Below are 72,089 nucleotides of genomic sequence, written 5' to 3'. Positions count from 1 at the left end.
AATAGGCATCAATCAAGACAAGGACGTTAAACTGTCCTTTCATAATGAAATCAACATGCTGCCTTTGCCAAACATTGGATGTATAAAGCCAAGGTTGTAGTGGTACAGGCTGCGTGGCTGGTTGCACGACTTGACAAACCCGGCAGGTTCGTACGTAGTCTTCTACTGCTTTATCTAAGACTGGCCACCAAATGAAGCCTCTAGCCAACATTTTCATCTTTGAGGTAACTGGGTGGTCTTCATGCAGCAAAGACAACACGGCCGATTGCAATTCATCGGGTACGATCACCCTTGTGCCCCACGTGACGCGACCTTGCTCGAGCGATAATTCTAGACGTCTAACGTAGTAAGGCTGGAGTTCGTTAGACACTTCGGAAGGCCAGCCATATTGCGTATACTCGACCACTCTGCCCAGTTTACCATCACGTGCAGTGGTTTTAGCTACGTCAAAAGAGTTAAATAAGGTGCTTTCAAACACAGAAAAGCATTCCGAACCCTCAGATTTAAGACAAGATGGTACAAGTAGACGAGACAGAGAATCAGCCACTTCGATTTCAGCTCTTTTGCGATACTTAGGCGTATACTGGTACACTGACATTATTAAGGACCATTTTTGTAATTTGGCAGCTGCTTGCGACGGGGTTGCTTTGTTCTGTCCTAAGATGCTTACGAGTGGCTGATGGTCCATGTACAACATAAACTTTCTACCAAAAAGAAACGTGTAGAACTTTTTAAGTCCAAAAATAAGCGCTAGGACCTCCTTTCACGATATGCCTAATTTTTATCGGCTGACGTCAGAGTTCGTGAAGCAAAAGCTATCGGACGCTCTTCTCCTTCCGACAGCACGTGAAAATAACCGCTCCAACGCCGTACGCAGACGCATCACATTGTAACTCAAGCGGCTTGCGTGTGTCGTAAAGAGCATGGCTATCTGCAAGCAGATGCTTAGTCGCTTTGAAAGCATTACTCCACTGATTCGTCCACAGCCATCGATCTCCCTTCCGCAAACAGTACATTCGTTCTGCCACAGATACCTCTTTCTTCATAAATTTGCTGTAAATTTTTAGCAGCCCTAAGTATGCTCCTAATTCTGTTACATTTCTTGGTTCAGGAGCGTGCAAGATTGCCTTCACTTTCTTTTCGGTCGGTTAGATGTCATCGTAGCTTACCTTGTGCCCAAGGTACGTGACAGAATTAATCTTGGAAGAACTTGCATTTTGCAAGCTCTAACGTAATGTTATACTCCGAAAGCTTGCCCAGCATCCGCTCGAGTGTTTTTTGGCAATCGCCCACGTTCTGGCCTAAAACTATGACATCATCAATATAGCAACGAACATTTGGTATGCCAAGCAAAACCTGATCCACCATGTTCTGAAACAAAGCGGGTGCAATGGCTGTTCCATAAAAAAGTCTGTTATACTGATAGAGTCTCTTATGCGTGTTAACTGTCAGAATATGTCTTGATTCTTCGCTCAGTACCATTCGTTGGCATGCCGATGACAAATCTAAGGCACAGAATACCTTGCCTCCCCAAATCACTATGAACAACGCCTCTGGTTGTGGTGGTGAGTGGTGGTCCACTTTAAGCACAGGATTTACAGGGATTTTGAGATCACGACAGAGGCGTATTTGATTAACTTGTTTCTATAGAACCACAACAAGTGGAGTTGCCCAATCGGTTCTACTCACAGGCGTGATAACGTTTTTGCTTTCAAGCTCAGCGAGGCGTTTTCCCACTTGTTCGTGCAAAGAAAAAGGAAGTGAGCATGTTTTTCAAAACACCGGCGTAGAACCAGGTTGCAAGACAACTTGCGCCTCGAAGTTCTTGATAAAACCATGTGAAAACACGAATCGCATCTACTCTGTCTTCAGTGCATACACTGCAAAGCGATTTCCAATTCAGCAGAAGCTTATAGGGAGGACAGGCTCAAGTTAGCACAGCACAGTTCACTACCTTAGTGGAAGGAGGCCAAAGCTTCGGTCACTCGGATGGGCCGCGCTCGCTGGGTTTTCCCATTGCGCACGCGGAAACCATGTTCCTTGGAGCGCTTATTTCGAATTTGCACGCAATGATCAGCGCTCCTTCGTCATTCTAGAAAGCAGGCACGTGCTACTGCTGCATTGTGAGCTGCTATAAAAGTTTAGACATGACGAAGACCTGAAAACTGCCTGTCAAGTTATACCGTTTCTGATGCGAGCATTGCGAGAAGCAAAGGCGTCAAGAGTGGATTATGGCAGTTCGCCGATACTCCGTGGTCTCGTTACTTTGAAATTTTTTTTTCGCGTGAACAGTGCTGTAAACTCTAAATAACTGAAAGAAACGCAATGACCGGACTCATATTAAAAGAAAGAGTGTGTGTTACATCGCGTCGACACGCATGACGCGTGTACGTAATAGGACAGCATCCAGTCGGCAAGCAAAAACAATTGTTTATTTTTCCCACTTGGAAGTGGCCCCGCCATGGTGGTCTAGTGGCTAAGGTACTTGGCTGCTGATCCGAAGGTCGCGGGATCAAATCCCGGCTGTGGCGACTACATTTCCGATGGAGGCGGAAATGTAGGCCCGTGTGCTCAGATTTGGGTCCACGTTAAAGAACCCCAGGTGGTCTAATTTTCCGGAGCCCTCCACTACGGCGTCTCTCATAATCATATGGTGGTTTTGGGACGTTAAACCTCACATATCAAATCAACCCACTTGTAAGTGTATATATATAGCAACTAAAAAAGGCGATAGGGGGAGAGGGGTGGTTCAAGGGCAAGATAGCTAGAACAAAGGCATGCGCCACTAGCGCTAGCAGATTAGTTCGATACGGCTGACGTCACTTTCCGACATCTCTCTTCCCTTAATAATGTAGTCGCTGTACATGTTTTCGTTGTCGAGTAGAGCGCAGCAGGGCTTGGGGTAGTGTCTCGGGTACGGCTGAGGTAGTGTTGCCATCTGCTGCATCGTTCCTCTGTTCAACTGACGGCGTCGGGGACTGTTGATGGTCGCTAGAAATGTTTGCTTCTGATGCTTCCTTCTCCGGTCCTTGATCTGAGCACAGCGTTGGAGTCGAAAAGTCCCGCTTCCGCATCTGGCCGACATGTCGTCTCACTAGAACGGTCAACGTTCGCACTCCAACCATCCGAGAACCGGTAGTAGACTCGACAGTTCCTGGCATCTATCTTTTTTCCTTTCCGAAGTTCCAGCATACACAGTGCGCCAGGTGATGGTAGCGACCACTCATCGGCGTCAATGGTGGATCCTGTGTAAAGAGGCTGGAAACACGCGTCCGAACGGGATCTTATTCGGTATTCGAAGAGTAGTTCAGACGGTGATTTCCCAGAGCTGTTCGGCGTCCTCCTGTAATTGAAAAGCAGCTTGCACAGGTCATCTTCCAACCATTCTCCTCTTCTTCTTCTTTAGGCCATCTTTAATGGTCCTGACTGCTCTTTCTGCCAAACCGTTCAACTGAGGGTGATAAACAGCCATGTGCAGGTGCGTTATGTTGTTCATGTTAATAAAAGTCCAGAACATGTCAATGGTAAGCTGCACCTCGTTATCAGAGACGATCGTTTGTGGCACGCCTAATAAGCAGAATATAGCACTGTGCTCGCAGCGTTGGCTTGTCTGGGCGGCACGGCTTCGATACACTTGCCGTGTTAGTCGACAACCACAAGAATTATGCTTTCTGCAATAGGACCAGCATAATCAATATGCACTCTTGACCATTTTTCTGTTGCTGCGGGCCAACTCATTGATATTGATGACGTCGGCATCGGCATGTTTTGAACACAGTTGCGACATGACGAAGCAACTCACTCTATATCGCATTGTAACCCTGACCACCAAAATGATGATCTTGCGAGCATTTTCATAACAGACGCTCCCTGATACGTCTCATGCAAAAGGTATAAGATGCGACGTCGTGCCTCAGTCGGAATGACAACTCGACGGCTCCAGTACAACAAGCCGTGAGCCATTGACAGCTCAAATTTCTTCTTCCCGAAAGGTTTCATGTTTGCATTCAGACCTTTTTCGGTTGACGGCCAGCCGTCTTTCGCGAATTTCATCACTTCACTCGGGAGTGGTTCACCTGCCGTAAACTGCTTTAGTTCTTCAACTGATGCAGTTTTCTCATTGAAAGCAACCAAAGCTAGTACGTATAGTCTGGTATCTGCTTCGGTAGGTTCCGGATCTGCAGTGCGTTGCGGCAATCTACTGAGGGCGTCAGCGTTCAATAGCTGCTTACCGGGAGGATATTCCAGTTGGTAGCGGAATCCCCCTAGGTACAGCGCCCAGCGTTGTACTCTGGCGGCAGCCAAGGTTGGAGTTGCTCGGTCCACCCTCAGCAGGCTCACCAGTGGTGAATGGTCCATCACCAAAATGAATTCTCGACAGACGAGGTTATCCCGAAATTTGCACACTTCAAACACAAGAGCAAACGTTTCACGTTCTAACTGCGAATAATTCTTTTCCGCCTTTGTCAAAATCTTAGATCGGAAACCGATCGGTTTGTTGTTTTTTCCGAATGTAGAATGTATGGAAAAGCACGGCTCCTATCCCCTCTTGCGAGGCGTCACTTTCCAACTTGAGGGGTCTTTCGGGATCGTAGTGTGCAAGCATAGCTGCTTTTTGGAGGCATTGTTTCGCCTTACGGAAAGCTGCTTCTTGCTCCTGGCCCCAGAACCAAGATGTGTTGCTCGCTATTAACTCGTACAGCGGTGCAAGCAGGGATGACATGTTCGGCACGAACTTCGAATAAAATGGAAGCATGCCCAGAAAAGGCCCGTAACTGCTGGACATTCTGTGGGTTGGGGGCTTGCGCAATCGCCTTTACGTTCCTCTCTATTGGGTGCGGACCCTCACGATCAATCTGATGACCCAGATACGTCACGGACTTCTGCTGAAAAGTACACTTGTCAAGCCTTGGCTTTACTCCGTGCTCCCGGAAACCCTGCTGTACTTGTTGTAATCTGTCGATAATGCCATGTTTTTCCGACACCAATACGTCGTCGAGGTAAGCTTGAACACCCGTCAAACCCTGTAGAGCGGTCTATTTTCCGCTGAAAGATAGAAGGCGCGGAAGCTATGCCGAAGGGCAGTCGGTTAAAGCAGAACAACCCGCGGTGTGTGTTTATTACGCACGATTGTTTTGATACCTCTTCCAGGTGTACTTGGTTATAGGATATGCGTACTGAAGAAGTCGCCAGCATTAAGGCATGCAAAAATATTATCTATGGCTGGTAAATGATATTGTTGCAATTCACAGACAGGATTCAACGACACCTTGAAAGCAACACATATCCTGATGATGCCGTCCTATTTTAGTACAGGCACAAGGGGGGTAGCCCACGTGGCATGCGTTACCGGTTATGGTACTCCAAGTGACACCAGCTGGTCAATTTCTCTTGAAACTTTGTCGCACAACGCAAAGGGAAGTAAACGGTGCTTACAAAACTTCGGCGTGGTTCCTTCTTTCAGCTTCAGGTGGGCAGGGGGTCCAGCAATGAGGACCAGCTTGGTACTGAAAACGTCTTGGAACTCCGCCATGGCGGCGTTCATGGCCGCAGTCCAGCGGCCCTCGGACCAAGGCCATGGCTGTGCGGGTACGTTGAGCATCGATGATCCTGCATTGCTGAGCTTGGCAATCAATTCTCGTCCACAGAGGCTCGGACTGGAACAGTTCAGCACTATCAAGGAGCACTTAACATTCTGGTCGTAGTACGACACAGTCATTTTCAGTTCCCCTAACACAGGCAGTTTCCCGAGATAACATGAGAGTTTGATGCTCGATGGTTTAAACGGAAGTCACCGTTCCCGGTGTTTCTCGAACAATGCTCTAGCCACGATGCTGGCAGGTGAACCTGTGTCCACAATCATAGGTACGTTAATACCACCCCATGTGAATGTACGGCGTATGGGGGCTATAGCTGACCTTCGAAGGGCGCGGTTAATGTCTAAATGTGCCCATCTTCAACAGTTTCCCCCATTTTGTCTGCGGTAACTGGAAACGCTTCGCCTTGCCTGGTTTGTGAACGAGTTTTGGATCGTACACTTCTCACGTTGCCTTGTCACATCTTTGCAAGATGACCGCAGCTACGGCATCGATAACACCTCGCTTTCACCCAGCCACAAGTGTTGCTGTTGTGCTTCTTACTTCCACAACGTACGCATTCTAACACCATTTCATCTGCGCATACTTGTCTTGCATTAACCTTCAGCACGGGGGCAAAGGCTTCCTGGGCGCAACTTTTCCAGTGAGCACTTGCACAGTGCGAGTACTTAGTGCAGCGACAAGCAACGTCCGCTTCTTTGCCGCGTCGCTCACGCCACTTGCCTCAAAATATGCTTCGGCCTTCGTAACGTAGGCTTTCTAGTAGTCAGCCTGGTCGTCGAACTCCGGTAGTTGGTGATAGATGAGTCTTAGTCGGTATCCCCGTAGTCGTTATTTCCAGCTTAACTGCCGGCTGAAGGCTGAATTGATCTTCCGCTTCTGTGTTCTTCGTCGCCACTGTTATAACGCGTCGACACGCACGACGCGTGTGCGGAATAGGACAACATCCAGTTGACAAGCAAAAACATAACCGTTTATTCCTCCCACTTGGAAGAGTATATAGAGACACTAAGGGGGGGGAGAGGGGAGGGGGGGTCAAGGGCAAGAGAGCAAGCACAAAGGCATGCGCCACTAGCGCTTCCAGATGAGTTCGATAGGGCTGACGTTATTTTCCAACAGTTTGTAAACTGAAACTTCAGCAAATAGACAACTGCTGTACATTTCGCGATTGGGTTCTGGCTTTCCGAGACAATCATTCGTAGGGCTAAAGCGGTAGAGCTTGCTAGCTTAGTACACTTAAAATGCCGTTCTGTGAGCCCAGCAAGCGTTTTATTCAGCTGATGGCTGTAGACTTATCGTCGCCGCTCAGTGTAAACAGATTTCTACTGCAGGTTCACGCTGAGCGTTTATACGTACAGGTCTTGCAAGCAACACCCATCGATAAGTCAGCATGATAAGGTGTTGTGATGCTAGGCTCGAAGTCACAGTTCGATTCCCACATACGCTAGCTGCATTTCCACGGGATTGAAACGCAGTAACAGTGCGCTCAGATTTTGGCGCAAGAATGATGGACAGTGTTGGTGTTGCATATTTTAAGCGTATGGTGGCATGATGCTCAATGTAAAGAGAAGTGACGCTCGGTGCGTGTGCACCCTCTGTAAGTTGTCGCCCCGCCGTATACACTTCAAATGGATTTAGGTGCACGTCAAAAAAAGAACGCCTCAGGTGGCCAGAATCAATCTGGAGTCTCAAACCATGGCGTGTCGCACTATGATGGTTTTTGCACGTAAAATATGTCCTTGCATGCGTTCGAGCCACAGGCGATATACAGCTACCGCTATGCAAAGAAGTTGAAAAAAAAATGAGGCAAATATAAGGCTTTCGATGGTTTCACGAAATTTGACGCGGTTATCAGGGGCAAATCTTGGCGTAACTAAAGCATGCTCGACCTTAGTGGGTATTGCGTGATATGAGTACGACTAAGGGAGCTGTCAAAACAACCTAATCGACATTCGAATCAGTGAACCCGCTGCGTTATCAGGCGTGGATATTATCCTAAATGAAACCTGAACTGCGAGCCTGCCTGGTCGAAATCGACATAAAAGATCTTTTTTGTGTGCATCATTATACTTTCAAAGAAGGGGTGAAAAATCAAAGATTTCATTCAACTTACGATACGACCTGATAACATCCAATGAAAACCTCGGCAAAAGTGTAACTCTTATGAAATTGAACAAACCACATTTAAATGGTGTCAGGGACTGTACAGGGCAGACGTAAATTCAGTCTCTTCACACTGACCTCTTACTAAATTCAAAGCCGCGTGACAAACTTGGCATTTAAGCAATATAAATCCCAACACCATATACAAATAAAGCGTGGTGGTAGTTTACTAACAGCTCCGAGAAGACATGAATGTCGTACCAAATGCGCCTTTTACCGGTATCATGCATATATAATTCGTGCTGTCCTCTCACTTTTAATGTCATAGAAAGGAGAAGGGCAGCTGTTTATCATCGACATTCACATAGTACTCGCTCAGAGGCATTGTGTTTGACTTGATTGGTCCCGCAGAGGTTGTCAATGAATCGCTCTCGATCGGCTCTGATAAGATTCACACCGTTAAAATGTTTTTATAATCTTTTTAAACCTTCGGAGCAAGTCACAGGTGACGCTGCACATGGGTGACCATATAACAGCACGTGCATAGCGCGTGAATGTGCTGAGATAGCGCAGGCAGAAGGCAGTGAGGAGCAAGGTACCGAGTGACCAGCTTTTGCTTGAAAGCGGTGAAACGCGCGCGGCGCAGCACCCACTGGCCGAGTTTGGGAGGACCATGAAGGTCGATCCTAACAATACAGGTAACTCGAGCTCATGTTCTTGGACGACAACTATTGGTAAAACCACCCTCTACCCTTCATAGGTCGTGGTTACAATACATTGCCCTACGACATCAATTTTCTCGCCTGTGTATGTCTTTAGAACAATCTGACTTGGTTCACAATTCACATGCGACAACTTTTCTTTGTACACACTTTCAGGTACAACTTTCACTGCAGCACCCGTGTCCACCTACATTGACACTTTCTGGCACTCCACATTTACAGTCACCACGTAATCGTTCTTCACAGACGTGGCGACTGTACCGAGTTCCTCAGAGCAGTTGCACAGAGTGTGCTCCTTCTTCTTCTGACGATTCTATTACTGCGTGTGCTTGCAGCTCACTTTTACTCGCCCGACACATGTTTCGAAGGTGTCCAAATTCTGAACATAGCTCGCACAAGTGGTTTTTATACCAGCAACGTTTTGGCGCATGCATCAATTCCCACAGCGGTAACAATTTCGTTTCTTGGTCTTGTTTCGCGCCACACTTTTAGCCTTAGCTTAGTCCCGGTCGCTGCGCTGGTACTTGTCAGCTTTCATTTTCACTGCCTTTATGTTCTCCGCCCGACTTCCTGCTTGTATTGCGGCTGTTTGTCTCGCAGCCAATTCAATGTCAAGAGCTACTTTGCAAGCCCTTTCGAATGTTAGTGCGTCTGCCATGAACAACGCCTTCCCAGTCTCTTGACTTCAAATCCCAGCTACAAATCCGTCGCGTAGGGCGTCCCAGAAAAATTCCCCGAAGTCACATTTTCTGGCTAGGTGCTTCAGTTATACCACGAAATTGTCGACACTTTCATGGTCAAGTTGCACGCGGCGGTTGAATTCGCACCTTTCTGCAAATATAGACGTCTTCGGGCTGCAGTGGCTTTGCAATAGATATTCCACTAAGGTTTTATCTCCTGGCAGAAGTGGAACAACCAAGTTCTTGAGAACCTCATATGCTTCAGCACCAATTACTTTCAAGAACACGGACAATTTTTTTCGTCCGCTATCTCGTTTGCCCTGACGTAATGCTCAAACCATTTGACATAGGATTCGAAGTTTTGATCCTTAGGAACGTACTCGTCTACTTTTCTAGGTTGGACATGGCTTGGTAGAAGTAGTAAATGTTACTTGATTGACTTTCAGATCCATTGTTGGCCTATGGCAGCGGCGCCTCCGGTAGTAGCGTGGCCACGTCGACCCGTAACATCCTCGTTGATGGTGTTCAGTAGGCCCGGTTACGGCGATCCCATCCTCGTCGCCAGATGAACTAACGCATACGAGCGACAACGACTCAGAGCCAGAAAGGCAACTGGCTGAGAACGACTTGTTCTTATACACAATAATGCTTTGACGTCACAGGTTATCACGAAAGACGTCACACCAAAGCTTACACTACGACATTTAGGTGTGACTGCAAGACAAGTGAGGATGCAGGCATCATTGCTAAAGAATGGGCAGTTATCGCCATACTGCAAACGTTCGAAGAAACAATGGCAGGACTGCAGACAGCTGTGGCACAAGATTAAGCCATCCAAAATGTGATAGGGGCGACAAATCACGGATGGTCTGATGCAAGAAAACTGTCGAGTGTACAGAAGCTGTTCACACATTCGCGTGATTAACTATCCGTGTATGAAGACTTTTATTTCGCGGCACTCGAACAGTAATACCAAACACTTGGAAGGATATAATCATGAAGTCTGTCCACTCTGGACACCTGGGCATCAACAGCTGCCTAAAAAGGGCAAGAGAGACCGTTCACTGGCCGCGCATGTCAAACGACGTGTGAAACATTGATTTTTATGTGGGGTTTGACGTCCCAAACCACCATATGATTATGAGAGACGCCGTAGTGGAGGGCTCCGGAAATTTCGACCACCTGGAGTTCTTTAAGATGCACCCAAATCTGAGCTCACGGGCCTATAGCATTTCCGCCTCCACCGAAAATGCAGCCGCCGCAGCCGAGACTAGATCCCGTGACCTGCAGGACGTATGAAACATTGTACAGACGTGTATAGTGTGCCAAACAATGCAAAAGCATCCTCTAAAGGAGCCACTGTTGCCAAAAGAAGTGCCGGAATTGTCATGAGAGCACGTGGCAGTAGACATGTTTGACGGCAAAGGAAGACCACACTTAGTGATTGTGGACAGTTACTAAGGCTAGATAGACTATTCGGAGCTGAAAACACTGTTCCGCAAGAGACGCGGTCCATGAACAACGTCATGAAGGTATGGTTCTCGACACATAAATTACCCAAAGTGGTTCAATCTGACTATGAAACTTGCTTCACGGCTCACGAATTCAACACATTTCGGAAAAGTGGAACGTTCAGTTGGAAACGTCCAGCCTGCCATATCTAAGACCCAATATCCTGGCTGAAAGCGCAGTACAAACAATGAGAAAACCTGCTTAAACATTGCATATCACACGGCATTGATATACGCATGGCACTGTTGAACATAAATGTACCCACAAGATGAAATCCTAGGGTCACCAGTGCAACGTTTCTATGGAAGGCGTAAAAGAACCATATTATCCACAGAAACTGACTTATAATAGCCAAAATTTTATCCAAGACATCACATAAAATTATCACGAGAACAATTAGGCAGAAGGAGTATGCCGACCAGCACACTTCAAGAGCACCACTAATACGAGCTGGTTCGTGGTTGGGAAAAACCGAGAAGATGGACTTCTGCTACAGTAGTGAAAAGACATGGAGCACCAAGATCCTTCATACTGCAGACACCACACGACTCGCTGAGACGAAACACATCCATGATAAGGCCTACAAGAGCACCAATGACAACTTCAACATTGTATTTACAGTCACCAATACCAGGTCAGCATGAGGAGGTACAGGTGGCATCTAAAACCCAAGCAGCTGCTGGGCCTGTGCAAAACAATGCGACATTGCAGACCCCTAGCAGCCACACAGCAACTCACCTAGTAAAACCAGTTGTCAAACTGAACCTTTGATGAAGGAAGATGTGACGGGAAACATTACCAGACTTACTCGGTCGGGGAGAGTACCATCGACAGCGCCATCACCCATGGTTGGTCAGAAGGCCAAGAATTCCTTTGTTACTTCTTAGTATTAATGTAACCAAGTTTACTTAATAACTACGGCTCCTTCAAGTACCCAGTAGTGTTATCATACAGTGTCTAAGTAAAATTATCATGTCACTTGGTGAAGTTCCTTTTAAGAAGTAAATGACAAACAAAACAATATACACGTGGACATGGTTTGTTTTGCTTTTTACCTACACTCTACTTTCTCCTGATGATACTCCATGGTTTCGAATTCATTTTTCATCGTCCTGCGGCTACAGATAGGCACGCATTCGCTTCAAACTTATCATTTATTATGTATACATATTAAATACGCATATTGCGAATGATGTATGTCGAAATATAGAAAGGGATGAAAGGGTCATGAAACGGATAATTGGCAGCCACCTATATCAAGCACGAGGTTTTATTAAACAGCTCAACAGAGTTCACACACAATATTATGAGCCTATTTGCTTCGAGTTGACAAATTCACTATCGTGTTGCCAAATGACAGCATCATGGTTAGCTCTGTAAATAAAGCTTCCCAGAATCGCTGGAGCATGACAGTTTTAAAAGCGAAGCATTTCCTAGCGAACTTCAGCGACTTTGATCTATCTATCTATCTATCTATCTATCTATCTATCTATCTATCTATCTATCTACCTATCTATCTATCTATCTATCTATCTATCTATCTATCTATCTATCTATCTATCTATCTATCTATCTATCTATCTATCTATCTACGACATTTAGCTCACCATAACATGACGGTATGAAGAGCATCCATGACTAGTCCTAACATGAAAATCATGACATATACGTCATGGATGTCATGATTTACATTTCATGGTCTTGCTAGTCTTGCGGTGCTTTCGTTCACATGACACATTGCAAAACTGGTACGATATGGCAAGACTACAGGGAGAACCGTGGAAATCATGATACGCATGCCATGTAAGGCATGACTACACGCCACATGGTGCGCTCGTGGTCGTTTCGCTTGCTTTACATATATCAAATTTGCTATTGCAAGGCGTGAATAGATGACGAAAGTGTATCACTGGTGCAAACATGATAATCATAACATGCGTGTCGTGTAAAAAATGACTACGCTTATAGTGCACTCGCGGTCGTTTCGCTTGGTTCACATACACCAAATTTAGTGTTACTTGACGTCAATGAATGACAAACGTATAGGACTGGCGGAAACATGATAATCATGGCATGCGCGTCATGTAAGAACATGACAAATACCACGCTCGTGATGCTGTCACGACCGCTTCGATGGTTTCTTATATGCTAAATTCGGTATTAGGTGACGTGAATGAACGACGTCGAAACATGATTGATATGTGGGGTTTAACGTCCCAAAACCACCATGTGATTAGGAGAGACGCCGCAGTGGAGGTCTCCAGAAATTTCGACCACTTGGAGCTCTTTAACGTGTATCTAAATCACAGCACACGGGCCTACAGCAGTTCCGCTTCCATCAAAAATTCAGCCGCCACAGCCGGGATCTGCACGTCAGCAGCCGAGTGCCTTATCCACTATAGACAACCGTGGCGAGGCAAAACATGACTACATACTACGTTATAGCGCTGCCGGCCATTTTGCTAGTTACACACATGTGAAATTGGTCATCACGTGACATGAGCAGACGACGAAAGTAAATGACACGTCTAAACATGATAATCATGATATGCGTGTCATATAAAACATTACTACATGCTACGCACATAGCATTTCACAGCTCGTTCACGGCCGTTTCACTAGCTCGATCCGCATATACCAAATTAGGTATCACGTGACCAGAAATGACGACGGAGGTAAATGAAACGTACAAATTTTATAATCATGACCAGTGTGTCGTGTAAAACATGACTGCATGCTATGTACATAGCGTGCTCGCGGCCATTTCGCTTGCTCCACGTATACTAGTTTGGTACTATATACGTACGTGACGTGAATGGACGACGAATGTAAATGACGCGTCCAAACATGACAATCATGACATGAAAGTCATGTACGGCCTAATTTACGTCCGCCTGGTAATACTGTACTGATTTTAAAGTGACATATCCACGTCTCTCATTCGTGCTTCGCATATCATCGATTCCTTCTGTTCATTTGATCTGCCTTTTTTTTACTTTTTTTCAATGATATTGGCTTCCTCAAAGTGAGCATGTTTGATGGTGCTGCTTCCTGATGTGCGCTGAAGCTTTCGTATGTGCTCCTGGCATAGATAAACCCCACGCACGCAGCATTCTAGTCAAGTGTCCGATTTGATGGGCTTTGTTATCAACAGTGAAAATGAGCGATGTTGTTCAAAGTAGTGCGGTTGGATGTCATTTCAATGTTCTCACAATCATTTACATAAAAATATATTTATGGCTAATTGTTTAAAGTTATTAAGGAAAAAAATTGACGTTACTTAGACGGCTCAACGGGGAAGATATCCACTAGGTTTGCTTTATGCAGCATTTTTCCTCTCTTGGAATCGCGCTGTGGGATAATTGGGGCACAGCATGTGGAAAACACACAGCTGCAAATCGTTAAGGTAGGCTGACTCGCCCTATTGCGCGTCATCTAGCTCTGATGCGGGTTACAGAAAATGCGAACAAGTGAGTGAGTGAGTGAGTGAGTGAGTGAGTGAGCGCTTGCTTTCGATCATGTCAACCTGTCATTGAAAAGTAAAGTGGAACGCTTCTACAATAGGTGCCTGGCTTTGTTAGTGCAGTGATGACTGATTTTCAATTCTAAATACATGACAGCATTTTATCACATCTGTCTGTAGTTGTACTCTTGAATGACTTGGTACTGTGTTATTTGTTGTAAATCGTGTATAGCTTACTTGCTTTTCTTTGCATGCAGCTTTTCTTCGCGGCTGTTTGTGCAAGACATTGTGCCTGCAGACTGAGCCAGCTGACGTGGAAGCCAGTGCAGTTTCATTGGAGGAACATGTAGTGCAATTATGCAGAACTTGAATTTATGCTGCTGCCACGGCAATCAATTTCATTTTGTCGGGCCGTATACTTTCGTATTGTGTGTGAAATTTGGCTGTGATTTATTTATTGATAAAGCTGATTTTGCAAAATTTTGTGATAATGCTGCTCACAGGCACGATTATTGATGCGCCTTATGCTACACGTCGTTCATGAAGTACGGTAAACCTCTGTGAGTTCAAATTTCACATGAAAATTACATATAAGTGGTGTGCTGACTAGCCGCTAATTGTCGTGGCACATATGGCACTGTAACATGAGTGACTGAAACAACTTTATTAGGTCCAATGGACACACGAGTAAGCTTAATGGCGGAAAATTATAGCTGTCGCAGTGAGTACATGTGTTTCTGAACAGGTATGTCAGTGACGTTGCTTGATGGTTTGGTCACCGGTACGACGACTGCCATAAGAAAAGGGAGAAAAGAGGGAAGAGCTACCACGCAAGAGCTCTTTTTAGTCCCTTCCATCTCTAACTTCCTATATGCTAGCAGTCAGGCTGCCGACCAAACGTGATGCAGATAAGGTTGTCCTAGCCAGTTTTGTATTTCTAAAGTGATTACAGCAAATTTTTTAAAGACGCTACAAAAAGACATGTCTTTGTTTGGTCTTGTCCAGCATCTCTTTTTTTTTGACAACTCTTTGCGTAACATTAGCACGGCTACATGACGGTCAGATAGCCCCCTATAGCAGCCTCGGGCTACAGGATGTCTTGAACAAGACATCCGTTAGCTCTTTCGGCTAGCCATTCAAGACGTTTATCGACGTTAAATAGCTTCTTTTGTGTTTCATGGGTTTCTTGCAGCTCGAAGTTTAAGTATCACTCCGTACATTGTCATTTTGCCAGTACCCAAGATCACGCATATTCAGTTCAATTTCAAACGCAGCGAAGGGGTTGAGAAAGACGAACAACACGTTAAACCAGATCACGCGCCCAAACCAAGGATCTCGCAGCACAATTGCTGCAAGAGTACGCACATATCTCCTACAGTCATCCGACTCAAATGAGGCTTTATTATTTTCTACGCGTGTGATCGCGCATAATTGATGTCTTACCTGATTTTCCGCGTGGTTTCGAAAAAGAGAGCTGCTGGGTTGCTTCCGGGTGGTTGGGCCGCTATAAAAGCGCGAATGTAGGCAACCTTTTCCATTTGCTCACGGAATGCATTTTCGACCCTCAATCAGTGCAGCACCTTGTCGGCTGCAGTCAGCGTTGTCATGTGCCCGCTGCCCGACTGTCCATTGCCGCGAGAGAGCCGGGCTCTGTCAGCGTTGCCTGCGGCGCGCAGTCTGTCACTGCCACCGGAAGCCCAGTGGAGCCTAGGGTGAGGCTGCAACACGTGAACTCGCCGCGAAACAGAAATAGTAGCGTCGTGTGTGACACGCGTTGCACCCTCAAGGCGGCCGTGTCGAGCGCAACTCGCGCCTGCTTCGCCAGCCATATCGATGCGGGTAACAAAGAATGCTAAAACTCGCGATGTCCTCTTCTTGGCGTGGCTTTTTGCACAGCAAGCTTTTGCTCTGCCTACGTTATCGGCCCACCTTTGAGGAAGCTACGACATTTTGTGGTGACGTGTCGTGTCGCGTCACAGGTTTTGGTCATCTGTGACGTCATAATGACGATATCACAAGATTGATGGTTATTTCCTTCATCAGTTGTGTCTGATGAGGCTTTGGCCTATAAAAGTGCCTTGAAGAGATGGTACACACAAGTACAGTACGGATAACTAGACGGGAGTACTCGTCCTCCTATTCCAAGGATGTACCAAAAAGCGCATATTTGGGAGAGAAAAACGACCAAGCTCAAGCTAGAAGCATGGTAAACGAAAACAAGGTTAGTGAGGAGGGGTATAAAAAGAAAACATTATTATCCAGATTTCAGATGTATTCTTTATCTACTTTTGAAGGCTTGCAGTTGTCGTCAAGTACCTCCTTAGAAGAGATTTTCGTTACCTTTTAAAACAAAGATTGTAGAACCTTTTCATACTTTCTACAGGCAGGACGTTAGCGGAGATATACGACCGTTACAATCTGATGAACAAATTTTAAGCACACGTAATAAGATGTTCATTTCGGATTAGCCAATCCAATTCGAAGCAGTTTTATATCGCTTTTGTGCTAGCTGGGTTAGTGGCATGGCAAATAGTCTCTAAAATATTTTAGTCCCTACTGAAAAGTTCCGTATGAAATCTTGCGGAAAATATATGGACTCCGTAACATTTCCTTATGCTACATACGGAAAACTAATGGAGTTTTATGGAAATATACGGAAGTTGTATGGCATTTACGGAAAGCTTCTTATGGAGTATATGGAAGGATAAGGAAATTGTATGGCGTATACGGAAAGCTTTTTATGGAGTATACAGAAAGATAAGGAAAATGTATGGCATATATGGAATGCTTTTTATGGAGTATATGGAAGGATAAGGAAGTTTTATGGCGTGGATGGAGTGAGTTTTATGGAAAATATGGAAAGATAAGGAGACTTATGGGGCATACGGAGAGTTCATTATGGAAGATATGGGAGGATAAGGAAAGTGTATTGAGTGTACAGAAGCTTTCATAAGGAAAATACAGAATGTAAGGTCTTACGGAAATATACAAATTTTGTAAGGTGCTTACGAAAATGTGCAATAGTGTATGAAAGGAATGTGGATTGTTGCAAAAATGTGGAAACTGTACTAGTTGTTGTCACATTTTCAGCAGGAAATCCAAGCTCTATAAGGTTATAAATGAATGCACAGTGACATATATAGTACAAAAGAATAACGCAGGCTAGTCTGTGTTGTCAGTCACCACTGTTCGCCCTTTTCCAGAATGAATACAACTTCTGCAGATGACCAGGTGCTAAAGTCTGTCACACGGAAAATGTGTCATTCACAAGGAATGACAGTAACTGTCATTTTACTTGCATGATGTCACACGAAAACAAATTAAGCAAGCAAAGCATAACTTCAAGGGCTTGTTTTTGGTAGAAACAATAATAATGAGAACTAAATTCAATGTGAATGAACTTGTCAATATTAATGAAACTGTTCTCATTAACATTGGCAAAGAGAAATGTCATTTTACAATATCGACCATGAGCTTAGCTCTCCTGAGCACCGACAAAAGAAATGAAAATCTATGAAAACTAATTGCATGTAGCCTAAAAATTATTTTTTATTGATAGTATATGTGCTCCTACAATATAGATACAGCTATACACAACTTGCCACAGCTTCACGACAGAAACGAGGTAGGGGCAGAGGGAGTGGTCAGAAAAATAATTAAGTATGAGAGCACAACTGATATGTACAAACACATAATGGTGCTTATCATTGATGCACGGATGGTCGTGTATAGAGCTGGGTCGTTTTGAGATCTTCAAAAGCATCGTTTCAGACCACCATGCAGATTACGCTTCAATTGTAGTGCTACATAAGACACAACTTATGGGCCAGCTTTAATGAATAAGAAGATTTAGGTTAAACAAATGCTTCAAAATATATCATATCATGGCTGCATGGACGCATACAAGCTATGTAAAGCGCAATAAAGTGAGGACGCATGAGCTTCTCTTGATGCTTCAGTTCTACATAGATGCTTCAACTGTGCTGCAAAGAAATTTAACCAATGTCTGTGTGTGCAACATTGTCCATTTTAAACTATCTATATGTATATATAAAATTCCTACTGCGAGTTAAGCTACGTAGCACTCCATAACTCTTCCTTTTATTAAGGGCAATTTTTCAAACAATCAACATTATTTATTTTCTGTCTGATGACTTCGTGCCCGCAATTCTTGGTTTGGCTCGATCACAATTGTGCAGCCTTTATTTTAGAGGAATCAAAAAACATCAACCAAAATATATTTTGGAACTGCTTCTCGGTGATATTGCCTTCCCTCAACTGCCACAGCTTGAGAGGAGTCATATAGCAAGTCTCGCGCATACCTAGGGCCTACCCTTGAAGAAACTGGTCCGGCTGTGAAATGCTCAGTTTTTTCTCAAATAAATTTTTTCGTTTGAGTTTTCTCACTTCTCGAGTCCCTTCACAATCAAGCAGACCCATTGTTCCCCTTAGTCCTTAATTTTGTTATATTATGAAATAAATGAAAAAATTAATAATGAAAATAAAAATACTAATAACTGTTGCGCAAAAAAACACAGTCCCACATACGTACTTGAACGCAATATTGCTTTTATTTTGTTTTAGAACCTAAGGCATTAGAAAAGATAGCAGTACAATAAAAATGTTGAAAAAAAAAACAAAAAAAAATTAAACTTGGCGGGACTCGAACCTGCGCAACTTAGTTGTGCTCGTGCACGTGAACCGAGTGCGCTAGCTTGCTAAACTATTCGCGCTGAAGGTAGTGCGTTGGTTTAAGTTATGTATATAAATTTGCTCTTTACACGCTATGTCTTGGCATATTTATGTACGATATGCGATCTTATCTATTGTTGTGTGCATATGTTTTGGGATTGTATATACGTCACATGCTTTTCGCATGTCTTTCAACTATAGATTGCTGCCCCGCCGCGGATGAAAACAAGTATTTTTACACCCACACACAAGCTTGAGCCGTTGAAGGTTGTTTCCCGGGGCTCTCTTGCGATTGAGTCGGCCACCACAGGGAATTAGAGTGATACGCCATTAATCCCTGCATCTAGCTGTATTCCACTTAGTAGCTCTATCGCTTGATGACAAATCGAGCGCGGGGCGCGACGCTATTGCGCACGACCATGCCTCGCGTAGCGGCGACATCAGCTGATTGCGCCGGCCGGCTTGCTTCGATTTGCTTCAGAGCAAAGAAATGTCGTACCTTGAAAGATTGCGCACTGCACTATGTCAAAATGTTACTGCTTTGTAGCCATGCTATTATTCATTGAGAATTGATAACTCTGATATCACTACTGTAGAGCTTTGCGTCGGCGACACGCACCGAACGTGAAACCGCACTACGTCTGTCGTAGAAGCAGTAGGAGGCTGTCGTCTGCTAGAACAAAAACAAAACAAAAACCTGCGAAAATATTCATAAGTTGTAACTTGTTTTTTGAATAACCGTTTATCACTTTTAAAGTTATTTTGCCAGATAACATACATTTTTTTTTCAGGTTATAGCAGCGACAGATGTTTTTTTTTTTTTTTTCTCACACAGATATCCAAGCCAAATCCATTCACAGCTAAAGCCACATGTTGTTTGTCTTTGTCTCCGTGGGTAGCTCTCTCCTGTGTTCGCGCTGCTACACACGAGAGCACGAAATGTTAAATTTACGCAAGGAAGCGCCGTTCCTCGTTCGTGTGATGTGCTAAGATTGCGCCCTATTCCCGCGGTTGTTCGAGTGTGGATCAAGTGCGAGTCGTCCAAGGAATCGGCGGGTTGGGCGGGCGCTCGAAGGACTCCGAGGTGACGGCTGACGCCAGTGGTTGCTTCCCTCAGGACAGTGTGAAAGAAACTAAAGGTAAGGGGGACACTTTTTTATGTAGACCAAATATGCCACTCAGTGCAAGTGTGTGTTGCTGCACTCGAACGAGGCGTCGCGAAACGGCAACCTTACGCGCCTTTGCGAGTGCGGTTGCCGATTCGCTTTGACAATGCTAACGCTAGCACAGCCATGGCGCATCGGCGCGGCCTTACTGGAGCTCATTCGAGACAACTGCGGCAACATGCATGTGTATGGTGATCGATTTTTTCATATGTGCAGTGTAGTGAGGAAGACGCACACGGCGCTTGCTACGTTGTTGATTAAACGAAGCCTGCAGTGCCATTTGATGGAAAGCAGCATTTTGTTTACGTTCGCGGGTGATACAATTCGTAACTTGGCTCGATTCACCTAGCCAACCGCCTAAGTGGGTTGATTAGCATACGTTCACGGTAGAGCGTTATTATGCCCCTAAACAGTGGCGTGTGCTTGTTAAAAGATATAATGTGTGTGCCTAGTGTAGAGAGAGAGGTGTTCGTGTAATCTGCATATGTACCTGCAAGACGCTTTAGCTTGAAACTAATAATGTACCGGCCAGCACCTACATTGTACGCCTGACTTTGAAGAAAACTTGCATGCACAATGTGAGATTTTGTAATCTGCCAGAGTTGCTTTTTATAAAATAATACACTGCCAGCATGTTCAAAATATGTTTCGCTGCTGTGTGGCAGGGGTGCGGTTATCACGCTGTTGTGTAGTTGCTGATGCAAGCACTTATAGTTTTGATGCGTTAATATTTCTCATCTAACTCATCAGGTGTTTGGCTGTTTCAGCACAAACAAGGCAAAGAGAGAAGGAAGACGGGTAATGACAGGACGAGTGTCGATTTTTGTTTGCAGGAAAATACCCATGTTGGTGTATTTATTGTGACAGCCTTTCTGTGTTGCTTTTTTGCCCAATTTATGCAACAACACAGTTGTCAGCAATATGAGAGAGAACACTGAAATTAGCTTTTAAAGATCATGGTGACTAAATGCCTAGTAATTCACAGCACAAAGTAACAACAAAAGACATCAGTATGATTAATGTGGACGAGTACAGTCGTGCATCTAGAAAATATATTGTGCAAAATGTTGCCTAAGTAAGAAACCTCTCTATGTTTGCAAATAGTGTGACGTCACTTCGAGCGCCGTGCCAGCCATTCCCTCCCTCTGTGCAAGGGCTGGTTGGCAAGGAAGTTGTTTGTGATGTTCCTGATAGACCACTGAGATGTATGCGATTCTAAACCTGTAGCCTAATATATACGTAATCTTTTGCGCAGTTACATCGCTGCATCTGACACCTACAACTTATTTGCATATTTACATTGCTCCCTTAGGACCTAACACACAAACTTGTTGTTTGCATTGTCACTTCATGAATATCGAGCGGTAAAGGTACTGAGTATATGTGAAACAAGAATCTCTGCTTATTACATGAAGACATATGAGGCCTTCGATAAAACGAGTTATACCTTTATTGGGCTTGCGTACTCGTCGGGGCGATTCATACATGCAGCTTCAGCAAATGGTATCTTCTAGCCCGGTGACCATGCAATTTTTTTCTGCACATAGCGCAAACATCGAGATGTACCCACTCGCAGATGGTCGCGTCAAGTGCATATTTACCTTGACTAAAATGTCGAATCAAGTTTTTTCATCTACCGGTCCTTGCCATGAGTGCTAACGTCTTCGCAAACAAGACACATTGTTATTGACACTGCACACACCACACACAATATTCTCAGTTGAACCAATATTCTCAATACCTTTCAATGCACACTACATGCCGCAATCAACAGTGCACATTTTTGAAGACTATGCCACTGTTCCTCGCACAGGCCACCACGTGTGTTCACTTCTTCAAGATAAACAGACAGCGTGGCAAATATTTTACCACACAGCTAGATGTTTGCTGACACATACTACAGCTAATGTCGACATTGTAACGTGAAGTGTAAGCTTTGAAAAATTAAAACTTGCCCCAAACACCGCACGACTGTACCGGGCTGAGCCACCAGCGGGAGTGTTTTTCCAGCCACACCTTTTACATGTGCCAGTGACATCATGCTGTGACGTACCTCAGTAGGGGCCTATCGCTGCATACTTTATGTGAATGAGGGTCCTGTTAGTGAAAGCAGGCATTGTTGATTTCGTAACTTGTTCATTCCCAACTGGACCTTCATTTGCACGAGTTGTCTGACTGATATTCAGACGAACTTTTGTGCAATAAATTATACAGTTGGCAGTCTGTGCTTGCTCCATACTGTTGTTACTGGTGTTTCTTGTTGTTACTTTGCACTGCTCATTACTGCTCACCTACAGAAACTAGCCTATCTTGCTGCTGTTTTGGACAAGATGCAGCTGGCAAGTGCGATAGTGTTCATAACTCTAAATTCTCAAGCAAAAATTATCGTTTCATATTCAGTTAGTTGCATTCATATCAGTACATTATAAGAAATCATTGATTAAACATGAATCCGTGTTCCTTTACATAATGCTCACAACTTTTATATCAAATTGAATGGTGTTTATAAAAAACATGGGTTGTAGCTAAACTTCATGCTCTTTTCTTGAACAGCTGACAAAACGCTATTGGATGCTTACTTGCCATGAATTGGACTGTGTTTGAAATACATTGCAATTCTTCATCGGACTGCCAGTACACTTCACATTGGGGGAACATTTATTAACCATGGATTGATTAATTAAGAACGGAAAGAAAGAAGCGGCAGGCCGGGATACTTGATATTGGCATCCGTTTTGCTACCCAGCACATTATCATGCAAACTTCCTATAGAGTGGTTATGCGTCTTGCATGTGTGTCTGTAAACCAAGAACTTTGGGTAGAACTATATTTTTCTTACAAATGGTTGCAGGACTGTGGAGGCTGTAGGGCTGCTTAGGAATGGTGGAATTCCTGGACATGTGTTCAACCTTGCTGCATCAGCTCCTTGGTGTTTTCATGGCATCTTTACAGATGTGTTGGGTGAGTAAAGCAAGCAGGTTTCAACACAAGAAAAAGTATAATATGGCAGCACCTCTTGTGCGTGCCTTACATCCCAAGTATATCAAATATTTATCTTGCACCTTGTGGCCTGTAATTTTTAAAGAGACACTTCTTTTTGCTTTATATTTGAGTCTTGATGCTTCGACAGCAATGTATTTGTGTTTGACAGCAAGTGTTCTTGAACAAATAACTGATCTCAATAATGACAAAACACCCTTCATACTTGGTCCTTAGCATAAGCTAGCACATACCTGTAGCAGATTCAATTATTCATTTTTTGCTGGGATGATAATGGGCAAGTAGCAAAGGCAAGTTCAGATTGGAGTGGTCGGTGACGTCTGTTTAGGCTCTGCCATATTGCTTTGCAACCAGAGTTACTTGTGGCCACATATACAATGAAGCCACATGACGTGCATTCTAAATGAGATTACCATATCACATTTCGCTGCATCTCAATGTGTGCCAAACAAATGCAGATATCATTAGCTTGCCACTATAAAGGGATACTAAACCAACACAAGGTTTAAATTTAGTCCTGGTGTTGCAGCTGTGTATGATTCTACAATGGATGCATAGCCGTGATAATTTGTCTATATGTTGTCGCAATAGTAATGTTACACACATTGTACGATACAAAAGAGGTCCTCGCTTATTTCGCTTTTTTTCGCAATGCTTCTTTCTTGTCTCTTCTTGCCATGTGCTCCTCCTCACTGTACAAGGAGCAAGAGTAGTGGGCACACAAACACGTATTTAAAAAAAATGTTGTAAGGTGAGCACTGAGAAGCTGAACACTTCCGAAAGGCTCAAAGAGGTAAAGGTATTGTTTCTAGCTACTTTTTGGGCACCCACAGCTAGTTGTGCTGCTGCAGTTAAAAAATGAGTTCAATGTTAAAAATTAATTGGAGGTGGTTTGGCACCCATAATTGCAGTTACATACAGAACTAGGTTTCAATGCGTAAGCAAAATCTGTTCACTCTAAATCAATCCTAATGATATCTGAAATTCAGGAAATATTCACAGAAAAGCTCAGGAAAAGGCTAAGTGGTTGCCCCTTGAACGTGAAGGAGATACCCTTCTTCTGAAAGGTCAATAGAGAGTCTAGTAGTCTCGATATTACATGCACTATAAAATATTCTGGTGTGGTGCTTTTCATGCATGTTATAATGAGAGGGGTTTTTAATAGAACTGTTGTAACTTTGCCCTGCATTGCTGAAATTGTTCACATAGTTATAATACATGAATCACTTTATGCCTTTTGATTTTATGCAAATGGTTTGCTTACCCAGTCTGTTTAACTTGATTTTGATAAAAACATAAATGCTCTAAACTTTTTTTTATACAGCAGGTTTATTTTTAAAATACGCGACCATTGATGTGAACACAGTTGGTGGCGTGCTTGATTAATCCTTCACTATCACCACTCTAACTACACCTGCTACAGTGCATAGTGTGACAAAAGTAATGGTACTTAACATTACTGGCAGCATACACTTTTATGTCTCAAAATGTGTTAAAAAGCCTGGTAAAAATGTGTGTACGTTTTTTTTTTTCGCTCCAACTAAATATTCTGGTCTACTCAAAATAGCTTCCGCTCTTTTAAGGTCCTCAAACTATTAGGTGTTCAAAAGAAGTATCAATGCCTTATGCTTTCTTTGTCAGCCTACTCACCACTTTAATAATGAGAATTACCCGACAAGACTACCCAGTAAAATATAGGGATGGTATAAAAAGTAATGTCAATTCCATTGTCAGAAAACGTTGCCAAGTTACGTTTTTGTTAACTTTTCTTTTCACAATTTTGTTAAAGTTACTTTTCATAACATCCCCTATAGTTTGTTAGGCATCATTTTCTGCTAGTTCTCATTATAATGTGTTCAACAAAGACAACAAACCCTTACATTTATAGTTCTTTCCTTTACTCATGAGTCTGAAACAGTGAATCGCAGTAATCTTAGCGGTGTGTGACTTGTTTTTTTTTTGATCAGTTGTGCATGTGTTCAAGTACATGCATTTAGGTGGGAGGGTGAACCATTGCCACCTCCTGTGACTAGCAGATTTTCTGAGAACTGACAGATGTATAATGCTGCCAAAGAAGTATAGGGATATTGGAAGTAATCGTAACGTAATTGCAATCGTAATGTAATTGCCAGTAGGCAAAAAAAAGGCGTTCCACACTCGCCATAATGGTGACAAGCAGCGCTGACTTACTCTTCCATGTATAAATGCACATATATACCGTACAAAATGGAAGAGGGATAGCCGCCATGGTAGCTCAGTTGATAGAGCATCGGACATGTTATTCGAAGTTCGCAGGCTTGGTCCCTGTACAGGGCAGGTTATCTTTTTTTCCTTCTACTTTTCTTTCTTCACAATTACAACACTTCTATTCTTCTTGAAGACTTTCTGGTGTAACAAAGGTACCTTATAATCTGAAGAGGCAAACAGAATCTGCCAGTGCACGAGTTAGCTCTTGTAGTGGTTACAAAAAGATATGTTTTGAAGAATAAATCATTCTGCCACTTGCCTAAAGAATGGCTACAGGACATGGCACTGGATGCACTTTGTTATTTTTGAATCAAGCTATCTTGTATTCTATTTTTATAAATTACATGGGATACACATGACGGTATCACACACTTTAATGCCACAAAGATTATGCAGCGAACAATGTTATAAATGCGAAATTGCATAAGGATAAGGTGAAAACTGCACCCTCAACGAGAATGTACAGGGAGCACAGGGTGCAGGCGTCATTCCTTCTGCCCGTGCTTTTCAAGTGCGAGCTGTTTTCACCTCGTTCTGACCAACTAACTAAATTGAGATGTGTTGTTATAGTGCAAGAAGATGCTCCACGGGAAACTAGGTTTGTCTCAAACTCTGTGTGTGTCTTTCAATCTATATGTTGCCCGGTTCAAGAGTTCATGCAGACCAGATCGTGTAAAACAGGACCGTGTAAAATGGACCGTGTAAATAAAATAAAATGGACCATGTAAATAAACAGGATCGTGTAAAATGTCGTTTTCGTGTGCAACTGTAGTTGTGGTTGTGCTGAATGACCTTTCTTTATATACACTACATAACAAACTTGCTCCTTTAGAGTCGAGTGCATCTTCGGATCTATTGTAAATGTTTGCATATGCAAGGCCTGAAGTTTTATAAGAAATTGCTCAGTGTGCCACGAGGAAATGTGTGTTCAGCGAAAATTTGCATATCATTATATACAACTCTTAAAGCCTCGTCTACAACTTTGTGCAGGTTGACCTTGAGCAGAAAACGAGGAGCAGCAGCAGCCCCCAGAAAAGAGCAAGCACCCTCCAAGCTCTTGAAGCTCTCTTCGACAGGAACATCATGGTCACTGTGTGGCATTGAAAGCCATTGCAAGGAGTGCCTTATCAGTACACTGTGCTGCTCTTTCATCGCAGAAGACGAAGTTGACCACTCCAGAGGAACTTCACGCTGTGTATTGTGAGTGCTTCAGTGGTTTTGTTTTTGTCCAGCCAGCAGTTAAGAAATCATGTGTCAGATTCAGCCCGGATGGCTAGAGGGAGTCGGGCAGGCATGTTTGGACATTTGTCTAGCCAAGTAGTGCCAATTTTCGCACTGGTCCTGTTGGAGTTACTGCCACAATCACAGAAGCTACGTCACCTCTCTAAATGTACAGATGTGTCGGGGAAGATTAGCTGCATTAGGTTGTTCTATAACTGATAGCTGCCAACATTCTTTATTATATAGGAGTTTTGTTCCTTACTTATGGGTGTAAAGTCCTCCACAGAAAAAATGCAACACGTCTACTTCCAGAAGGCTCCAAGGCCCTACTTGTAGGTTTTTTCGGCTTGTATCACAAGCACCTCGTTTGGGTGTACATGAACATTTTATAAACATGTACAGCGAAAAATTTGGGTGGCCGGTCGTTTTGTCGTTATCATGTTCCTCGCAGTATTCTTAAGCATGTTGTGCATTACGTTGTCAATCTGGTTCATGGGCATAGAAGACATTACGAAGTTTTAGGCTACAGTATAAAAAGCCTGGAAGCAAGCTATCAATAATTTTTTAACAGAGTTGCTTAATCTCATACATGATACATCACTGAACTTTCGTGGGTATTCATCAATGTAAGCTCGTCTTAGTGTTATCCAAAATGAAGATGTGAGTCGACAGATGGAAACATCTAGTAATCAGGGTGAACAGTGGAAGTGCCTCAGACAGGCTGGCCGATGTTGTGAAAGGAGGACCTAATTTTTAGAAGTCACCTTGTCATCCTTGGCGTGTTAGTTTAAATAAGGTCAGTAATGACATCATCTTTTGGTGTAGGCGTGTGTGCCTGTTGGAAATGTTTGTCTGAAAGAAAAAAAAACCTATAACGCAGAAGAGTGCAGCCCTTGCTTCTTTTCAAGTTAGGTTGCGCTGATACAATGTGTTCTCCTGTCGGAGGTTGGGGGTAAGGGAAGCAAAAGAAGATAAATGATAGAAAAGAAGAGAAAAGAAGAAAGAAAAGGGGGATGAAGTAAAAGTAGTGCTACACTGCTCCTACTTTGCATCCCCCCTTTTCTTCTTTTTTTCCCTTGTTTTCATTTTTCACCCTTTTTGTTACATTGGCATTGTCCCATCTAATGCATGAATCAATGACACATGGCTTTGCTATAGCAAAGATGCCTATGTGGTGTTGGATTGAACAGTGCATTGTACTTCATTCAGTTAATTACAGACTGATCAGTCTTGCAATAAGTGCTTCCTGTCTATCACCACACATGTTCAAATGAAAAGTTTGTGCTTGGCTCTTAGTATGCTGGTATATAGCTTGTGTCTTGGACTACTCAAAATGAATGTTGTTTTGCTGCTGTTTATGGTAATGAATTTATCCAACTTGAAAATATCTTGCCTTGCAAACTTTGTCGGACCTGCCTTTCTTTTTCTTTTCTATGCAGGCATTGTATGTGAGGGAGGCAGTAACAGAGAGGTGATAGCTTGAGCTTCGGAAGAATAAATGCTGGCAGTGAAGCAATTACACATCAAACATCCCAGCCATTTTGCCAACCGTACTAAATGTGTTTTAAAAAAAAAATATTGTGCTCGGTTACTGTATTGAAAACAGCAAAATGCTAAAATATATCGCAGAGAACAAAATATTAGGCCACGTTGGTGCCTTCTGGACTTCCCAGGATGTCGTCTGGGTGTTGTTTGTGAAAAGTAAAAAGTGTTTCAAAAATACTGCCTCTTTTACACCAAATTCGGTGTAGGTATTAAGTAAAGGTGATTGTCTGTAGTGCATGAAGCTCAGTAATATTAGTGCAATTTTTTTGCCAGATCAAAAGCAAGGAAGCAGTTCTCTTTATATGGCAAGTTATATGATTACACTTTGTCTTAAAGTAGAAATGAATTTTCGAAGTTTTATTATGATGGCTGTTTTCTGCATTTGATATACGACAGCTTCCATTCCGAAGTTCTCCATGGCCCTCAATAGGAGACTTCAAAAATCATTTTCCTCATTTAAACAAAAATTGTAATGATAACACTTGCCATATAACAAGAACTGTTTATTTGCTTTCAACTTACACATAAAAGTAATATTCAATTAGACAAACACACAGCTCAAGTTGCATCTCAATGTGGACAAAAACGATTATATAGTGATATTTGTAATCTGGACCTAACATTATTTTTTTTCGTGAAATATAACTTCTGTGCAGTGAGTATTTGTGGCTCAAATATTCATACAAAGTGCAGTATTGCCATACAAGAAATGCAAACGATAAACAGTTTGGCTGAATTCTTCAAAGCCTATGTAGCCGAAAAAGTGCACTAATGTTACTCGGCTTCAAATACTTTAAGAAGCACCTTTACTTAATATGTAGATCAAATTTGATATGTCAAGAAAAAGCGGTACTTCAAAATTTTTCTCACAAATAACACCCGCACGACATTCTGCGAAATTCTGATGGTACCCACGTGACCACTACTTTTTCCTCTTCAAAACATTTCTGCAAATAGCTATTTTCAGAAGAGTAAATTACCATCATTTTTTTAAACTATACATCTGTGATGGTCGCCAGGCAGTATGGTTTGTATGTTTGGTGTAGAATAGCCCAGTGCGAAAAACAACAAATGTCTGAGCATCCTTTGACGCTCCGGCAATTTCGAAAGCATTTGTTTGTTAGCAGCAATTCAGTTAAGCCCTTGTCTTTATGCTTAGGCCTAGAAACAAAACACAAGTAACCAAAGTAGTCCTAAGAGTCATGCAGTCTCGCTGTTCCAAGGCTTGTGGAGCCTAATTTAGTGCAAGCTTCACCATTTTTAAAAAATTCAGATTCAACCAACAGGTTTTGGAGGCACAGTGCATTTTGAGCTAACTTGTTTCACACCAGTTACTTCGATAAAAAGTGGAAAGTAGAGGTAAAAATACCATTTTAAAGGCATTGTAGATAATAACAAAAAGGACTGCTTTCTTTTTTTGTGTGGTGCTCTGCCTGAACGCTGTGCTTTTTGTGGTATATTTCGTTGTCTAGTGAACAGAGGCCTTAAAAACTAACATTAGCCATGTTGAGGTCGATTTCTTGGTTATAGTCATAGTAGCCATATTAAAAATATATGACTTCAAACATGATTGTTCTTTTGAAGATGTTTTCTTGCATAATGATATTTCAGAGTCTTAGTCAATTTTGTTATAAGAAAACGTGTTGTCATAATAGGGTCACTTTTTGTAGGGTCGTTCAGTTCTACCTTACCTTTTATATTCCTAATAGAGCAGTTATTTTCAATATTGGTATTTAAAATGGAATGAGCATGCTGTATGTAGTAAGGTGTAAGCACTTACAGATAGCACATGCACCCAACTTTTCTGTTGGCAGTTTATTTCTGTTATTCTTGATTTATATGTGGGGTTTCACGTCCGAAAACCACGATATGATTATGAGAGAGGCCGTAGTGGAGGGCACTGGAAACTTCGACCACTTGGGGTTCTTTAACGTACACCCAAATCAGCACACGTGCCTACAGCATTTCTGCCTCCATCGGAAATGGAGCCGGGATTTGATACCGCGACCTGTGGGTCAGCAGCCGAATTTCTGGTACTCTTGCTCCCCTATATGTGTGCAGTTCGGTTATAGTTATCTGGCTTGCACAGATATTTAATGGCACCTGCCTTGTCCTGCTTGCTTTCATGGTGATTTTAACCTTCATAAGTTACATAGGTTTAACTCTCAAAATTGTTCAAGATGCCAATTTTGTGCACAAACTGTATAGTATAAAGGCAGCAGATATACATGCACACACTATTAAATGTACATTGAGAGCTTTCACTTGCAGTTTCTAAAGTTTTACTGTGCAGGAAGCATTTAAATCATAATTTCATAAGGACATATTAATCGATTATCTCTACCATTGAAAAGCGTGACAACCTAGTTATTTTCACTGTGATAAGCATGTTGTTTTTTTTGATGTGGCAGAACTAATTTATACACTCATTCCTTCTATTATTCACATATGCATAACATGAAGGCTTGTGCGCCTTACATTTTCAGTTTCATTCTGTGTGTTATATTTCTTGTGCATGTGAACTAATGTGCTAACATGTGTCTCTGACATTATTTGTGCCAATTATTTTCATTTCCAGGTGCTTATGAAGGACACACAAGTTCTATGGCAGTGACCTTCCAAATTTACAGTGGTGCCGGAGCCTCAAGCAGCATTTCGCCGATCTCCATAAGGCGTTCATGATACAAACACAGCGCCACACTTTCACAGTGCTATGATTATTATTTATGTTTAAACATTTCGTTCTAAAATTGCTGTTACATTGTGTTTTGTGCCACCATCCTGTGGCTTAGGTGGAGCTCGTGAAATCGCGGTGTAGTCACCTCATTTGTGTACCATCAACGCTGCAATGTCACCATTCTCAGCTGGAGCATACAGACAAATAAAAAAATATATTGATTGTAGCAGGGCTGGTGTGTATAATAATGCTTCTCTATTGATAATAATAACTTTATAAGCTCTTTAGGTCTTGCATAGAACACTGCATTAATGTGTTCCAATGTAACCACCATTTATGATCGCTAGCATGTTAATTTAGTAGTTTTGTAATGTATTTTATTTGAAAGGTAATTTTGCTTCCGCATCACGACAATTAGAAAGATGCCGATGATTCAATCCCTCATTAAGTAGCTTCTTAACACATTTGTTTCTTTCAAGCCTTTGTTTACTCATCAAGGCTGTTTCAGATAGCAAACATATTTCACCTTCATGCAACATATTAAGAATGAAATATTCATATATATTTCTACACAGTACTTGCTTTTGCAAACAACGTGAATGGCCAATTGCTTTTACTCGAGATCTAGGATGTCCATTTGATCTTTGCAAGATGCAGCAGATAGCTGCATAGTTTCTGCATTATGCTAATTTCCGTAAGCTGCTTATCGGGTAATTTAGCATGATATGGCACTTTCCGTAAGCTGCGGATGTCCGCAACTTTCTGCGCGATATGGCGCTTTCCGTAAGCTGCGGATGTCCGCATCTTTTCGCATGATATGGCGCTTTCCGTAAGCTGCCGATGTTCGCATCTTTCCGCATGATGCGGCTTTCCGTAGTCCAATAACTGCGTATGTACGGATCCGTATATGCGGAACGTTTCAGTAGGGGTAATGCAGTTGAATTTGGCAACGAACACTCGCCGAAATCAAAAACGTTGTTAGGATTGACTTTCCCAAACCGTGTAGAGTCTTTTGATCATTGGTGAAATTAAAAGAGAAAACCTGCATGGACGCATCTCTGCGGAAGCTTCTAGATGGATGGATGGATGGATGAATGGATGGATGGATGGATGGATGGATGGATGGATGGATGGATGGATGGATGGATCGGTGGATGGATGGACGGATGAATGGATGGATGGATGGATGGATGGATGGATGGACGGATGGATGGATGGACGGACGGACGGACGGCAGGACGGACGGACGGACGGATGGTAATACTTAGTGAATCAAAAACTAGATTTATTTTTTTTCATTAAATAGTGAGGTTGACGCCTCGTACTTTGCCGCGAGGGGTTCAATTTTCACTCGTGCCTTGACTTGAGCCACCAAACAGATAACCTCCTACTAGTTAATTCGACCCGCTTAAAGTCTATTTTGCCCTCCCTGTCGCTAAACGCCAGTGCTTTGAAAAACTTCGCGCCATCATCTTAAGCTATAGGGTGAAGCCCTTTACAGAACATTATCAAGTGTTCGGCACTTTCCCCTTCCTCTCCACACGCACTGCATACCGCGTCTACCCCTTCGTATTTGGCCCGATATGTCTTGGTTCGCAATTCTCCTGTCCTGGCCTCAAACAGTAGAGAACTACCCCGAGTATTATCATAAATCTTTTTTTTGGCAATTGCCTGCTTAAAAGTTCGATAGAGCCCCGACGCGGTGGTCTAGTGGCTAAGGCACTTGGCTGCTGACCCGCAGGTCGTGAGTTCGAATCCCGACTGCGGCGGCTGAATTTCGGATGGAGGTGGAAATGTAGGCCCGTGTGCTCAGATTTGGGTGCACGTTAAAGAACCCCAGGGGGTCGAAATCTCTGAAGCCCTCCACTACGGCGTCTCTCACAATCAAATGGTAGTTTTGGGACGTTAAACCCCACTAATCAATCAAATGTTCGATAGATCTCTAGTGCGGACTTCTTAATCATGTCGATTATCCACAAATCGGCCTCAGCTTCCTTCACCTTCTTCTCAACCGATAGTACTTTTTGGTTTGGCCCTCTGCTGTTTTCTAAGTATTTACCGGTCAATTTTCTGGTTCGCTTCCTCCATTTTGTATCGACATCCTTCATGTCAAGTAGCTGAATACCTTCCTAGCCCAACGCTCCTCCCACATTTCTCTCAATAGCTTCTGAAATCGCTTCTCAAATTATTGGTAGATTGTGATGCGCCACCTTGCGGAAACATGGCGTCGCCCAAGTTGGTTGTGTTTTCTCAAGATGCTTCTGAAGGTGAGCGACCAGTCCTTTCAATGCTTCCGCTTCCTCACATTGGCAAAGCAGCATATAGCTTCAAACATTCTTCAACGCCTTCGCGTCGAGTGCGTCGACACTGCAAGTGTGCATGCACTTATGAGCAGGACCGTAAAATTAATGCAGATGAGTGAGCGAACTCTGTGTCGGTGGAAAACAGAGGCGGAGGACGCCGGAAAACTGCTACCACCAAATAAGCGTACTTATGGGAATGGCCGTGATCGGACGAAAAAGGTGGACGACTTTGACCTCAGTGTCTTGCGAAGAGTGACGCATGGCTTTTTTTGAGAAGTGCGAAATTCCAACTGTCACGAAAGTAGTGCGTGTTTTAAAGGATGTGAGACACTACCGACCATGTCCACGATGACGATGCAGAGAACACTGAAAAAAGCTTGGCTTCTGGAAAAAAAATGGCAGCATATCCACGGAGTGAATTATGGAGAGTGGGGCGAAGCATTCATCCGTCCATTCGTTCTTGCTTCCGTCCGTCCATGCGTCCGTCTGCGACCGTCCGAGCGTCCATCCGCCCATCCGTGCGTGCGTCTGTTCGTGCGTCCGTCCCTGCGTTCGTCCACGCATCCGCCCCTGCATCTGTTCATGCGTCCATCTATGCATCTGTCCATGTGTCCATTCGTCCCTCTATTCGACACTCCAATACCACCGTCTCGCATATTTTCATCATATATTCCTCATATAGAAGCACCGGCCTCCAGCGGACATTCAAAGGACTAAACAAGAGGTGGCACACGCACACTTTCTTACGGCTTGCGCTTCGAGTCTACTTCCCACCTTTAACCACCTCGAGTTCATGGTATATACTAGTTCGCTGTATTCATGGCACTGCGGCCCAACGCTCGCTAAACCTTTCTAAAACCAAGGAGGTTACGCCCAGCGAGTATACCGTAGAAACCTTTTCTTGTCAGATAGTGCAGAATGTACATGCCAATGGCTGCTAATGGGAAATCGGAGACAGGAGAATTCGGCTTTTACTTTCTTACGGCTTGCGCTTCGTATCTACTTCCCACCTTTAACCACCTCGAGTTCATGGTATATACTAGTTCATTGTATTCAAGGCACTGTGGCTCAACGCTCGCTAAACCTTTCTAAAACTAAGGAGGTTTCATCCAACGAGTATAACGTAGCAACCTTTTTTTGTCAGATAGTGCGCAATGTACATGCCCATGGCTGCCAATGGGGATCGTAGCGTGCGCGTTAACTAAAAGCCGAATGCTCCTGTCTCTCATTCCCCATCAGCAGCCTTTGGCATGTACATTGAGCACTATTTTTTTTTGTTCAACAACGCACAGAAGAAATCTCTCACTGGCGCCACCTTGGAGGTCAAAATGTTATACTCGTTACATACTACAACGGCTACAAGGGGCGAGCAAGGGCCGCTATAAGGACCTTTGACCCTAAAAGAAACGCTCTCGGAACGCCTTTTTCATAGAAGCGACGCACATTGTCTTGACTTACCGCCAGTACCTGTGCCAAATAACGGAGCTGTGACGCCAGGGTAGGCCAATTTTTTCACCGGCGAAACGCCGGTTCTAAGCGTAGTCGGGTGTAGATAGCACTGCTGAGTGTACGTACGAAGCCCGTCGAGTCGACTGGTCTTCGAAGCTAAGCCCAGAAGCTGCTTCCACTACAACCCCCTTGCAGTGTTATAGCCATGGATAACGCGCCATGTCATTCTGTGAAGCAAGAAAATTTGCCGTGCATGGCTAGCCTCAAAAAAGACACACAGGCCTGACTTTTCTAAAAAGACGCGTGGAGCAACGTCATGATGAGGGCGGAGCTCATAAAGCTAGTCGACAACGTACGTACTCGCAAGTGGGGACCGATACCTTGTGCTGCGTCGCTGAGGCTGTTGATCGCCTCATTGTGCGCCTATCTCCCTACCACTTTCACCTGAACTCCATATAACTTGTTTGGAGCAACGTGAAGCGCTTCGTAAAATGCAGCGGCAAACAAGACGTTAATGCTTCAAGACGAAATAAAGTGTTCGCTTTTATTGATTCAATCATTCGTTAGTTAAATAATTTCTGATTGAAGTAAGTAATCTCATACACGTTGCATAAACAATTAAAACTCAAAAGTAATAAAAACTCATTTAAACCGGTGACAATAACAATAAGTAGAAAAGGTCGGGCCTGTTTTATTCCAACGCTAGTCGCTCCCATCCGAAAATGAGCAGAACAGATCAGAAAGGTACGAAGCGCCATCTGCTACAAAATCAAGAATTTTTCACTTGTTTGAACATACTGCAGGCCTTTCACGGCGCATGTCGAAGTGGGGTCAAGAAAGCACATAAAAAACGCGAACAATATACAAAAAACTGGAAAATAAAAACATTCCTAACAACTCATAATTCAATCCAGACACACAGCATCAAATTTATGAATGATTGAGTGGTTCGTGTTCGATTAACTGCTGCTTAAATGCCATTTCATCATTCAGAGCATTTCGCTCTTGAGCATGCTCATGACGTAATCGTATACGCTCCTGCTCCACCCATGCCCTCTGCATCCGTCACTCCTAGATCTTTTCCAATGCTGTCAACGTTGTCGTTATCCATGCCTCATCCCTGTGAGGGCTACCGGTACGCGGCGGCACCGAACCTCTCACGGGTGGACTGCAGGCAAACTCGGACGACGAGCGACTCCGGTCAACGACGGTGCAAGCGTCGCCATTGAGACCCGCGAGTGAGTCCGTGACTCCGGGGGCAACCGAGCCAGGCAAGCTAAGGCCTACGGGACTCGCCGACAGGTGTTCCAGGCGTAGCCAAGCACGTGTCTGGCCAGCCATGCTACGGCAAAGCTGCCGTCCCAGCGACTGTCGTGATAGCAGTACCACAACCTCAAGGCGACACGGCGACACGTCGGACCATCTCGTAGACAGTGTCGGACGAGTGGCTCACGTGCAGTGGTGGGTTAAATAGCTGCGCTGTGTCAGGGTTGCGGGAACCGTCTACTGTAGCTAAGGAAGTACAGAGACAATAGCGCCACAAAGGATTTTAAGCTCATTCATGTAATTCATATATGTGTGGCCATGTCGCAAAAATGTGCTGTCGTTGTTTACGTCGTATCTCCTATCGTTTGAGCACCTGGGTCCACACGAACCTGCCACATTCAGCTGGCGATCAACTGATGAGCGGCTAAGCACGTCGGCATTTGTACACTTGACGTCGAATATTCTAGCATTATCGCTACCGGTAACGTAGGTTCTAGAATAATCTGTAGCGTTCGCAAAGTGGGCGTAATCTTGACGAAATGATCTACTGTAGCCCCAAAGCTTCTCGGACACTGTAGGTGCGGTTTGCGCTGAGGATTACTGACAGTGAAACGGGGCGATAACATAGCTTAGAATGCGGCAATACTCACACCGCGCGCGGCCCTCTCAAGAATGTGGGTGCATTCCAGAGTTCAGCAATACTTCCGTTCTTTTCCGGCACAAAAACAGGACGAAATATTGAGGGCCAAACCTCATAAGCGCGAAAATGCACGCGACAGCGACGAGCGACGCGACGTAGCTCGTCTTCGCGCGATCAGTCGCTAGCGCAGGCAAACCTCATTCACGCGACGGCTTCGGCGAGCGAACTTCACTGTTGCTGGCTTGAGGCCATCTTCTCGCACCAACAAAATCGCGTAGTGAGCGGAATGCAATTTAAAAATACGATATATTGTTGTGCAATGGAACGGAAAGTGTGTATGAACGCCTAGCAGCACTTTTTTTATATGCACATGCGCAAACATTGCGTTATTTCTTGTTGCGCATACGTGACACGGGCAGGGTCACGTGCACCTATGTAGTCTTTGTCTTTTCCGGTTTTTCGCTATTGGCTGCTTGAGCCCAGCACTTCCGGGCGATGAGCGACGGTTTCCAAATCTGGAGAACCGAGCGATCGCGCGAAAACGAGCACGCGACACGTCGCGCGAACGCCCTGTTTCGTCGCTCATAGCATCGCTCGTCGCTGTCGCGTGCATTTTCGCGCTTATGAGGTTTGCTCTTGAAGGCATTCTATATTGTAACGCACAATGAAAGAGTACACATTAATGAAACCAAGTGGTTGAGGCGAGCTTGTGCCCAAGAAAGAGACAAAGCCTATGTGGCCACTCCAGCCAACGATCCGTTCGAAAGCATTCACCTCGCCTTCTTCTTTTCTGTCTCTTGAGTCTATCGGACAGCTGCTGTTGTATGGCTCGTGCTAACACGTGCGCTGCTTTCTGGATTGGCGATCTGTTTTCCGCGGAGTACGCCGTTCGCTGTCGGGAGGGCATGAGAATTGTTGAGCACGGGTAGTTTGAATGTGGCTTGTGCCATTGCCCCCCTTCCAAAACGGCAATATTCACAAAAATGCTCTCACGTGCGTCAGTCAGCCTTCGGTTAACCTACCAACCAGTGAAGTGGCTTACCTAGATGACTTTTCGACGCTGAGAGCAGGCCAGCGATAGCCATTTGCTTGCTCGCCATGACATGTGTGGTCTTTCACCTCAATTTTTCTATGATGTCTTCGTAGGAGACACGCAGGTTTTTTTGCGTTTTTTTAACTCTGAGATTATAGCTGTTTTACGGTTTTTTAGATTGTAGTTTTACGCATGCGTTTCCGTGTTCTGTGTAGGATATAACCTGGCCTTTTCTCTGAATAAACATTAGTTTGTGAGCGAGCGTCTGTTTGACTGTGTATTTTGTTTCTTGCCTGCTAACGCGCTCTAAATACCACTATGTTCAAATACAAACTGAAATTTCCGTAGCCCTCCACTAAGGCATCTCTCATGATTATATGGTGGTTTCTGAGAAGTTAAGCCCCACATATCAATCAATAACATAAAAACTCGCCCAAATTTCAGTGCTTTCAAACATACAGTGGTTTCATAGCGCATTCGAAAACGTTTTATGCACTAAGTGTTTAAAGTACGCCCTAGAAACATGATGTCACTATCATGTTCAACTCCTAAAGGAGAAGCTTTAGGGTCCCCTAATTTTTTTTATTTGTTACCACTTTGCCACCGCCTCTTGACCATATGTCCTTACAAAACAATCTATGTGGAAGGGACAACTTCCGAGACACGTACTGTGCAGTGAAGCCAAATTTCTGTTCATATTGGAACATGAAGTTCGCAAGACAGCATTAGGCTCTCTACTAGTTCATCAAGTTTTTTTAGCACACTTCTGGCGTTAACCTTTCCAGCATGATTGATTGATAGATATGTAGGGTTTAACGCCCCAAAACCACCATATCATTATAAACGACGCCGTACTGCAGCTGGGCCCCGGAAATTCCCACCACTTGGGGTCCCTTAATATGTACCAAATCTTAAACACAAGGGCCTACACCATTTTCACCTTCATAGAAAATACAGCCAGGATTCTTTTCTGTGACCTACGGGTCAGCAGCCGAGTACCTTAGTGAATACTGCTAGTCCCTAGACCACCTTGGCGGCGCCCTTCAGCCCTGTAATTTTTATTTTACTACATTTTTTACTGATAATTAGGGCCTCAGAAGACCATAGCCAAAACGTTTAGTCAGTGGTGTAAGTATTCATGGATTTAGAAAGAGAATCGAATTAAGTTATCATGGCCCTGTAATGAAAAAAGAAAAAAAAGACCCCACTTTTCCGAAGGAAATCGTGAAGAAATGCGAACGCATTTCGTAGCGTTCATAAAGGTGTTTCGCACGCGATAACCCACCGTTAGAATAGAATGGAATGAAAAAACTTTATTTCCGCCCTGGAGGAGGCGCTTAGCGTGTAGCGGGCGTCTCCCACGTAGGGACCGACAGGGAGTACCTGGCTGCCGCTTCGCGGGCCTGCTGGACAGCCCATAGCTGGTCGGTGAGAAGTGAGCTCCTGAGGGACCTCTCCCACTTGTTTGAGGTAGAGTCGGGAGGAGTTTTAGGGGCGAAGCTCTTTATAACAACACCTGTTTGTCCCTCGCAGCCGTGGTAGTGTATACCAAGTATAACATTTTGACCTCCAAGGTGGTGCCGGTGAGAGATTTCTTCTGTGCGTTGTTGAACAGTAAAAGATAGTGCTCAGTGTGCATGCCAATAGTTGCTAAGGGGGACTGAGAGACAGAAACATTCGGCTTTTAGTTAACGCGCATGCTGCGATCCCCATTAGCAGCCATTGGCATGTACATTGAGCACTATCTAACAAGAAAAGGTTGCTACGTTATACTCGCTGGGTGTAACCTTTTTAGTTTTAGAAAGATTTAGCGAGCGTTGAGCCGCAGTGCCATGAATACAATGAACTAGTATATACCATGAGTGAACTCGGGGTGGTTAAAGGTGGGAAGTAGATACGAAGCGCAAGCCGTAAGAAAGTAAAAGCCGAATTCTCCTGTCTCTCATTTCCCATTAGCAGCCACTGGCATGTACATTGAGCACTATCGTACAAGAAAGGGTTGCTACGTTATACTAGCTGGGTGTAACCTCCTTAGTTTTGGAAAGGTTTAGCGAGTGTTGAGCTGCAGTGCTATGAATACAGTGAACTAGTATATACCATGAACTCGAGGTGGTTAAAGGTGGGAAGTAGACCCGAAGCGCAAGCCGTAAGAAAGTGTGTGTGTGCCACCTCTCGTTTAGTCCTTGGAATGTAAGCTGGACGGCGGTGCTTCTATATGGGGAATAAATGATGAAAAGATGCGAGATGGTGGTACTTGGAGTGTTGAATAGAGGGACGAATGGACACACAGACAGAGGCATGGAAGGGCGCATGAACGGACGCAGGAACGGATGCATGGACGAACGCAGGGACGGACGCACGAAGAGACTCACACACGGACGGGTGGATGGACGCATGGACAGTCACACAGACGGACGCCTGGACGGACGAATGCTTCGCCCCACTCTCCATCATTCACTCCGTGGATATTCTGCCATTTTTTGTACACTCCCAGAGCATGTGTGCGAGTGATGCCATGTGTCCACATGATGGGCATGTGTCGCTAACGTAAGCATCAGGATAATAAGCGTGAACTGTGGCAAGGTTTGGGTACGTGTGCGTCTGTAATAGGCATAGAGTTAATGCCTGCGGTCTGTTAAGTTTTGGATGTGGGGGTGGGAAAATGCGGCGTTCAAGGTAAATGTGCTTTGTTATGTCAATGTACGTAATGAGTGTATCTCGATTCGTCTCTAACTCAGCAAGATGGGGTCGCCCTGTGGCGGTGCGGTCGGTAAGTGCGCGCGCTGCATCATGGGGGATCTCGTTAAGGTTGGATAGGGCACCTGGCCGAGATGGGCGGGGAACAACATGACAGTGTGGTGCTTCAGGGCTCTCGGGTCCGCTCTGCGCAGGATACGTAATGCCTGGTCGGAGATGATTTCGCATTCGAAGGCTTTGATGGCCGGCCTGGAGTCGCTGTAGACGAATTACCGTTCTCTGTCGAGCATAGCTATAGCTATAGCTACTTGCTCCACTACTTCGGCGTTTCGGGTGAGGATTGTGGCAGGGTTCAGAATCTACTGCGCGGATGATACCGCGACCATGGCGAAGGCTCGGTTGTTGTGATAGGCAGCGGCTTCCACGAACGAGACGTTGTCCGCCTCCATGTCTATGCGCTTGAGAACGGCGGACGCTCGCGCAAGGCGCCTGCCTATGTTTTATTCGGGGTGTACATTTCGCGGAATGGGAGCGATCATGATAAGGTCATGGATTTCACGGGAAATTAGAGTCAACTCGGGGGGGTCCCTGGCCGTCGAGGAGAAGAAGCCGAGCTCGCACATAATATGGCGACCCGCCTTGGTGGTAGTGAGTCGGGTCGATTGCACACGTTCCTGAGCTTCGGTGATCTCTTCTAGCGTGTTATGTACGCCAAGCTAGATGAGTTTGTGCATTGGAGTGGTGATATGGAGGCCAAGGGCTCGTTTGACCACCTTGCGAATAAGCACAATGAGTTGATCGCGCTCAGCATGCACGTAGCCATTTGTGTATAGTGGCAACTTAGGTAAAACGGCACAAAACGAACGCGTCCGCGAGACGCAGCAGGTTGTCTTTTTTGAGGTCATGGTGCCTGTTTGCTAGAATAAAGAATTTTTTCTTACGCCGTGCAGCCACACGTGGCGTTTTTCTGTCGCGAAAAACACGGGGAAAGAATCATCATCATTATCAGCCTGACTACGTCCACTGCCGGACAAAAGCCTCTCCCATGTTCCGCCAGTAAACTCGGTCGTGTGCTCGCTACTGCCACTTAATACCCGCAAACTTCCTAGTCTCATCTGCCCACCTAACTTTCTCTCTCCCCCTAACTCGCTTGCCTTCTCTCGGAATCCAGTCTAGAATTCACCTGGACTTAGAGAAGGAACGACGGAAACTGATATGCAAGAAGCCAGGTTATGAGCTATCACTGAGAGAGAAGGTACAGGAATTAAGAGTCTTGCTTCTTAACACATACTCGGCTCTTATCGAAGCAACCAGCCTTAGCGGGGTTGCAATGAATCTGACGAGTATCATTACGGAGTGTGCAATGAAAGTAGGAGGCAGGGTAGTTAGACAGGACACTGGCAAGCTGTCCACAGAGACGAAGAACCTCGTTAAGTAACGTCAAAGCAAGAAAGCATCAAACAAAACAGACGAAATAGAATGGCAGAGCTTTCGAAATTGATAATAAGCGTAAGGTATCCGATATAAGAAGGTATAACATGGAAATAATTTAACCCGGCCTGAATAACGGAGGAAGCGTCAAAGCAATGAAGAGGAAACTTCGGATATGCAAAAATCAGATGTATGCACCAAGGGACAAGAAAGGCAAAATAACTACCAATATGGATAGAATAGTTAAAATAGCGGTAGAGTTTTACAGAGATCTCTGGAGTTGCTGGAACAACCACGACCTTAATGTAAGAACTAGCAGTAACGCAGGTGGCATCCCACTAGTAATGATAGAAGGAGTCACAAAAGCATTGGAGGAAATGCAAAGAAGGCAAATGTGCTGGTGAAGATCGGATAACATCAAATCTGCTTAAAGACGGAGGACAGGATGGGTCAGAAAAAACTAGCCACCCACCCTCTTTATGAAATGTTTCCTGACGGGGAGGGTACCAGAGTTTCGAAAGATTATTAACATCATCTCAATAGATACGAAAAAGGATGTCAAGGACTTGAAGAATCACAGGCTTATCAGCTTGCTCTCGGTCGTATACAAACTATTTGCAAAGGCGATTGCTAACAGAATTAAGACAATATTGGAGCAAAATCAACCAAAGGAACAAGCAGAATTTCGAACAGGCTACTCAACAATTGATCACATTAGTACTATCAATCAGCTAATACTATAGAAATACTTAGAAGACAACCAACCACTATACATAGCCTTCATAGATTACGAGAAGGCTTTTGATTCAGTAGAAATATCAGCAGTCATGCAGGCACTGCAGAATCAGGGTGTCGACGAAGCATATCTTAACATCCTGGAAGAAATATACAAAGGATCAACGGCCACCATAGTGCTCCATAAAGAAAGCGACAGAATACCAATCAAGAAGGGTGTAAGACAAAAGGATACAATCTCCCCAATGCTATTCACCGCGTGCTTACAGGAGCTTTTCAAAGGTCTAGAATGGGAACAGCTAGGGATCAAATTTAATGGAGAGTACCATTGTAACTTGCGCTTCGCCGATAACATTACATTGCTGAGAAACTCAGGGGACGAATCGCAACTCATAATTACTGGATTACACAAGCAGACCAGAAAGATAGGTCTTTAATTTAATCTGCAGAAAATGAAAGTAATGTACAACAACTTCGAAAGAGAACAGCGCTTCGAGATAGGTAATAATGCACTTGAAGTTGTACAAGAGTACGCCTACTATGGACAGGTGATAACCGCAGAGCCAAACCATAAGATTGGAGTAGCTAGAAGAATCATAATGGGGTGGAGCACATTCGGCAAGCACTCTCAAATCATGACTGTTACATTGCCACTGTCCCTCAAGAGGAAGGTATATAACAGCTGCATCCTGCCGGTAGTCACCTATGAAGGAGAAACCTGGAGGCTTACAAAGAGGATTCAGCCTAAATTCAGGACGACGCAGCGAGTGACGGAAAGGAGAATAATAGATGTAACCTCAAGGGACAAGAAAGCTGAGTGGATCAGGAAACAAACCGGGTTGAAAGACGTCATAGTTGAAATCAAGAAGAAGAAATGCACATGGGCCGGGCATGTAGCATGTAGGCAGGATAAAGGATGGTCCTTAATGGTTGAAGAATACTATGAAGAAAACAAAACAAACGGCGTCTTCGGATCGGCGTTGGCGTTTCGCAGTGGTGTCTCGAGCACACATTTCCGGTTGTTCTCGAGAGGTGCCAAGCCAGCGAACGATCGAGAGTGAGGCGCGAGCAGAGGGGAAAGTGGGTCGCATGGGGGAGAGAGAGTGAACGACGAAAGAAGGAGCGTCGAGGCACTCCACCTACCCTCTCGTACACTCTTTCACACCACATGCTTTGGTCACTATGGGCGATAAGTGCGCCCGCCCCCAGCTATTGCTAGGGAGAGGGCGATGGACGGATCCCGACGGACTCGTGACAGAGCCCGACTAAGAAATGTATTCGCATTTAAATGAAGGCAAATCTATTGCTGCTATGTCCTAAAGTGCACAAAATTTTAACCAATATAATCCAGTGTGGAAGCTCTCAAAACAACTTCAGGACTTCATCCCGAAAACGCCACCCTCCCACTCCCGCTTACTCACCTCGTCGTCACCCATGGATTCGGTCAAGCATCTTCTTGTAACGGAACAACGATGGTGTCGATCGCAGTGGGGGTAGTTGAAAAAATAGTTTTTCAAAAAATGAGCAGGCTTTGCTTTCGTTTCGTTATTGAGGTTCTAGGAAAAAGTTTTTGCGGTATCGTCACTTGAGGACACCAGGGCCGAAAGGGTTGAATAAAATGATTCTAGGTGTGTTACTACTGGGCTGTAGTTTCGCATTTTTCGTATTTGTAGACATATTATGCGCAGTTGAAATCGACGGTGTGTTTTGCGGTGGGCCGGCTTTCCGCGATATGTCGTTTACTGGGTTCCATGTGTAAACCTAGCCATCGACTTTCAGTTTATGAAACGATAGTTTGACTTTCGTTTTTTTAGCCTTTTCGTTTGCTGCATAGTGGCATGAGTGCGCGCGCATGCAGTGTTTACTTTTTGAGATAAATCTTTGAATATGAATAGCTGTGTACCCTTGAGTTTATAACAAGATAAGGTTTATTTTTTTTTCGCTGTAGTCAAAAAAGTGTAGGATGATTGGTCTTTCTTGGTTAGCTTTATAGGTGCCTATCCAACAAATTCTTTCGGCGGTTCTTATTACTTCGACGCTGAGTGTTCGTTTCAGAACGTCTTCTTTCACCTTCTTTTTCAGTAAGATGATATCATTGTTACACTATTCGGCTACACCATAATTGATCAAAATATTGCGCTGACTCCTGTTTTTTTTTAAATCCTCCAATTTTAGTGCAACGCTTTCAATTTCACCTTTCGTGGTATCGTAGCTTCATATTTGGTCAATCTTTCTTTTCAGTGTTTGAGTCGTCTTGATATAGTATTCGAATTCAGTAAGCCAGGTTTCCATATTATCTACAGGTCTACTTTTTTAAGGTAGGGCCTATCAGTGCTGCGGAGTTGCCACTCAGGAATTGGAATGAACCGGAATATTTCCACATTTACGCGACACCGACATGAAATGGAAACGAAATGGCGACAAAACTTGGAGGAATAAGATAGGAACAGAATTAAGACTTCTTTTTTTTGAAATTAGAGCACGTTTTTGTTGACGTAGTGCTTTTTTTTTCAAACTTCAAACATTTTGAAATCAGAACGTTGAATTTAACAATATTGAAAAGGCTTGGCTGATTAGAAGTACATTTTTAAGCAACGCAGCTACCATAAGTATCTCCTTATATAGTGTGTGGTGCTCCAAAGTTTCTCTCGATTCTTCGCGTAACCATGGCACTATGCCATGGTATCTGTCTTGCGGAACTATATCATGGCAGCATACCCACCCTACACCATGTGATATTTTTTTTGCCCCTTTGTGGCGCCTCAGTAGCCTGCTGTCTCCCCATCCTTCACTTTGTTTCTGTTTCTGCCACCGGTGGTGACTCGGACGCATATCCGAAAAGGTGCTTCTCTAAGTTGTGATGCATGTTGACGCCGGCGCGATGCTTGTGTTTACTGCAAGCTTTTGTACACCCGCTTGAACACCGTCTTGCCACATATTAAACCCTCTTCCTTTTTTTTGCAGTACTGTGTCCCTGCCTACACACACGGGTGCCTTTGCCTGAAACCCTATCGCAAATGTCTGTAAGCCAACACAGCACACATTCGTACATTATTGATTGATTGATTTGTGGGTTTTAACTTCCCAAAACCATGATATGATTATGAGAGACGCCGTAGTGGAGGGCTCTGAAAATTTCGACCACCTGGGGTTCTTTAACGTGCACCGAAACCTGAGCACACGGGCCTACAACATTTCCGCCTCCATCGTAAATGCAGCCACCAAAGCCAGGATTCGATCCCGCGACTTGCTGGTCAGCAGCCGAATACCTTAGCCACTAGAACACCGCGGCGGGGCCACATTCGTACATGATGAACTGCGTGCGAGATGAACTGTTGTGCAAGATGAACCATTCAGAGAGAGATAGAGAAGACTCTTGAAAACATTGGTTTGGATAGCCAGCCAAAGCAGGCGATCCCAATTAACCAAGATGGCAAAAAAACCCTACGCGATGATTAGCAACGCAGTTGTTTTAGCATTAACGCATTTAAGCTTGAACAATCTTAAACCACCGTTTGCTTAAACATGTACTATTAAAGAAAGGCGTGCTTATTCACTTGATGAGTACCAACCGTTTAGTTGTGTCAAAAAGCACTAACCTCCTCGTAAGTGCGGGTAGTAAAATACCGATCAGTGAAACTTGCTAGTTTGCAAAGTAGTTCGTGAAAAGTGCTAACTCGAAATACTAATACACAACTGAATTTTTAGTCAACGAGTGTTTATATGTGCTCGTGCATTGTCACACAAAGATAAATTAATTACAAAAGTATATATAGGATAATCACCTAGGCAATCTTGGCCAACTTCCAACGATTTGTGCGTTGCTAGGATGTAGTCGGCAACCGACTTCACTGGCCCCCAGCTATTTTAGTGCAAACGAAATTGATTGGCGCGTGATTTGTGCATGTCTATGCACGGAACATAGGAGCGAACCGAATGACTTTTTTGTTAATTAAGCAAAATTTGCAGACACCAAAACAGCTTGTTTAATTGAAAGATTTTACTTTTGTATTGAGCGCGAAGGATAGAGTTATTACCACCGGGCGCGAAATAGAAGCGTTCAAATGCTACATGACTTGCTGAAGGAATTCAACCTATAGATGGTGTAGCCGAGTGCCTTGAGGTTGGGCGTGAAGTTCGTCTTACGCATTTTCAGGGAACCAGTCACACACGCCTCGATTGAATATACACGGCAGTAGAGGCGATAGCTAAAAGCAATTTTACCTGTTTCTTTCTCTGACCACTGTCTTGTACATTGCAACGTGAGACACCAGCGAAAAGAAAACAAATTCAGTTGGGATTTGTGTAAAATTAACGCTAAACTACTTCGGGATGACAGTTTCAAAATCTTTGTGATTGAGGAAATTAAGAACGTTAAAGTGATTGGTGCATGTAATATTGGCGAGGAATGGGAAGCTTTAAAGCAAGGCGTTATAATTAAAGCCACATCGAGATCTAGTGCTTCAAACATAAAGAAAGAATGAAAGAAAATGAACTCATAACAACGATTAAAAATTGATACAACTAAATTTTCAGGAGCCCAGTGCATATAAAGAAGTTATTCGAACGATCAAAAGTCGAATTGAACTATTTGAGCTGGAGCGCTTAGTGAGGAGCCTCGAGCGAGTACATAAGCGAGTGCAGAAGCGTGGGCTATGAAGGGAACTCCTGCTAAACGCGCCCTTGGAATCGAGAAATCACAGGCGTGTCGTAATCACATCGACGTAATAGAGGAAAATGACATTCTGCTGAATACTAACAGCACTACCGCACAAGCCTTCTTTCGGTACAACAAAAGCCTCTTCGCAGCCGATGTCACAGAACGAGCGCTCAAAAAGGGCGCGCCGCCAAATTCTCGCGACGAACCACCGGAGTGACACCGCGAGGTCAACGAAAAAGAAAGAAAAAGAAAACAAACATCTAAAGGCTCCCCGGGCGCGCGAGCCTCTCCTCTCGGAAGCGTGGCTTTGCCGACGAACCTCCTCACCCCACAACGGCGGCCGAGCAAGCACTGGATTTTTCTAGAAGGAAAGGGACGTGGTCATACCGAGTTGAGTCATCCGCCGCGGAGGGCATTCCGGCCGTCTCGCTCTCTCCCCAGCCTTCGCTGCGTATCGCGCCGACGAAATGACGAGAACCTTCTGGAATCTCGCGCGGAAGGTATTTAATCTAGCAGCCGAGACGAGAGAGCAGGAGAAAACGGAAGTTAGCGCCAGAGTGCGTAGGGATTCCGCCGTGTAGTCGGCGAAGGTTTTGTCCATAGGAACAAAGCAGGAGCGTGAGGTTTCCTGGAAGAGAAACTTCGGAGGAGAAGACGGAAGTCAGCGCCAGAGCGCGTAGGGTTTCCGCCGTGTAGTCGGCGAAGGTTTTGTCCGCAGAGACAAAGCAGGAAAAGAAGAAGAGGATTTCTACCTGAGGGGTGAAGGCTCGAGCTACAGGCAAGAGCGTGTGTCTACCGCTATCGAGCGAGGACGCGTGGCAACAGCTGCGTGAGTGAAGCCGACGTGTTTCCGGCGAAGAAGTTTGAAGCGTGGAGAGAGGCCAATTGAAGACGCGAGGTTTCCTGGAAGAGAAACTTCGAGGGCGCGGAACGACAACAACGCTGGACTTTGAGTGAGTGATTCTCGGAAGAGTATCTTCCAGACTTTTGTTCAAGGAACTTTGGACTGGATAGGTTTTCTATCTCTTTAGTCTTTCAGTGTCTTGGTTTTTCAATGCAGGCGACTGCATTGTAGTGCGTATCGTTGTCTGTGTCCGTTGTTTTGAGTGTGGCTGATTGTACTGTGTAGTACGTTGTTTGATTGACGTATTGTATGTAACCATTGTGGAGTGTGCATTCTTGTGTATTGTTTTCGATCTGCCATTTTTGAGAATATAATATTTGTTTTGTTTATCAACTCTCGGCTCTGACTTGTTCTTTGGGCCACAGCCAGCGTCCGCTGGCGCGCCAAAAAGGACCACTTCTAAATTGTCCACGCTTTCGTGGTGCGGTTCGGGGGGCCGATGCTTCGGCTCTTGGAATTAGCCCGGCGATCGCCTCCCTTATTAACGGGACCTGTGTGTGACAGCCGAATTAGTGGACGTTACGAAGTTCAAGAAAACTACTTTCTTGAGCCGGATGTCGCAATTATCCGTCGAAACGAAAGATGCATTAGAGAGGCCTGTAACAGTCTCTGAAATTGAAAAGGCAATAGATAATCTCGCCACTGGAAAGTTCCCTGGGCCTGATGATCTCGGTGCGATATGAAATAAATCGTTTAAAACAGAGGTATTACCAGTGTTAGAAACTGTCTTCAAGGAAGCCTACACAATCAAAGCAATACCAGCTTCATTTTCCGAGACGCACACTATTCTAAAATCAAAGATAGATGAAAAATCAAGATTAAAATAGTTTCGTCATATATTCCCATTTCGCTAACCAACACTGACTACAAAATACTCAAGAAAGTATCGGCAGCTAGGTTGCAGTCCGTAATCACCTGAATAGTTGGGGCGCACCAAATGTGCGTTATCAAGGCACGCTCAATGTAATGAACTTACACATAGTGCTCCGTGTCCTGGAGAGTTGCGATGTTTTCCATTCTCTCGTTGCGATCCTCCAGTTTGACCTAGGAACGCTTTTGACTGCGTACTGCAAAACGTGCTATTCTGCATACTGGAACATGTCAGTACTGAATTGGTTATTACAGAGGGCTGAGTTTTGGCACATAACAACTGTAATACGACACTAATTACTAACAAGGTACCGGGGTATCTCATTAGGCTGGAACGTTCTGTACGCCAGGACTGTCCAGCAAGTCCGCTCTTGTTTGCATTGTACACAAAGAGCTTGAGCTTAGCCATAATAGAAAACGAGACCACCCCCTCTTTTAAACTTCTTGACGCCGAGCTAAAAGTTTTGGCATGTACTGATGATGCAGCACTGTTTTGTACCACCAAAGAAAGTGCACAAAAGACAGTTGCCGTTGTTCAAAACTTTGGAGAAATTACAGGCAGTTGGGTGAATTAGAGAAAGTGTTTGGGGTTGTGGCCCTGCGATTGGACATCAACCCCAGATAATTATGCTAACGTTAACTGGTTATAAATTCCAATAAAGAATCGAAGTATACCTTTCTAGCACTGCGAAGACATCAATGAGTACTGAACAGAACATATAAAACAAACGCGCGAAAAGACAGCGCAGTGGAACTGCAACTGTCTCTCAATGTTTGCCAGATCCATTGTATGCAACATATTTTAATAACCATATTATGGTATGTGATTCAGGTTTTGTGTTGCTCACGATTGGACGTACAAAAGCTGCATAGGGTACTTGCTGTGTTTATATGGGGTCCACTTGAGAAAGTTTTAGTAGAAGGAATCTGTTACGAAAAGTGAAACAGGGGTAAGCCTGTCGCATCTGTTCGTGTGACAACTAGTTAATCGTTATTTTGTTTTTCGTGATTTTCGACACCCCTTCTTGAGAGCTGTATGCCAATTACGCCTTTGTCATGTTTTGCATAACTTTGTGGTTTGCGCCGCAAGCATGCTCGGAGCCACGCGAGGTTTCTTCAGGGAGGTTGCGGACAGTGGCCGCTTTTTGCGAGTTTGATTTTCAAGTGAATATCTTTTTTCGTTCGAGCGAAACAAATTGCATAAAGACATACGCGACATCATTTTTACCGGCTCCTATGTATAGGTAAATTATTATCGGGAGAAAAGGCAATAATGCTCTGAAGCGTGTTAAGAATATGAAAATTCAGCCGAGTACAAAAACTTTTTTTCTCGTTACATTCGGGCGCCCGTTAAGACTTTTTTTTTTGCAGGTAGAGAATTTTACCTGCCATGGGGTTCGAACCTCTTGATCTGCCGAAAGCCAGAGACAATAGATCAGGTATTTTCGCATTGATGGGAAGGGGTATACTTTTCAAATGATTTACAGAGAATTCTAAAAAAAGAACTTCTGTCTAGTGGCTAAGGTATTCGGCTGCTGACCCACAGGTCGCTTGATAGAAACCTGGCTATGGCGGCTGCGTTTTTGATGGAGGCAGAAATGCTGTGGGCCCGTGTGCTCAGATTTAAGTGCATGTTAATGAACCCCAGGTGGTCGAAATTTCCGGAGCCCTCCACTACGGCATCTCTCATATACATATGGTAGTTTTGGGACGTTATACCCCACATATCAATCAATCAATCAATCAATCAATCAATCAAAAAAGAAACATTCCTCACATTCACTGGATATCAGGTTTTCAACAATACAAAAAGAGGATGGGCTGCCTATTGGTTTTATATTGCTGCTCCGCCTCCATTATCTATGGCGGCCTAGAATTGCCGGTTTCTACTGTGACCCTGAGAGGTAGCCTGCACACATGCTTCTTTGCGAGAGCATTGCTCAACACGTTGATATACTCAAACAACAAGACTTTGTTCCGGATTGCCTCTCAGTGTGGAACTCTTGGTAAAGCTAATAAAATTTTAGCGCTGTAACCACTAAAAGCCTCGCGACTGTCCTAATATCTTTTCTGTTGTGCACATTATTGTTCATAGTGACCTATATTGATGTTTGCATCGTGTGCATTAACTGGTAATGAAAAAAAAAACTTGTAAAAAAGCTCCTTCATGGCTGAGTGGCTGACTCCTCCCACTCACAATTCAGTGGTCTATATATATATATATATATATATATATATATATATATATATATATATATATATATATATATATATATATATATATATATATTATGAGATGTGACAGACAATAATGCCAAGGAATGAATAGGGGAAGTTATTAGAACCAATGTGATGTAAATAAGAAGAAAGAAAAGTGGGTGAAAAAATAACTTGCCGTGAGCATGCATCGAACCTACGACCTTCAAATAACGCGTTCGATGCTCGAACGTATTACGAGCTGCCCGCTCGTAATAAGTTCACGTGCTGCGTGACGCTACACAGGCTCATAAAAGGGTGTTCCACACTCGCCGCTATGGCTACAGATGGCGCTGACTGACACTTCCACGTTTAAATTCACATATATATTCAATAAAGTGGCTGGGAGGATAGCCGCCGTGATAGCTCAGTAGTTAAAGCATCGAACGCGTTATTCTAAGGTCGTAGGTTCGATTCCTACTCACGGCAAGTTATCTTTTCAACCACTTTTCTTTCTTCTTATTTATATTCCACTTGCTCGAATAACTTCCGCTATACATTCTTTGGCATCATTGTCTGTTAGATCTCAATAATATTGTGTCAAAACACGAAAAAACGAGCCCTTATGTACACACTTCTTTCCGTTATATATATATATATATATATATATATATATATATATATATATATATATTGGTTTCGTTCTGAGTGTTGACAGTGGTTCTTCCTCTTTTTACTTTTTTCTTTTCTTTCTTTTTCTCCCCCTTTTTTGTTTTTTCCCCTTTTTTAGTTCCCTCTCACTCTCGTAAGCATCTTTCGAGGCGAGAGGGACGCGGCAGCAATGAAGTTTGGAAGCTCATGTCAGTATAACTCCTCCCCTGATAAAGGGAGGAGCCCTCCCGAAACTGTTGGGAAATAAATATATTTATCCTTGTTGACAACGCTCCCGTTGTCATATATGTCAACGTTGTCATGTATATATATATATATATATATATATATATATATATATATATATATATATATATATATATATATATATATATATATATATATATATATATATATATATATATATATAGTGGGAGTAATAATTCAATGGGCCAGTTAGTCTTCGTGAAGGTATGGAATATGGCACAACGGGAGCGTTGTCAACAAGGATAAATATATTTATTTCCCAACACTTTCGGGAGGGGCCCTCCCTTCATCAGGGGATGAGTTATACTGACATGAGCTTCCAAACTTCGTTGCTGCCGCGTCCCTCTCACCTTGAAAGACGTTTGCGAGAGTGAGAGGGAACTAGAAAAAGGAAAAAAAAAGTGGGAGCAAAAAGACGAAAAAAAGAAAGAAAAGAAAGAAAGTTAAAAAGAAGAAGAACCACTGTCAACACTGAGAACGAAGCCAACTGTCCGTCTACATCCACATACGGTTCATATCACGTGTTGTTCAGTTCTTGACGTGTGTCGGGCCACCCAAGATTGTCGCCGCGGTGCCGGGAGGGTCCGTGACGGCGTGCGTAAAGAAAGGGGTTTCCCCGTAATGGGTCGTTCGGCGGGCGGCGGGCGTAAAGGAAAGGTTTCTCGTTAATGGGTCGGTCGGCTATTTACCTTTAACCTTCGTCCGTTTCCCTTCAATGGTCATAAAGTGGTAGGCGAACGTAAACACTTTGTATGTGCATGTGGAAAAAAACCACAATAAAGGACAGTGTACACGTGCGAGTCAGTCAGAAAAAAGCATGGTCTCCAGCTATCAATCTTTGTCACCAATTTTCTCCTGGCTTACTTCTCGGAGGAAGTTGAGTTTTCCGGGGTCCTCGTTGATGCCGGCTACTAATGTACGAAATTTGAAAATAAAATATGCCTCACGCTGTTCGCGCTCGCGTCTGTTTGAGAAACCGGACTGGAAAAGAGTTACACTGATATTTTCAAAACTGTGGTTTGGCAGGCTCAGATGTCTAGATAAAGGTAGCTTCGGCAGTGAAGTGGCGTGGTACCGGTGGTTATTGAACCGCAGCCGAAATGGCGTGTCTGTTTGGCCGATATATTCTTGTCCGCAGATGTTGCAATGTAGCATGTATATTACGTTACTGGAGTCACAATTAAGGCTTTCAGTTATGCAGAATTTGAAATCCGAGAAGTTCGCTTTGGATTCACGTGTTGTGACCATCTGTGGGCATACCTTGCATCGAGCTTTTCTGCAGGGATGGCACCCTGATTGAATTTTTGGGGGTGTTTGTTTTTGCTCTGACAAGAATGTCCGTCAGATTTTTATCCCGGCGGTACACCACGTGAGGTGGCTTCGCGAAAATAGAAGTTAGTCGTTTGCTTTGCCTAATTATGTTGAAATGGCGGGAAAGTATCTTGTTGATTCGTGGCGCTGATGAGGAGTAAGTTAGTACAAGGTTCGTTTGGGAAGTCGTTTTAGATACTCTGTTTGGTCCCTTAATTATATCATTCCTGTTCACATTGCGAGCACGTAGTACGGCATCGTCAATAATGTCTTCCGGATAATTTTGTTTCAGTAAGGAATGCTTTAGGTGTTCCGCGTGTCTGTCAAATTCCCGCATATCGGTGCATATTCTTCGGTACCGGTAGGCCTGAGAATATGGAATACCCGTTTTGCAATGCTTTGGGGGGCTGCTGTGGAAATGTAGGAACATTTGACGGTCTGTAGGCTTTTTGTAAAGGTTTGTTGACAAGCGGTCATTTTCGACCTTGACAATGACGTCCAAAAAGTTCATGCTAGTTTTGGAAATTTTGTGCGTGAATTATATTGACGGGTGGCATTTGTTAAAATCCTCTATGAAGCAAAAAAAACTTCCCTCATCATGGTTCCATATCATAAAAATATCGTCTAAGTATTTTCTGTAGTAGAAAGGTTTCAAGGTGCGTCCCTCAAAGAATGGGATTTCAAGTGAAAGGTGCTCGCGAAGTTTGGGGCCATTTTCGCGCCCATTGCAGTGCCACTGACCTGAAGGAAATGCTTGCCGTTGAACTCAAAATGGTTATAATTTAGTACAAGTTCAAGAAGTGTAAACAGTACATCGTCACTTACACTAGTTGATGAGTCAGATTTTACGTATTCAGAAACCTTAGCCGCTATTCCGTCATGGTGGGGTATGTTGGTGTACAGTGAGCAGGCGTCCATGGTCACCAGAAAACTGCCGCCTGGGATGTCGAGACTTGAAGTTTCGCAGATGAAGTGGTTTGTGTCCTTTAGGTAATAGGGAAAACTTGGGGGGACGATTTTATTAAGGAATTGATGAATTCTGATATATTTTCTGTTGATGTGCTGTTACTGGATACTATCGGACGTCCCGGATTACCTGCCTTGTGTATTTTGGGGAGCAAATAGAATCGACCGGGAACAGAATGGGCCGGTAACATTGCTTTTAACATTTTGCCGGTAATCAGACGCGAGCGCGAACAGCGTGAGGCATATTTTATTTTCAAATTTCGTACATTAGTAGCCGGCATCAACGAGGACCCCGAAAAACTCAATTGCCTCCGAGAAGTAAGCCAGGAGAAAATTGGTGACAAAGATTGATAGCTGGAGACAACGCTTTTTTCTGACTGACTCGTACGTGTACACTGTCCTTTCTTGTATGTTTTTTTCCCACATGCACATACAAAGTGTTTACGTTCGCCTACCACTTCATGAGTGGTTTAGTGGGCGTGGAGGCAGCACAACTGTGGCAATGGCTTACGAGCTTCGCTTTCACGTTATACAGGTTGGTGAAATCAATTCATTATATGCTAAGAAGACAAGTAACCGTTGTTTACTGCTGCTTCCACGCCCACAGGTGTTATACGTCTTGTCGCGAGAGTGTACTAACGCCCTTTGCTCGCTACTCTTGTGTTGCGGTGACGTTGAAGCAAACCCAGGGCCTCCAAAAAAGACCCCTGGGCCACTAGATGATGTCGAGAACAACATAGCTTCTTCTGATGCGCGTCATAAAGAAGTCATGGCAATGCTTTCTAAGATAAGCGCCCGCTGTGATTCATCTGCCGTTGAGCAGTCCAATTTGGCAAAGGCGATCGACGAGGTGAAAGCCAACCAGCAACTTGTGGCGAGCAAATTATGCGAGATTGAAAGGCGGCTTTCGACGGTTGAACTGCGGACTAACTCGGTTGCGGACATTGAGAAGGAATTGCAGGTCGCGAATGAAGCTATCGGCAGCATCACTCAAACAAACGACGCATTGGTGTCCCGTCTAAACGACCTCGAGGACAGAGCCCAAAGGTGCAACTTAGTGTTTTTCGGTATGCCCGATAAAAATGAGACCTGGCAAGCTACTGAAGAGGCACTTACGAACTTGCTCTCTAGTAGCCTAGGCGCCGAGTTCGACCCGAATGCAGTAGAAAAGGCCCATCGTTTAGGTGGTCCATATATACGCGAGAAAACTCGACCAGTGATAGTAAAATTTGCAAGCCTTAAAGCAAAAGAACTTGTGCTGGCACGTCGATCGAAGCTGAGAAGTCATAAAGTCTCTGTATCGGAGGACTACTGTCAGGCTACAAGAACAGCGCGCAAGATGCTGCACAATTATGCAAAATCATTGCCTGGCCGACCCGCTTTTCAGCTTCGTTACGACAAGCTCGTTGTTAACCACAGAAACTATTGTTATGATGCTTCCGCGGGCATTGTTCGCGAGACTACTGCGCATTCTCGCAGTAATGGCAGCGAATCCCGCATCGAAAATGGGGCGCACTCAACTTCTGATCACAGCCATGACCTTCACGCACGTTTATTGCCTGATGCCGCACTTTTGTCCCGTGCGCGGACATCTAATGCCTCCTCATAACAATCAGCAAGGGGAAGTGGCAGTATCGTATCACGTCCTATTTCGGTGCTCTACACGAACATCCGTAGTATAATGGGAAAGCGGGACGCTTTTGACGCTTTTATCGATTCTTGTGAAGCCGACGTGATTGCCGTGACTGAGACTTGGTTGAATGCTCATGTTTGCGATAACGAAATCTTTACTACTTCCAAATCGTTGAACATTTACCGCCGCGATAGAGATGGAAGACAAGGTGGTGGCACTTTGCTTGCCATTTCGAAGCATTTCAAGTCCTTTCTTATAAACGTGACGTCTACATTGGAAGTGATATGGTGCGGGTTGGTTGTGAATAATAAAACGCTTGTTCTTGGCGTCTGTTACCGCCCTCCAGATACAGACATCAGCTTTGTTCAGGAGTTTCACGATAACATTAATGAAATTACAATGCGGTACCCATCTTCTTCGATAACTATTCTCGGTGACTTCAACTATCCTACCATAATGTGGGCGTCATCGTTACCAGAAGTCGTACCATTTTCTTCAAATGGCCAATGTTTTCTCGATACTTGCAACCTGTTTAATTTTACGCAGATGGTGAATAACCCAACTCGCGTCACCAATTCTTCATCGCACATTCTTGACTTGATTCTTACAACAATGCCCGACAACATTCATGCACTAAACTCACTTCCTGGTCTCAGCGATCACTGTCTGCTACATTTTTACATACGCAACAGCATGCCAACTGCTACTAAGAAACGCAAGGTTATCTATAACTACAATGCTGCAAACTTTGAGGCAATCAACAACGAACTCTCTCTATTTTACGACACTTATTTACATGACTTTGATAATAGAACCGTGCAGGAAAACTGGGATCTGTTTGTTAACAAAATCTACGAACTTACTCGTACCTTTGTTCTCTTAAAGTCTATACCTGTGAGCTCTTGCTCACCCTGGTACAATACAAACCTAAAGCGACTTTCTAACAAAAAGAAACGCTTGTTTCGTGCTGCGAAACTCCAGAGTACGGAGAAACGCTGGCGCTCCTACGAGAGTGCTGCGCGAGTTTACTCGTCAGCAGTTTCGGATGCTAAGGCCAGCTTTCTATCTAACACTCTGCCATCAATGCTTGTAAGCAACCCTAGAAAGTTTTGGAAAACTATTACAAATACCAACGACAGTGAAATCGTACTTGTTGACTCGGACGGCCTTCCCGTATCTTCCGAGATGTGTGCAGCACGCCTGAACGAAAATTTTGTCCGGAACTTTTCAGGGTCGTCCACTTCTGCTACCGTCTCTTTACCAGCGCGCAACTATCCATCAACGTCTGTTATAGTGACTGAGGCCCATGGAATTGTAAAAATAATTGAATCGCTCAGAATATCCTCTGCTTGTGGTGTTGACAACATAAACGCAAGAATCCTTAAAGAAACTAAGCATGCCTCATCTATGTTCCTGTGTAAAATATTCCAACAGTCTTTGAATGAAGGTGTGGTGCCACGCGTTTGGAAAGAGGCAAAGGTGGTTCCACTACACAAATCAGGAAACAAGCATTCTGTTACTAATTACCGACCTATTTCACTTACTTCTATACCATGCAAACTTTTGGAGCACATAATTTTCTCTTACTTGGTCAACTTTCTAGAATCAAAATCGTTCTTTAGCACGTCACAGCATGGATTTAGGAAGTAATTCTCATGTGAAACACAGTTGCTTTGTTTTACCCATTCGTTACATATCATTCTAGATCGGAGTTCACTGGTCTACTGCATCTTTTTAGACTTTTCGAAGGCTTTTGACAAGATTAATCATCACCTACTACTATATAAGCTTAGGACCCTTAATATTGATGGCGGCATTCTTGCTTGGATCGAGTTTTTCTTAATTAATCGCTCACAATTCGTTGTTGCTAACAACTACAGCTCACCCTCTTCTCCCGTTACTTCTGGTGTGCCCCAGGGTTCTGTGTTGGGCCCTTACTATTCCTTATTTATATTAACGATTTACCCGATGTTGTAACTTCTTCGATTCACCTTTTCGCCGATGACTGCGTTGTTTACCGAGAAATCTCATCTAACTCTGACGCTAGTTCTTTGCAAAGTGACATTAATAATATTGCCAGCTGGTGTAGAACTTGGCACATGGACCTCAACACTAACAAATGTAAAGTTTTACGTATCTCACGAACTACCCGACCCCCTGCTAACTACATCTTAAATGACGTTGATCTAGAGTCTGTAACTTCGTATAAATACTTGGGGATTCATGTAACATCTGACTTGAACTGGAAACATCATATTACTTATGTTATTAACAATAGCAACCGTATGCTAGGGTACCTACGACGCAACTTCAGCCGTGCCCCTCAAGCCGTGAAACTAACCATGTATAAAACACTAGTTCGTCCAAAACTTGAATATGCATGCTCCATTTGGGATCCTTTTCAACTGAACTTGACTCACTCGCTTGAAATGGTACAGAATAACGCAGCACGCTTCATTCTATCTAACTACCATCGCACTAGCAGTATTACGTCAATGAAACGGAGCCTTTCACTACAGTCACTTGAATCACGTCGCAAAGCATCTCGTCTCATACTTTTTCACAAGATAATCAATCATCCACTTTTGAAAGCTCAGTTCATTACCACTCCTGCCTATTGCTCAGCTCGTTTAGATCATCAACATAAGGTACACGTCATTAGCTGCCGCACTAACACTTTTCATCATTCCTTCGTTCCACGCACATCCAACGACTGGAACCACCTTCCCTCAGACATGGTTTCCATTTCAAGTCACGACTTGTTCTTATCTACAGTACAGAATTACTTACGTGATGACACGTGAAGTGTATATTGTACATATATATTTTTGTACTCTGTTTGCCCCATTCTGATGATACTTACACGTACATTCATTGTACTGCCTAACATCGAATTTTCATGTTTTGTAATTTTTATTATTTTGATGTTACTATGTTTGCTCTTGGTTATAGTTTTTTTTTTGTACCCCACTCCCCTCTGTAAAGCTATGTGCGATTGAGGGTAAAATAAATGAAATGAAATGACCATTGAAGGGAAACGGACGAAGAATAAAGGTAAATAGCCGACCGACCCATTAATGAGAAACCTTTCCTTTACGCACGCCGCCCGCGGAACGACCCATTACGGGGAAACCTCTTTCTTTACGCACGCCGTCACGGACCCTCCCGGCACCGCGGCTACAATCTTGGGTGGCCCGACACACGTCAAGAACTGAACAGCACGTGATATGAACCGTATGTGTATGTATACGGACAGTTGGCTTCGTTCTCAGTGTTGACAGTGGTTCTTCCTCTTTTTTACTTTCTTTCTTTTCTTTCTTCTTTCGTCTTTTTCTCCCCCTTTTTGTTTTTTTTTCTTTTTCTAGATCCCTCTCACTCTCGCAAATGTCTTTCAAGGCGAGAGGGACGCGGCAGCAACGAAGTTTGGAAGCTCATGTCAGTATAACTCATCCCCTGATGAAGGGAGGACCCCTCCCGAAACTGTTGGGAAATAAATATATTTATCCTTGTTGACAACGCTCCCGTTGTGCCATATCCCATACCTTGTATATATATATATATATATATATATATATATATATATATATATATATATATATATATATATATATATATATATTAGGAGAAAACTGTGCGCTCTGGGGCTTCAAGCACTTCTCAAAGTCTACGCATGCACTTACATCATTATTGTAAGAGCACATTTTTTTCTTATTGTTGTATATACCCACAAATTACTTTGCATAATTGTCGGAATAGATCTTATAAACGCATGGGACTGTGCATCTAGTCAAGTAAATAGTCTGCCTTTCTTCGAGTATAATTTGCTACGTTTTTTTTTTGTTTTCAGCTTTTCCTAGCAGAAGAACGATACAAGCCTAGATCTTGGTGGTGAAATGTCGCACATCGAATACGTAATCACGGCCAAGAGCACCAGAATTGACCGAAAGAGGAAAGTGATCTAGCAGCAATACCACTCTATCTATTGCATAGTTGGGTTGCACAAGGGCTGCTGCCAATCGTTCCATGCGAACAATGTTGCGTAAAGAATAGTGCATATAAAAACTGTGAAATAAAAATAAAAAGTGAGGAAGCTTACGTTCAAGTCTTTCTTTTTTGTTATGTACTTACACGCTAACAAGTGCACACTTTAGAGGTGTTTAATGTTTTACACGTGCGCTGTGCCAATGTCATGTGCACAAAATACAAAAAAAAGAAAAGCAGAGCAAGAAACGTTTGCAACCGGCCTGTAGCCGTCGGTAAATACACGCTTGTGTTAGGTCGCACTACGGTTGACCTTCGTGCGGCACGCACTCGGCCTTATCGGCCAACGCGGCAGGAGCTACGTTGGGCGCCGACGTAGGCCTGCGTCATGCCGCCAATCTTCAAGAACGGTCCTACGTCGGAGTCAAGGTTGGGCCAACCTCAGAGTAGTTGAAGAGTGACGACGGCCACCATTTTGCCCAGGATAAACTGTTGCTTGAGAAGCGAAGTGCAGTTGTTGACGTAGATTATTTGGTAGGCACTAATTATTTCATGTAATTACCATGGCAAGTACGCATCTCAGCATTATAGATGCATCAACAAATCACAGGCCAGGACATACACACAAACACGCACATGTAATAGACAGTTATAGTTTACCGTTAGCGTGATAGCGGAGAATGGCGTTACCGTGCAGCAAACGATCGTTTTGAACAGACTTTTATAGTTTAGTCGGACAGCGTTTACGTGGTTTACGTGCCCCTGCTGGGATAGTGGCGCCACCTATCAGATTGTTAATAATTTGCAGAACAGTGAAAAGGAAAAGGAAACGAGAATGTTTGCCTATGCCAACGCGAAGCATAGTTGAAAGTTTATTTTAGTAATAATAAAAGTAAATAAATACGAACCACACACCAAGCGCGAAAACATTCATGTTGCCGATTTGTTTACATTAATTTTGTAGTTAGGCCTAAACACGTTTGAAATCGCAAGCTATCTCAAAAACTATGCCAACGTATCTGTGATACTCGGTCATCGAAGCTAACTGAAGGCAAGCGAAGCCACTTTAAACAATCGTTTGCTGCGAACAAAGTGAACCTTTCAACTACGCCAAAATCATTTCGCCTGAGAGCGCCGCCATGTTATGCGTACATACGTACACCTACGATAACACGTTAACGTTAAATCTGATAAATAGCCCGCCTATGGTAAGCGGTACGGCTAACGTACGTATCTGCGCACGCGCACTTCGATCCCGCTATCACGATATGCCCGGTATCACAGTAAGCTAGGTATATAAATGTCTAGTATCATGACTTAGCTGCTATCGCATACTGTATCAGCCGTTTGAAGGCTATTGATTCTCCTGCCTTGAAATAGCACATTGTGCATGTATTATTTAGTAGCCATAGAATTTAGAATAATAATGGGCGTTTTGTACGCAACATCCTCTGTCCTTCTATATATGTTTGTCGTCCTGTAGCACGAAATTTTTATTCCAGAGTAATCGACAAAATGAAAATTCGCTTGAGTTCTTTACAGTGTCAATAATAATAATTTATTTATTCATTATTTGATTGATTGATTGATTGATTGATTGATTGATTGATTGATTGATTGACTGATATGTGGAGTTTAGCGTCCAAAAATTACCATATGGTTATCACAGACGTAGTGGTGGAGGGCTCCGGGAATTCAGACCCCCTGCGATTCTTTAAAGTGCACCCAAATCTGAGCACGTAGGCATACAGCATTTTCACCTCCATCTAAAATGCTGCCGCCCCCAAGTATACTGCGAGGTATACTAATAGTAATTATTTATTTTGGGGTTTAACGTCCCAAAACCACCATATGATTATGAGAGACGCTGTAGTAGAGGGCTCCTAAAATTTCGATCACCAGGGGTTCTTTAACGTGTGCCTAAATACAAGCACGCCGACCTCAAGCATTTTCACCTTCAATTAAAATGCGACCGCCGCGGCCGGAATTCGATTGTGCGACCTACGGGTCAGCAGCCGAGTGCCTTAGCCACAACACTCCTGTGGGTCGCTGCAAGATATGCGGAGGTGTTAACTAGAAATCCGGCAACATATATGGCTTCGTAGTTACCTAGTTAAAGAAATTCCGCCATATCCACGAAGCGAATGATGATGAGTGGGCGAAGCTCCGGAGGTGAACTTGGTAAACCATGAATCCTCTGTACATTTTGCCCACTCGATTTTATTACATCGCTCCCCCTAGCGTACGTCGACGCACTAAATCGAACGATTGCCTTCAACCAATGACACGCGCCATACGTGACATCATTCCTATTTTATAAGATCTCGCGTCTTTCATCAACTACAAGTACCGCTTTCTAGTTTATAACATCTTGCATCTTTTCATCATCAGCTACAAGTACCACTATCTAGTAAACACTACAAGAACTAAACGAGAGGTGGCTACATACAGGAGACGGTACCGCCATCTAGTGAACACTGCAAGAACTAAACTAGAGGTGGCTACATACAAGGGACGGTACCGCCATCTAGTGAACACTGCAAGAACTAAACTAGAGGTGGCTACATACAGGCTACAGGGGACGCACAGCCCACGCCCTAAGGAGCTTCGCCCCTAAAAAAATCAAAAATTGGCGGATCCCACGTACTGTGGTAATCGATCATATGCGAAGCACGAATGAGGAAGGTTGATATGTGACATCGAAATCAGCACAGCGTTACGAGGTGGAGGTAAATGATGCCCTACATGACTTCCGTGTCATGATTATCATATTTAGATGTGTCGTTTACGTTCGTCATATATTCACGTTACGTGATACCAAATTTACTATATGTGGAGCTAGCAAAACAGCCGTGAGTGCATCATGAAGTGCCCAATATACTGCGATGTAGCGTTGACGCACGCTGAGTACAGCGACGCTACGTTAGCAAAACGCGAGCACTCTATTCACCTTTTCATAAACGCCTCCCTGGGCGCCGCCATAGCCCCCTTGGGCTGTGCAAATTGGCGCGTCACCTCGAAAATGCACTGGAAATGTTGCGCCTTCAGCCTTTGTACTCCCGCGCACAGCCCATCATGGCGGTGTATTTTTCCTTCCTGTGAAAAGGTGTATAATCTGACGCCAGACGCGACGCCGGCGCGGCCCGATGGTAACCAGGGCAAAATGCGACATGCTGCATTTCACGCCAATGCGTTACCCAGACACCACTGCTTCTTACTATTTTCGTGTGGGAGGGACGCCGGACGCGCTGAAACGCGCATGGTTCAATGCAACGAAGTGCTGCGCGTGCCTGCGAGTATATGGGACGACCGGTACCCAGCATGGCAACGCCGGCGTGACGCGACAAAATGAACGCTGGTGAGCACGCTCACCGCGTCACGTCGAAATTTATTGGCGCCTTGACTGTGACATATAGTCATGTTCTCATATGACACGCATCTCATGATTATTTATTTTGCACCAGTCACATATTTTCGTCATTCACTCACGTCACGTAATACCGAATTTGGCATATGTGAAGCTAGCGAAACGGCCGCGAACGCATCATGAGTGTGGCATGTAGTCAAATTGTTACATGACACGCATGTCGTGATTATCACATTTGGATGTGTCATTTACCTATGTCATTTGTTCGCGTCGCGTAATACCGAGTTTAGTACACGTGAAGCTAGCGCGACGGCCGCGAGGGCAACATGAGCATGGTGGCATGTAGTCATCTTCTTACATGACATGCATCTCATGTTTATCATGGTTGCACCTGTCTGATACCTTCGTTATCCAGTCCCGTCCCGCAATACCAAATTTGGTATAAGTGAAGGTGGCGAAACGGCCGCCAGTGCATCATGAGCGTGGCGTGTATTAATGTGTTTAGATGACACGCATTTCACGATTCTCACGTTTCTACCTGTCACATACCTTCATCATCCATTCACGTAGCGTAATACCACATTTGGTGTATGTGACGCTAGCGAAACGGCCGCGAGCGCATCATGAACGTGGCATGTAGTCATGTTGTTACATGACACGCATGTCATGATTTTCATGTTACGGTCTGTCGCTTGTGTTCGCCATGCAATTGCGTCATACCATACCAGTTTTGTAATATGCTATGTGAACGACACCACCGCAAGACCTGCAGGACCATTAAATGTAAATCATGACAATCATGACAAAATTTTATGATTTTCATGTTATGACAAGTCAAACATTTTTTCTTCATACACTCATGTTATGTCATACCAAGTTTGGTATTGTTACCATTATCGAAACGGCCAGGAGAGCTAAAAGTCTTAGACGTCTAGATAGATACGCTCAAAGTCGCCGAAGTTCGCTAAGAAATGCTTCGCATTTAAAAAGCATTCCTGGTAAGTAACAGCAAAGATTTCAAACTTTTCTAGCTGTTTGCTATAGTAAAAAGAAGTCGCCGAGGTAATATAATAAGCTCGGAACAATAAATGCATGCGTTGCCAACTGTTTACTAACTCTTTTATTATATTGTGCTGACCATGCGAATTTCACCATCTACAGAGGGCGCTACTGTAATTCCAACATGGCTGTCATCTGGAGGATTATGCTGCCAGCGCGCCGGCGGCCGCCGCTGGTGTGCCCGTTACTTCGAACTGCGTAGTATTTTTGGTTCTTGCCCCGGTGTTGTCAAGGCTTTGCTTAAAAGGTCATTGACTCTAGCAAGGATTACACTGGGTGTTGAGAAACGTGTGTGCTGTGTATTATTGAAGGAAAAGAAGATTGGAACGCCGGGCACATCGTTTGCTGTGGAAATACATGCACGAGCCATGGTTGGAATTAAGGAGCTACGAAGCGATGAAGGTTAGTTGACGTACTGCACTGACTTATTTACTTTAGTAAGGGGGTGTGGGGGTATATTTTTTTTCGACAGGGTATTCTCGCCGGCTTTGCGTGCGTGACCGGCTCTTATGGAATTGTAGTTTCTTTTTCTTTACCCACAGGTAGTACAAAAACAACTGTTGCTCACAATGCCCGAACGCTTCACACGAATGAAGCGCTTGCTGCTGAAGTGTGTGGCACGGAATATGCGCACACAGTCGTTCACTCTTAGATAGGTCATGTGAGCGGATGGTTGCGCTCTTCAGAGGATTAGTACGTCCGAGGCATCTCGCACAGAAGCAAGAGTGGCGCAGTTACGAAGCAACCTGGTGCTCTAGCTTTTTGTCCTATGTAATTTAGCTTCAATGCACGGCTACAAAAGAATCAGTGGTTCTCTGAAAAGCGAAATCGTTTTCTCGCATGATCTAGCAAACATTGCGTCGTTACGTCGGTGTTCGAACCCTTTATCACTTTGCAAGAGAAAAACGATGCTTTAATGCGCTTCTAAACAAAAAGAACATGGTTTTACTTACCTGCTGACGCGTGAATATTGCAGTAGCACGTGACAAAATTTTAAGCTTGCTTGGAAGCGGATGACATTTCTATGAATATATTATTTCAAATGAAACATTTATTTTCATCATATATGTAGTCTCACAGGTAAACACAGCAACAAAAAAAATCATCCGATAGGCTGTTTTACTAATCAGTGTCAGCCACCCCATATATTGGTTGGCGTATGTGCACAGCAATAAAAACCAGCTATTGAGCAAATGAAAATATGTGAGGAGTGCAGAATAAATGCAAAGCCCTACAGTTTACAAAAAAACAACAGGTTGATGAAAAATTATGATGAAAAATATATTTGATGAAAAGTGCTTCTTCTCTCCACTTCTACTCAAATGCATGCGCACGTGTGAATGCAGACAAGAGGGAGGGAGGGGGGGGTCACCTAGTAACCTAAGAATGTCTCCCGCAAACAGTGATGAAATAAAAGGGTTCACCTGAAGGAGAACTCTGCACGTGCTTGTGCTTCCACTGAAATGCTGCGAGTAACAAATATTTTTTTCTTTTGTCTCTCACTCTCATGCAGGGTTACTGCTCGTGCAAAGCGGGAAACTACCCCTTTGACTGAACGGCGCGTGCACAGCGGCACCTAGCACATTTCGTGATTCTTGTACATGTAGCTCACAGTGAGCAAACAATAAAAAATAAGCCATTGCTACAACGACTCGCAGTTCCTGTTCGACTTCGGTAGTTCACTACCGAATCCAGAATAACCGTAGTGAAAATTGCCAGAAACAAAATCTAATGCAATAGCGGACCGCCAAAGTGAGGCCAACTGGACGACTGGCTGCGTGGGCATCCCCCAAACGACAGTTACGATGGAGGTCGCATGGTGGCGCCACCATCCGTGAAAGTTGCGAATATGTAGCTGAAGAACTGCCCCTATGGAAACTAGTAGTGTGGCTGTACTGCACGAGACAAGTCACCAAGCTACTATCCCTCGACCGAGGTAACGTTTTAGCTTAGGTTTGCAGTTTCCATGCATCTGGTGACATCAGGTACATTTATTTTACACTTTGGTACATTTATTTTTAGCTTGATAAAGCTATGAAGATATACCTTTCCTACGTTGAGGAATCGTAGAAATAAAATTGCTCTCCCAGGCCAATCCCGTAGTGGGAACGTGCAATGTTTTTTTTTTCTTCCGAAGAAATCAAGTACGCCGCTTGAGGGCCAAGGAGTGCGGACGCACGTCGTACCAGCCCCACAGTTTTTCTATGATTATCGGCGCGATATCGAAGTTCCTCGCACCATTTTTTCACACCAGTGGACGACGGAAGTTCTGGAGATCTTCTGGACACCACGTTTTGACAGATGGGCTGCATTTTTTTGGTGTAACAACCGTGTTTTCTGGGTCACCTCGTCAACGCGGCAGCTAAGCTCAGCGAACGCGAACTGGACGCTAGTGTCTCCACCGCCGCGGCGGCGTGGAGAGCTCGGCCGAACACGCTGTCGGAGCTGTTCGGAGCCCCCCGTTCCTCTTCGAAGGCCCGATTTATGCAAAAATGGAGGTCGTAACTGTGGATGGAGAAGACTTATCATCAGAAGAGTTTGAAAAAGGGTCAGGTTGGTGCGAAGTGTGAAAAGGCGCCAAGGCGCAGGTCAACCAGGAGCCCGGCTCAGCGGGAAATACACAGCGACAGACGCCCTTCGCAGAAAAGGCGCCAGGAAACAAATGGAAGAATGAGCGAAACGCTCGACAAATCATCAAGGTGAGTCGACTGCCTAATCTGCCAACGGAAAGCTATAAGGTCATTGTGCGTCCGCGTGGTGGACTTAATGTCTCAGAATACAGGATGGATCGCATATATTGCTGCCTGCGCAACGCTGCGGGGGTCGGCCGGGCGGCGGCTGTGGAAGACAGTATGTGCATCAACAACACTCAGAACATACTCGTCCTCAGTACACCGTCCGAGGATCAAGCCCGGCAGTATGGAGCTATTACCAAACTACGAATAGGTCAGCAGGAATTTGCAGGGCAGCCCCGGAGAACACGTCAAAGGGACTTATACGAGGGGTGTCCAAGGAAGAGAGCCGAGAAGACATCCTTAGCAACTTGGTTACTCCACGTAACCCAGGAGTCCTTCATGCAAAAATGGGAAACACGGACAATATGATTCTGCTGTTTGAGGGGTTTCGCGTTCCGAGATATGTGAGGTATGAAGCAATGCTCGTTAAGTGCACGCTATACAGAAAACACTTCGATGTTTGCTACGGTTGTGGGAGACTTGGACATAGAGCAGATGTGTGACCCTACCCTAAGGACAAGGTGTGCAGGAGATGTGGAAGCGGTAGTGCAGCGCAAGGTCACCGTTGTGAAGTGGAATGCAAGTTATGTGGCAAAGATTACCCCACTGGAGACAAGAGACGTAAGGCAAGATACAAGATACCGTACCTGATTAGGAGGCGTCGCTGGGAACGGACGAGGCGAGACGAGGAGGAAGCACGGGCAACGTGCGCTGAAGCCTGTTACCAGTACAATGAAGTCAGCGTATGCCATGACGAGGACCACAACACAACAACCAGCCAGCAGTCGGACAACAACACTAACAGGCAAAACAGTGCGAACGGCCTCGCACGAGACCACTCCGCATCCTTCTCAAAGCTTACTGTGGAAAGAGTCTAAGACAGTCCAGGTCCCGCTCCAAACCGAGATCGAGATCAAGGCCAAGCTCCCACTCAAGAGCCACTCGAGGGAGTGGCAGTACGCAGGTGAGCTTTGCAAGTGTGGTCTCCGGCACTGCTTCTCCAAGTAATGTTATATGGTCCGCCTTAGAAAAGGAAATGATGCAGATTAAAAAATGTTAGAACAGATCACTAGAGAGAACCTAACGCTTAAAGAAGAGATTAAGCATCTGAAAGAAGAAAATTCAAAGCTTCAGGAGGGGCGCAACGCGGGTGCGACGCCTAACACTCCTTCTGTTAGCAAAATACCAACGCTTAATCGAGCCCCGACATCTGTTCCCTCGCAAACGAGTGGGTAGTCACCGCCGCTAAAAAGGTGGGTGCAGGAACAGGCAGAAAAAGGCGGTAATTTTTTGATTAGTGAGGTTAAGATATTGTTCGAAGAATTGTTTGATGAAATACAAAACCAGATTACTTGCATGCATGTCGAAATAAAGCAGAGATTTGATGGACTCGAGCACAGGGTATTAGTGATAGAGAGCACGCCGAAGGACATTAGGTCGTCTGGTGCGGGGCCGCTTAAATTAAAACCGTATAGCAGAACAGCCACACTAGAAACTAGCAAGACCACCGGGGAGGATCCCATAAATAAGCATGGCGCCACGTAACCAGTACATTATTTGGCAGTGGAATTGCCGCGGGTACCGTAGGAAACCAGGGAACCTGCAGCAATTCGTGATAAAGAGGGAGGTGCCAGATGTCATCGCCCTGCAGGAGAACGGGGGGACGGCATAGTTATCGGGGTACAAGTCGTATAGTACTTCTGGTGAGAAGGCGACTGTCACAACTCTGGTGCATAGGAACCTCACGGCTGTAGAGCATGATACCGGAGTGCACAGCATATACCACATCCTTATAGAAATAATACCCTTCCGTAAGAAAGAGGAAAGCCTCTTCGTGCTTAACATTTATAGCCCACCGCGACAGAAGCTCAAATTTGGCCCACTTTTCCACAAAGCCTTGAGCATAGCGGAGAGACAGGCTCTCGTCATAGTCGGCGACTTCAACGCACCGCACGCTGCTTGGGGATACACTGTTGAGAATATAAAGGAACGCAACTTATGGACAGACGCTCAACACGAGGGCCTTACGCTGATAACGAATCCTGAGGAGCTTACAAGAATACGCAACAGCGTTAGTAATGACACAACACCAGACCTAACTTTTACGAAGAACGTATCAGACTCGCGATGGGTAAATACGCAGCAAAATTTTGGCAGCGATCATTATATTGTATTTACAACGGTGTAAGCAGACCCTCAAAAAAGCAAGGTAGAAAACTGTCACTTGTAGATTGGGACTTTTTCCGCGAGATTCGAGAGGAGGATTCGGATGATACCATAGTAGATATAGAAAAATGGGTAGAGAAGCTCCAACAGAGTGTCAAGAAAGCCACTAAAATTGTTCCCGAAGAAGCTGGAATGGCGGAGATAGACAGCAAACTGTTGAATCTGTGGGAGGCAAGGACTAGCATCCAAAAGCGCTGGAAAAGACAATCGTAATTCAAGAAAGTAACTGCATTAGACAAGCAGATAGAGCTCCTTGTGAATCGGCTGACCCAACAACAGTGGGAGCCACGTGTAACTTTGTGGATAGAGAAATGAAGATGTCAAAGACTTGGAACATTCTCCGAAGTCTCCTAGACCCGCAAAGTACAAAGACTGCACAGAGGCATAAGCTGCAACACGTAATACATAACAATGCAGGAAAAGAGGAGGAGCTCCTCCACGAGCTACGAAAAAAGTACTTCGCAAACGCAACAAAAGAACCACTTTCCGGTTACAAATGGCAGGACAACCTTATACTCGATGCTGATATAATGGAGGCCGAGGTTAGATTCGAGCACGCTCGACTAAACCCGTGGTCTGCTCCGGGATCTGATAAAATAACTAATAAGACACTCAGGAACTTGGACGACGAATCCATTAAGGTGCTCACTGAGTACATGAATAAGTGTTGGAAGAGTGGGACTATCCCACGTCATTGGAAGACTGCTCCAGGTCATCATGATTCCGAAGCCGGGAAAGAAAGCCCAGCTGGATAACCTTAGACTGATTTCACTGACTTCATGAATACGCAAACTCATGAAGCACGTAATCCTTACGCGTCTCACTACCTACATGGAGGAGAACGGACTCTTCCCCCATACCACGATCGGTTTCAGACCTAAGCTATCAACGCAGGACATCATGTTACAGATTAAGCATCAAATACTCGACGTGGGTACCAGATCTTTAGACTCTAAGGCTATCCTCGGCCTTGATCTCACTAAGGCCCTCGATACCATCACACACAGAGCCATATTAGAGAATCTTCAGGGACTGGGGATAAGACAGCGCACCTATGCATATGTGAGAGACTTCCTATCCGACCGCACTGCGAGAATTGCGGTCGGAGAGGCAAGGTCTGAAGAGATCGGATTGGGCAGTAGGGGGCACGCCACAGGGTTCGGTGCTGTCTCCCCTGTTATTTAATGTGGCGATGATTGGCCTACCCGCAAAACTTGACGAGATTGAGGACCTCAGACATAGCATATACGCAGACGACATCACCCTCTGGGTGACAGGTGGGAGTGACGGCGACATCAAAAACATTCTACAAGAAGCTGTTGACACTGTAGAGAGATATGTAGAAGGTAAGGGGCTAAAATGTTCTCCCGAAAAGTCGGAATTGCTCATTTACAGGCCCACACGTAGGGGACGCAAAAGCATACAGGAAAGGCCAGACATCACGATTTTTGCAGGGGGAAGTAAAATACCCATGGTAGCGAACCCGCAAGTTCTCGGCCTCCGTAAATCTGAGAATGGGCACAATGGAGAAACTATTAGGCTATTAGAGAACAGCGTCTACCGAACAAGCAGGCTGATCAAACGAAGAGCCAACAAAAACTATGGTATGAAGGAATACAACTTAGTTCGTTTATTCCAGGCTTTTGTAGTCAGCCGCATCGTGTACGTTGCCCCATATCTTAAACTACACGCAGCCGAACAGAGCAAAATAGATTGCATAATTAGGAAAGCCTATAAACAAGCAACATGTCTACCATTAAATACGTCGAATGACAAGTTCTTGGCTCTAGGGCTACATAACACGGTCGCAGAGCTAATAGAGGCCCACACAATAGCACAGTATGATCGGTTAACCCAAAGCCCTACGGGCAGGTATATTTTAACACAATTGCCGTCACGTACAATGTGCAAGATGGTATAAAAAAGGGCATTCAGCAGGAGGCAAGGAGGCATATCGTGGTGCCTACATTACTTAAAAATATGTATCCTGAGCATCACCACACTAGAATAATAGAAAGGGCGAAAAGCCTACATAAAAAGTTCGGCAACGCCCGGGACGTGGTCTATGTAGATGCAGCAGAATACGAGAATGGCCAAAGCATGGTAATCGTAGCAACAAATATTCAAAGGGATTCCAACGTCAGTGGCAGTGTACGTACAGATAGAGCAGAAGTGGCGGAGGAGGCGGCTATAGCACTAGCAATAGCCTCCACAAAAGCCGAAGTCGTGATCAGTGACTCCAAATCTACTGTTAAAAATTATGCCAAGGGAAGGATCTTACCGGAAGTGCTAAGAATTTTGGCAAACTTTTGCGACGAGCGGGTATTTCATATTGAATGGGCACCTGCTCACTCCTCCCTCCGCGGAAATGAAATCGCGCATGATCTGGCTCGACAACTGGCCGGCCGAACAGGCACAGTGCGAAGTCCGGAGGCGGAGAGGGACCACATGATTAGTTATAAAGAGATCACAAAACACTACAGGCTAGGAAGGGTCCGATTCCCCCCGGCACATACCTCGCTCAACAAGCAGCAGGCGACGGCATGGCGCCTCTTACAAACGAACAGGTTCCCGAACCCGGTAACTTTTCACTACATCTACCCAGAGATATACTCATATTTGTGTAGGTTCTGCAATCAAAGGGCAGATCTTAATCATATAGTGTGGGCTTGCCCCTCAGTGACAGGGCAATATAAAAAATACAGCAATGGAGAGCAGTGGGAGACCGCACTGCTAAGCGCACACTCAAAAGTGCAACTCGACGTCCTTCGGCAAGCCGAGCATGCCGCCAGAGCTCAAGGACTCATGGCTGCCACCTAAGAGAAGGAGACAATTCTTCCACATCTTGCCGCTTTTTTTTCTTTCATAAAGTTATTTCCTCCTCCTCCTCCAAAGAAATCAAAAGAATTGAATCATAGCACATTGCCATTCCTCGGAATGGAATCGGAACGGAATGGAGGTGCCCATTCCGCAACATTGGTGACTATAGTTCTTTCTACACTTTATTTGTTTTGTTTATTCTTTGAGTGTTTGTTGTAAAATATCATTATGAGAATGGGTATCGTACTCCAAATCTAAATTTGA

This window comes from Rhipicephalus microplus, chromosome 2 (assembly GCF_043290135.1).
Source record: "Rhipicephalus microplus isolate Deutch F79 chromosome 2, USDA_Rmic, whole genome shotgun sequence".
Taxonomy (NCBI): Eukaryota; Metazoa; Arthropoda; class Arachnida; order Ixodida; family Ixodidae; genus Rhipicephalus; species Rhipicephalus microplus.
Note: the sequence above shows the minus strand (reverse complement) of the source record.